The following is a 70,804-nucleotide window of genomic DNA, read 5'->3' as shown; positions in this document are numbered from 1 at the left end:
CTACCAAAGAACACGGGATGCGCAAGTGTGGCTCCAGTGGTAGGGCGCTAGCCTTGAGCTCAGGGACGGGCTCAGGCCCTGAGTTCAAGGCCCCAGAACCAGCGCTAGAACAAAACCAAACCCCTCAGGGGGCGAGCCTCAAAGCGTGGGCCTCGTCTGAGTGTCGCAGCCGCCGCGGAGGCCGCAGCTACCTGTCAGCCTTCTCCCGGGCAGACGTCTGGCTGCAAATGTGCTTCCATACGGACGGCGACGGGAGGTGCCCTCCCCCCCCCCCCAAACAACCGACCACCAAGCTCTAAAATCAGTGAAAAGAATCCGAGACCGGGAAGTCCCTCCTGAGGAAAGCGGGCAGAGAGGGGCCTAAAACGGGGCGAAACGGGACTGTTCACACAGCGCTCGGCAGTCCCGGGTCGCGGAGCGCAGGGACCCCGGGAATGGCGCCCCACAGCCGGCGCGGGGAGGCCACGATGGCCGGGCGCTGGGCCTGCGCGGCTCTTCTCACCTCAGCCTTCGCCTGTATCCCTGCTACCGATTAAACGCGACCCTCAGGCCGCCGCCTCCTCCACTCACCCCAAGCCCATCGCCGGCCACAGTCCGTCCGCTTCAACTTTCCGCCCGGGCGCCACAACCGGAACTATAAGGGCCGCGGGACCACAAGGAGCCCAGCACCATGGGCGTCGGGAGAGGAGCAGACCCGGCTTCCGGGGCGGGAGGGGCGGGACTTCAGGCTGGGCGGGGAGGGGCGGGGCTGTGGCTCGGCTGGGCCACTAGGGAGCGCGTCCTCCCCAGCTCCTCTCCGCGGGGCGGGTAGGGGCGGGGTTAGGGGCGGGGTGGAGAGGCCCCACCCTCTTCCTCCCACAGCCCTGGGAACACAAAGCCCTCTGGAAGGCCTTAGACACTACTTTATTTTATCTAGTGACACAAGACCCAGGGCACCAGAAAATTGGAAGGGGAGCTGTGACTCAAAGTAGGAGGGTATTAGCCTTGGGAAAAAAGAGCTCAGAGACAGTGCCCACATGAGTTAAAGCTCCACGACCAAACAGACAGACAGACAGACAGACAGACAGAGAAATCCCTCATAACTCCATTCAGAAAATGTATCTGGATATCGAAGATGTTTTTCCTATTCTTTCACAATTCACTACAGAGTACCACATCATCCTGATCCGCATTTGGCTAGCTGGAATCTATTTGGTGTTTTATAAATCATTCCACATGCTCCCATAGAACATGAACAGCCACACCCCCACTCACCAATGGGTTATTCTACAGTTAAGCCAATCATATCTCCATACCATCTCCATGGTCAGCTGCATCATCTTTTCAAATATAGCTGTATATGGTTTCAATAATGCACACATGGACCACCCACATAAAATGCTTTGATTCATGAAGAAAAAAATCTGCTTTGCTTTAACACATATATTAGAAATGGTCCTTATCTCCAGAGCATTTTTGAAGAAAAAAAAGGCAGAATGGAACCATGAAACTTGGAATATATGACTAGGAATTATCTCATTTAACTAAAAAGAAATAAACCCTACCTTGAAACATATGGAAAACTCATTAAGCCATTGAGAAATGTGTGTAATGCATAGGTTCTTTGGCATGTCGGCACTGGGTCTTTAATGCAGTGCCTTAGCATTATTGCTGAGCTTTTCTGCTCAAGGCTAGCATCTACCCATTGAGCCAAACATCACTGGTCCTTGAGATACATGGGATTAACATTATAGGGTATTTCACAAAAGAGAGTTACACACAGTCTCAAAAGAGGCTCATTTTAGTGACTCATTTTAGTGTTCAGGTTGAAGTAGGTGGAGATAGAAAAATAATACTACATGTCCTGATCCCCAGAGAGACAAGACTCAGCCTTAGCATAGCAGCTGTTGTCTGCAGGCTTCTTTGCTGTTTTCTTATGCAGGTAGTGGGTCATGAATTTCCTGCTCTCACTTCAGTTGTTTCTGCTCTTGGCTGGTGCTCTGCCACTTGAGCAGTTCTTTCTTTTTGAGGGTTAGAGATGTTTTGAGTTTCTAGTATTAAGAGCAATTAATCATTCAAACCCAGCATTGTGCCTATTTGATGAAATTGATGGCCAGGAGTTGATGTGTGCGGGGAAACTACATTTCTTTTTTCTATTTCATATTTGGACCTAATGTATAAGTCTGGCCTTTTTGCTTAAACTAATATGTAATTTTCCCATTTCTATACATCTCTTTTCCCTTGGATTAAAGCTACCATTGCATACATTCCAGGATTAGATGTCTTTATCTTTTGTGCCAGTAGTGGAGTTTGAACTCAGGGCCTTGAGCTCTTGCTTATTTCTTGTTCAGTGCTTAAACATACAACTTGAACAATGCTACAAGTTCCTGACTTTTGCTGGCTCAGTGAATAAGTCTTTCACATTTGTCTATGGGGGCTGATTTGAACCTCCTTCCTGAGGAAGGACAGGGCAGTCTGGAAGATAGAATAATTGCGATGAGCCAGGACACCTGCCATGTCCTCTGAGTAAGTCCCTCTGAGTAAGTGTTCTTTCTTCTATTGTTGATGGCTTTTACTTTTCAGTATACCTAATGCCGATGTATTTTGTCAACTACTTTTCCCCCAATATAGCTTTTCATGTCATTTTGCGGTGAAATTATCTTACATATTTGCACAGAGTAAAATGGGTGTGCAAACAGACTTGAATTCACTAATGGAAGAAGGTCATCCATTCAGTACATTTAGCCTGGTAATTGTCTCAATAGACATAACAACTTGCAAGGACATCTGGTTTGCTATGTCCTAGAATTTTAGTAGTGGCCCCATCACCCCATGCAGACATGGACTGGGTTCCTTGCCATCCACAGTGTTTTGAGTAGTTCCCTGGATAGCCAGAAAGGGCTCTTGGACAGCTCCAGGTCACTGTGTTTTGCCCCCACTTAGGACCCAGGTGTCTGGGACATCAGATTGTACATTTATTTTATTTTATTTTATTTTTGTTTTTTTTTGTGGGTCGTGGGGCTTGAACTCTGGGCCTGGGCGCTGTCCCTCAGCTCTTCAGCTCAAGGCGAGCGCTCTACCACTTGAGCTACAGCGCCACTTCTGGTTTTCTGGTGGTTTACTGGAGATAGGAGTCTCACCGTCTCTCCTGCCTGGGCTGGCTGTGAACCGCGATCCTCAGATCTCAGCCTCCTGTATAGCAAGGATTACAGGCGAGAGCCACCAGCGCCTGGCCAGATTGTACATTTAAAAACCCACAATATTGGGACTGGGAAGGTAGCTCAGTGGTAGAGCACTTGCCTTGCATGCATGAGGCCCTGGGTTCTATTCCTCAGCACCACATAAGCAAAAAAGAAAAAAGCCAGAAGTGGTACTGTGTGGCTCAAGTGGTAGAGCGCTAGCCTTGAGCTGAAGAGCTGAGGGACAGTGCCCAGGCCCAGAGTTCAGGCCCACGACTTGATCAAAAAAAAAAAAAACCCACAGTATTTAGGATCCATAAATTGTACAACATACACAAACATATTTTAATAAATTTAGAAGAATAAAAAGAATGAACATTTTACAACAATCAGGACAAAAAGAAAAAGAGAGATATCCCCAGGGAGAGGGGAGGGAAGCTCTAAGTCTAGGTCGGCTTCTAAGTTGCCTTCAAACATAAATTCTGCCTCAGAATCCTCCAAGGGATCTGCCTCCTCATGAATGATTGGAGTTGCTCCTGCAATTGCCGGAGAGGCAGATTCTAACTTCTCTGTTGGAGATTGGCTATGCTGCAGCAGGACAGATTTGTCCAGATGTTCAGTGAGGACAGATTCACTTTCCTGAGCTGCATCTAAGGTTTGGACCTCAGTTATTGGTTCACCTGAGCACAGACTGGGGACATTTTCCATCAGCCCCACTTGTGCTACTCCCTCCAGCACACCAGGGGGAGTGCTGATTTGACCCTTTTTGAGCTGATCTGGGCTGCCTGTGAAAGTCAGAAGAAGACAATCACTATTACCTTCTTCTTTCTTTGGGGTCCCTACAGGTTCAGCTCTGTCACATGTGGGGTTCAGAACCAATGTCTTATCCACAGGACTCACAACCCGTTGGGGCCTCACTGCAAATGCATGCAACCCCTCTACATGCACATGCTTTGTGGAGTCCAGTGATGGCTCCAGATCTCCATCCATCACCATCCCTGACATCACCGACGGCTTCTTTCTTAGGAGGTCAGGAGAAGCTGCTCTATGGCGGCCAAAGCCTGAGAAAGAGAAATAGGTAAAGGAGTTTGACAGTGGATTCAGGATGTGCACGTGGAGTTCAATTTCCATGAGGCTCTAATGGAGGAAGCTGTACAAGTTTACTTTGGACTGAACACTGATGAGAAGGTAAGGTCTTTCCCAAGAAAGAAAGTGCTTTCACCAAGAGAACCAACACTGCCTGGCAGATAGTATCATAAAAAGACATTCTTACAACCTGGGGGGTAATAAGGGCTCTCAGGCAATTAGGCTCAACCCTAGAGGCCCAAGCGCCATCCCTACTCACAAGCTCTGAGGTGACCACACAGGGACTTCTTCCTCTGTTTCTTGGTCTCATTCATCCCGGTCTCCTCCAGCTCATCCAGATGAACGTGGAGATTGAGGACCAGATCTGAGGAGGGCATGTGGAGCATGGCATAGTGGGTAAGTTCTTTCACCGGGTGTCAGTTCTGGGGCTCTCGGAAATCTGCAGGGTAGCAGTCCATCCACATGGTGAAGATGCAACAAAGGGTGCTGTGGGCAGATTGGTGACAAGAAGAGTGAGTGCCTGCCCTCCCTATCCTGGGCCTCCAATAGCCCCTTTCTGCAAGGACTGCTATATGCACACTTGCAAGTTGGGAAGCAGGAGGAGACTCCTGCAGGCAGAGTGATCTTCACCAGCCATGACTAGAAGCTTCTGAAAGATAATTCTCCAATATTCTCACTGGGATAGGTAACAAGAAGGAACTGATTTTGTACACACAGCCCTCCCTGTCATCCCTGAGAGTCCACAACCACAACACAGCTGTGTCCTCTGCCACCACTCCAATCCCAACCCTCTGCCCCTAGTGGAAAGCCCAAGTGGTGTGCAAATGAGAAATCTGCACTTTGAATCAGAAGCCTCAAAGATACCATTTTGAACGAAGGGGCCTTTTCTTTGTGCCACAGTCCACTTACTTCTTTATTTGTTCATCTTCCTCGGAGTTACGGCCCGGGAACCTGTACCTATGGGAGGACAGGAGGAAGTCACCTCTCAGCTTCTCCTTTTCTGCCCACACAGGACACATATGGGATGGGCTCATGCCCAGATGGGAATGGAATCTGACACATAAACAAGTGAGATATGTCTATACAGTTCAGTAAAAAAATTTTTTTATGAGAGGTATACGCATTTGGTCCAAGGAAAATGTGCCAGTGGCTAATACCTCAAATTCTAGCTAATCAGGAACATGATATCTCACGTGCACAGTCTGAATAGACATTAGTCAGTAAAAGTCTAAGGACACTAATTTTTAAAAGGCCAGAATTGCACCTATGGTTCAAATGCTATAGTGGTAGCTCTGAGCACCAAAGAAACAGCACTCAGGCCCTGAGTTCAGTTGTAGGACTGGCACAAACTGAAAAACATAAAAGCTTCAGGGGTTATAAATATATAAAGCTAACATAATCCCTCCCTGAGGTCTCTGAAGTGATTCAGCCTCCAGTTCACCCGCCTTCCCCACACCCCAGCCTTTCCTGGGTCTACATTATTCACAGACATCCAATTGCTAATGAAACCTTATTTACTCATGGGAAATGTGATTTCCTAGAACCTCACCTAGGTGAGGGCAGAAGTTGGGTGCCACTGGCACATGCCTGTAATCCTAGCCCCTCAGTAAGCCAGCTTCTGAGGTTCCAGTAGCTTTTCTAGGAAATGTCCTGGGCAGACCACTACTAAGAAAGTAGGCAGGGGGTGCACTTCTTTGTCTCATGCCAAGCTCCTGTGAGAAGACCCCCATGAAATCAACAGGTTCAGAGGGGTGCCCAGTACTCCACAACTCAGCAAGGAGGGGCTGAAGAGACCCAGATGCAAAGCAAGGGGGAACACTCACTTTTTAAACACAATATCCAGCACTTGCTGCATTGTCCCCCACTGTCTATAATTGTGGAGGAAGTTTCCAACATAGAAGAGATCGCCTTTCTGGTAGGCAGGGACCAGGTTCATCACCAGCATGTCCAGCAGGCCTGCCTCCGGGCTCCATATACTGCATGGCACATTCAGGATCAGGGCTGACTCATTGGCACACTAAGGTGGGAAAAAGAATCAGAAAAAAATCATGGAAATGAGAACACTTACAAAGGACTAATTGTGATCGAGTGGATTGAAAACTATGCAGAAAGCATTATCCCAGTATTGACAAATCACCTAAGAAGGTTCTACTGTGGGCTGGGTTGGGGTTAAGTGGGTTTTCTATCATGAGTATACCTTGCCTGAGTTGCCTTGTGATTTCCTAGGTTTCTTTTTGGACAAATCTCTGAGATGGTTGGTTCGTGGCTTGCCACTGATCCAGTGTCTACAGCTTTGACTGAGGCACCCATACTGCTCTTGGCTGAGACCAGAGTCTCGAGACCTGCGAATACAGCACGAGAACATGTTTCTGGTTCCTGAGGCACAGGTCAAGTGAGCTGGCTTGAGCCAACTGTGAGTTACCGTGGCCTGCTATCAGGGTTCCATGTTCTATTCCATTGTGAAGGAGGCAGGGTCACCTGTCAGGGCCAATGACCTCTGCCGCTTCCTCACACAAGAAATATTCCCATCCAGCCAATATTGCAATGTGTACATGTAGACACAATGAACAGCACACCTTGTTTGTCCAATCCTAATGTGCTTGCCCTAGGTTCTGGCTTGTTCTCAGCTTCCAGGAGTCACTGCTAGGTCACATTCATGGCCTATCTGTCACTATTCCTCTCATCTGGCTCAAATCATTTTGTTTCTGAGGGCCTTCTGTCACTACCACATCCTTCTGGCACATAGTTTTGACATCTACATCCTAGGCCATTGTTTACTTTCTGTAGCCTAATCTGTTTGTCCTTGGAACCCCTCTCTTGGGTCATGTGGAACTAATGCAAATACTTAGAAATGAGAAAAACTAACAAGTATTGCAAAACATACATTACACTTATAATCATCCATTGTATATGTGTCCATTTTTGTAAGCGAGAAAATTATTTTTTATACTTGCAATATTTCATGGAGGCAAGCAGAGAAAGGAAGAGGTGCTGCATTGTCTTATTTTGATGACTAGGACTTGTTTTACTATAGCTTTAAGGAATATAGTATTTAAGGTAGAAATCTGCTCCTTTGCTTTTTACAAGGTAATCGTTTATATAGTTATTTGCCTCTGTAGTCTTTGCTTCTGTGTCCCATGATCTGTCCTCCTCCCTCAGCACAAAAGGGAAGAAGGAATTTCACACATTGCTGAGCTGTTGTCCAATCTCTGCATAGGAATTTAAGATACAATAGTTACTCTGGTTAGTGTGTGTGTGTGTGTGTGTGTGTGTGTGTGTGTGTGTGTGTGTGTGTGTGTGTGTGTGTGTGTGTGTTTGTGTGCGCACGCATGCGCGCGCATTTGTGATCTTGGACCCTTTGCCTTCTCCCTTAGCATTTTTCCTCAAAGCTATTGCTCTACCCTCTGAGACATAGCTCCACTTGGAGCTTTTTGTAGTCAGTTGGAGATGAGAGATTCGTGGAACTTTCCTACCCAGCATGGATATTGCTCCTCTTCAGCCTCATTTTTCCTCGACTGTGGCAATGGTGGTTCAGTTTCTGGATTTCCCATCTGAGCACAGGCACAAGCCATCCTCCACTGCGCATGTCTCTTTGTGCCCCTGGAGGGCCCAGCTCTTCTCTCAAAACTTAGTGCCCTGAGGGTAGAACCTCTGAAACTCAGAACCAAGTTTTCTGATTAATTAGGATCACAGACCTGAGCTACATATGAACAGCTCATTACGTGCCCTCCCATATTTTGGGGGGTTTAAGGGATTGTTCCTGAGGCTTGAAATCTGGGCCTGGGCCTGTCCTCAGCTTTTCAGCTCAAAGCTAGGGCTCTACCACCTTGAGGCACAGTACCACTTCCAGTTTTCTGGTCGCTTATTGGGAGATCAGAGTTTTACGGATGTTTCCGCCCGGGCTGACTTTCAGCTGCAATCCTCAGAACTCAGCCTCTTGAGTAGCTAGTATTACAGGGGTGAGCTACCAGTGTCCAGCACAGGATCCCTTTCTGCAAAAGCATTTGGTGAATTGAACTATGTTGACTTAAGACAGATATATCACTAATTTCCCCAATAATGTGTTTCATATTCATTTTTTTTTGTTTTTTGTTTCTTTGGTTCTGGATGTGGGGCCTAAACTCTGGGCCTGGGTGCTTTCCCTCAGCTCTTCAGCACAAGGCTACCATTCTACCACTTCAGCAACAGCACCCCTACTGGCTTTTTTCTTTTTGCTTATATGGTGCTGAGTAATCGTACCCAGGGCCTCATGCATGAAACGCAAGCGCTCTACCACTGAACCACCTCCAGCCCCTTATATTGGTGCTTTGTGAAACAATATATTTGTGACCCATAATATCACATGCTAGTCCTCCTTTAAAATACATTCAAATAGTGGGGCTGGGAAGGTGGCTCAGTGGTAGAGCGCTTGCCTTGCATGCTCGAGGCCCTGGGTTCGATTCCTCAGCACAACACAAGCAAAAAGAAAAAAGCTGGAAGTGGCGCTGTGGCTCAAGTGGTAGAGCGCTAGCCTTGAGCTGAAGAGCTGAGGGACAGCGCCCAGGCCCAGAGTTCAGACCCCATGACCGGACCCCCAAAAAATTCAAACATATGTATTATCATATAGTATATTATACAATGTATACATACATATATACTTATATTTTATTATACATTATATATAAATGATGTATATAGTGAATACGGAAAACAATCCCAATTCTGGAATTTAGCTTTTCCTGTCACAATGTTACCCAAGTCTTCTGTCAGACATGTAGATTTTCAGCAACAATCTCCCTTGTTAGTTGTTTTTTATTTCTTGAGTAAATGAGTCTTCTTTACCACCAATAGTCTACACACAAAAATGGTATGTATCAGTGTCTCTGGCTCAGGCCTGTATTCTTTGCTAGTCAGCAGGCTGAGATCTGAGGATCAGGGTTCAAAGCCAGCCAGGTCAGGAAATGCTATCAAATTATTATCTCCAGCTGTAGCTCAAAGTGCTAGAGTGCTAGCCTTAAGTGAAAGAACTCAGGGACAGTGGCCAGCTTTTAATTTCAAGCACCACCATTCTGTACACACACCCCCTACATGCACACTCTTCACTCGGTCCCTTCCTAAACCCTCAGTCCTCTTCACTGAACTGGTGATTGCCAGAGTTTCTGGATTTCCCACTGCAGCATGCCAACCAGCCATGTTCCCTCTGCACATGCACCTCTGCCACACTACAGGGCCCCGGCCTCCTCTCAGAATCCACTGCCCTGGGATAGAGAGCAGATGAAATTCAAGGATTCACAGAACCTGTGCTTCAAGACAGGGAGACTCAGAACTGTTCCTAACCTGGTATAGAGAGACGCATTGATCTATTTGGGTAGAACAATGCCAACATGGTCAGAAGAAAATGTTTTGCTACCCCAAACGACACCCTTTTCCAAAGACAGTTAGATATTCCCTCAGATTTTTACATATTAGAGGCTGAAGCTTTTGATATAATGAACACGAAAAGGCAGCCACAATGACTTTTTTGGGGGGGGGTCCGGTCCTGGGGCCAGAACTCTGGGCTTGGTTGCTGTCCCTCAGCTCTTCAGCTCAAGGCTAGCGCACTACTACTTGAGTACAGCGCCACTTCTGTCTTTTTTTCTTTTATTTATGTGGTGCTTGGGAATCAAACCCAGGGCCTCATGCATGCAAGGCAAGCATTCTACCAGTGAGCCACCCTCTCAGCCCCCCCCCCCCCCGGCACAATAACTTCTTACGGAGAAAAATGCCTAGCCAAGTAAACTAATATGTGCAGCAAGCTCATTTCCAGACCATTCTCCAAACCCAGGTATGGAACTCTTATTGTGTCATCTTGATAACTTACAGTCCATGACAACCCTCATGGAGACTTAGAAAATCTTCATGAAAACCCCAACACAAGGAACATCTTAAGAGCATAAAACAGCACCAAATATTTAACTCTAGCTTTTAAAATTTATATGTTCTATATTTGCACAGTGCAGACTGGCTCACTGTTGGCAGAGAGCTTCAAACATCAACACATTTACCTGACTAGCTGGAAAGGGGAAGTTATCCCTAGTAAGAGGTGGGGGCTTGAGATTCAAGTGGGACCAGTTTCCAAAGACACCTGTTGTGATATAACACAGAGCTTTTGTGTCTCAGCATCAAGGGTCCTATCTCGGCACAGGCTGCATCCTCCACTGCCTGCATTCCTTGTGGCTCCCTCTAGTCACCAGTTCCTTGTAAATCCAGCAGAATCTTTCCCCAGATCCAGCACACTCTGCTTCCTCCCACTCAGGCCCCATGTGCTCAGGATATCAGATTGGAGGTAGAAAAGACCACATTCTTTTGTATTCAAGAATTGTACAACATCATGTAAACACGGACATTTTCATACCATTAAAACAATACATAGTAAATCATGACAAAAAGTAAAATAGGTATTTGCCCAGGGAGGAGGGAAGCAAGATCTAACACTAGATCTTCTTCCAAGTTGCCTAAGGCAGGAAGGCTAATTCAGGGTCCACAATGGAATCTACCCCCACACATAAGACAAGATGTTCTTCCTGAGTTCTCAAGTGGACACCGGTTGCATAGGGTGTCTGTAGACATCAAAACCTATTGTGGCCTTTCTACAAATGAAAATAACCAGGTTCCATCCACACACTTGGTGCAGTCCAATGATGACTCCCGATTTCCACCTGTTATCACCACGGACATCACTGGGGGCTTCTTTAGCATAGGTTCAGGGGTAACTGCATTATGTTGACAAAAATCTGGGAATGGAAATAGGTACATGAGGATTAGAGTGAACTCTAGAAGTTCTGGTGTGACTCAACTGCCATGAGGATGTAATGGAGGAAGTTGTAGCATTTGAGTTGAGACTGAACTTTGATGAGAAGGCAGGGTTTTTCTCACCCATGGCTATGGCTGAGTGCTTTCAAACTGAGAGCAGACAATTCCTGGAAGAGAACATCTTATCAAAAGACACTTTGCCAAGCTGGGGAGTACTAAGAACTCCCCACCAATCATCAGCCTGGGAAGCCCATCGCTAGGGGCCCTGTTTCCATCCCTACTCACAAGCTCTCAGGTGGCTACACAAGGACTCCTCCCTCCCTTCCTTGTTCTGATTAGTCACGGGCTCCTCCAGCTGCTCTACAAGAACTTGTAAGTGGGGGAGCTGGTCTGAGGAGGCCATGTTGAGCATTTGATAGTGCGTTAAGTTCATTCAGATTGTTTCTGTTCATGTGTTCATAAAAATCTTTAGGGGCAAAGTCCTTCCACATGAAGTCAGAATAAAGGATGCTGGAGGCAGATTGGGGACAGCGAGAGTCAGAGCCCAGCTTCCCCATCCCGAGCCTCCCATAACTCCTTTCTGCCAGGACTCCCTGCTGTGGCTGTCCATCCTATACCCAGACTTGCATGTTGGGAAGGGGGAGTGGACTCCTGCAAGCAGGATGCCCCTCACAACCCACTTCTAGAGTTAACAGCACACCTTGTTTGTCCAAACCTAATCTGCTAGGCCTAGGTACTGGCATGGACTCAGCTTTCAGGAGTCAGTCCTAGGTCACATCCATGCCCTATTTGTCACTATTTCTCTCATCCAGCTCAAATCCTTTTGCCTTTCATGGCCTTCTCTGACTGCCATGTCCTTCTGTAACATATTTTGGCTTCTACATCCTTGGTCATTGTTAACTTTTTGTAGCCTAATCTGTTTGTCCTTGGAACCCTTCTGTGCTGTCATCTGGAGCTAATGCCAATACTTAGAGGTGGGAAAATCAAAGAAGTATTCGAAAACCAACATTACACATATAACCAGACCTTTTTTTTTATAGGTGCTCATTTTTATTAAAGAGAAGACTATTTTTTATTCTATAATGAAATATTTCATGGTGGTGAGGGGATTACTAGTATTTTTTTTACTATTGCTTTTAAGGAATATAGTATATAAAGATAGAAATCTGCTCCTGTGGTTTACAAACTGTTTATAGGGTCGTTTGCCTCTGAATTCTTGGCTTCTGTGTCCCATGACGAGACTGTTAGTTACAGTTTTCTGCCTATCAGAATTCCACATTCAATTCCATTGTCAAAGAAGTGGGGGTCATCCTCTCAGGGCCCAATGACCTATGCTGCTTCCTCACATAAGACCTTCCTCAAAACAAACTGGAGCCTGAAATCTCCCTTCCCATAGCGCAATGTGCTCATGTGTACACAGCAGCACACTTTGTCTGTGGAATCCCCACGTCCACTGCTGAGCCTTGGTGCCAGCATGGTCTCAGCTTCCAGGAGTCCTTTCTAGGTCAGATCCATACCTTCCTTGTCACCGTTGCTCTCATCCTGCACAAATCATTTTGCCTCTCTTCCCATTATCCTAGGGTATTGTTAGGTGTTTATGACCTAAAGATCAGTTTGCCCTTGAAGCTGCTCTGTGGTGTCATCTGGAGGTAATGAACATACTTAGAGATGGGAGAATCAAGAAGTATTTGCAAGTGTCCTGTGCACGTTCTGATAGGTATACAGGAACACATAAGATTAGAAACATTATGCTTCAAGGCCTGAACAGATAAAATAGATTGTGAGACCACATTTTCAACAGAAAATTCTGCACATCGGGGCTGGGAAGGCGGCACAGTGGTAGAGTGCATGCCTTGCATGCATGAGGCCTTGGGTTCTATTACTCAGCACCACATAAGCAGAAAAAGCCAGAAGTGGTACTGTGGTTCAAGTGGTAGAGGGCTAGCCTTGAGCTGAACTGCTGAGGGACATCTCCCAGGCCCAGAGTTCAGGTCCCAAGACTGGCAAAAAGAAAAAGAAAAGAAAAGAAAGTGCTGGGTATAGTGGTGTGTGCCTGTCAGCTATGCCAGAAGTATAAATAGGAGGATCACAGTCCGAAGTTTAGGCTGCCCTGAAAAAAGAATGGTAGAGGACTTGCCTAGCAAATTGGAAGTTCTAATTTAAACACCAATATGTCACAGAGAGAGAGACAGAGACAGACAGAGACACAGAGAGAGAGAGGGAGGAGAGAGCAAGAAGACTGAGAGAGATGAGAGAGAGAGAGAGAGAGAGTGAGAGAGAGAGAGAGAGAGAAAGAGAGAGAGAGAGAGAGAGAGAGAGAGAGAGAGAGAGAGAGAGAGAGAGAGGAGGGAGAGAGAGAGAGCACGAGCTGGATACTAGTGTCTCATGCCTGTAATCCTAGTTACTCAGGAGGCTAAGATTTGAGGATCAGGGTTCTGTGCCAGCTGGGCAGAAATGTCCATGAGATTGAACTCCAATTACCCACCAAAAGGTGAGAAAGTAGAACTGTTACTCAAGTGGAAGAGCAAAAACCTTGAGGAAAAACAAACAAACAGAAAAAGTATGCAACACAACACGTACAACTAAACACGGATATAAAAGTAAAATATGGGGGCTGGAAAGGTGGCTCAGTGGTAGAGCACTTACCTTGCATGCATGAGGCCCTGGGTTCAATTCCTCAGCACCACATAAACAAAAAGAAAAAAAGCCAGAAGTGGCACTGTGGCTCAAGTGGTAGAGCGCTAGCCTTGAGCTGAAGAGCTGAGGGACAGTGCCCAGGCCCAGAGTTTAGGCCCCACAACTGGACCCCTCCAAAGATAGTAACATATCATCTATATAAGGCATAACAATTAGAGCGCACAGGTCTGGAAGCTGCTGTAGGTGGGTAAGCATTCACTGTGCTCTACTACGCCGATATGGACTTTAGAAACACTGTTCACTTGGGATGCTCAGCGTATGACAAATATTTTCACGTGTGGCATATAATTCTAGAAGCAGAAGCAGGAGGATCATGAATTTGAGGGAGGCAGCCACTCTATAGCAAGCCCTATCTCAAAAGAAAAAAACTAAAAGTAATCATCTTAATAACAAAAACTCATCTTGAGACTGTAAGCTTCACTTTAGAAACTTTCAATTTTTGGTTTGAGCTCTGTTCTGATAGTCCTTAGGGTAAGATACAAAGGTATCATATAACTGTAAATGCATTTCCTTTACATTAGTACTGAAGAATTTTTCTATTCTTTTCTCTTTTTATACCTGTTTTTCTGTTGAAGACTCGGACACAGGCACACACACTAGCCTACATTAAGGACTGTTAGTTCTCTGCCTTCCACTCCACATCTTAGCCCTTGGAAGGTTTGGAGAAGTGACATGCATGGAGCTGTCACTTCCTGTAATAATACCTTCTTCTGAAGTACTCTCTGAAGGGCCCTTGGAGGCTCTTTAGCATTTAATGTTAAGATGATAATAACGAATGGAAGGAATATAATCTAAGATAATGGTTGGGAAATGTTGAGTATGTAACTGGCCATGCTGTCATTTACTTGACTGGCATCACCGTGGTTTGTTTACAAAGCATTTAGTACACATGGAAATAATACATTGTGCTACAATTTTAAGAAGACTATAGTGTCTCTAGGCCATAGGGTTTTTCCAGGTCCATGGCAGCCTTAGGGGACCATCATGGTATCTAGGACCAGAATATGGCCCAACAGCACGTGCAGATTTCCCTTTGTTTCTCATGACTCCTGGGCCAGCACACGTCTGGGTAGAAGGTTGGCAGGAGGTGCTTCAGCAGCCCTCATCAGAACCACGGTGTTAGTTCTGGTCACAATGTATAAATAGGTACCATATAAAAAAAACTCCATGCTGGGCGCTGGTGGTTCCTGTTTGTCATCCTAGCTACTGAGGAGGTTGGGATCTGAGGATCCCATTTTTAAGCCAATCTGGACAAACAAATCTCTCTGTGTCTCTTTCTCTCTCCTCTCTTTCCCTTTCTCTTTCTCCTCTTTTTCTTTCCTCCCTCCCTCTCTCCCACTCTCTCTGTCTCTCTCTCTCACTTTCTTACCTCTCTGTGTGACAGTTTAGGAACTTAAATTCAGGGCATAGGTGCTGTCCCTGACTTTTTTTGCACAGAGCTAGCAATTCTAGCTTTTATTGTTGGTTTATTGGAGATAAGAGTTTCACAAACTTTCCAGCCCTGGCTGGCTTTGAACCTCAACCCTTAGAGATCTCTGTCTTCTAAGTAGTTCAGTTCACAGGTGTAAGCCAAATGGGCTCCTGGCTTCCAAGAGACTCTCATCTCCAATTAACCTCAAGAAGACAGAAGTAGGTCAAGTGATAGAATAGCAGCCTTGAATGAAAAAGCTAAGGGACAGTACTCAGCCCTGAGTTCAAGCTCCAGTACCAGCACAAAATAAATAAATAAACAACATAGGAGACAAACAAAACCATCAATAGGATCTGCTCCCACTGTTCTTGGTACACTGTACTTACGAGGATATGGTAAATAGTAATCATTGTTACTTGATCCCTTTGTTCAGCAAACTACTAAATTCATCTCTGCCATACATCCCAACTCCACTTCAGGTAGACAGCTTTAACAGAGAGGGAATATAAAAATGTCTGAAATGACTTTGCAAAGCCCACTTTACCAAAGATCCTGTGATCATCACTCATGCCACTTCTGGTGACTGTGGGGAGAGGCTGTTTTCTGAATGCACAGTGTCCATAGATGCACAAAGAGGGCCCTAAACAGCCAGCAGAGGGGATGCGCCCATGCCCACCCTCACTCACAATACACATGGTGGGACTGTTTTGCTGAGAAGCTTCCACACTACTGCTGTGTGTACAACACTCTCACCAAACAGGGAGTGAATTAGTAATGATGCTAGAACCAACTTTCAGCATCTATCACTGCATCCCAGGGGGAGGTAACCTGCAGAAACATCTGTATAAGTGTGTGTGTGTGTGTGTGTGTGTGTGCGTGTGTGTCCATTTCTAGGATTTAAACTTCCAAAGCCTTAAACTCTCACTTGACTTGTTCACTCAAAGCTGGTGTTCAACCACTTGGGCCGCAGTTTCATTTCCAGGGTTTTTATTTTTTGCTGGTTAATTGGAGGTAAGAGTCTCACAAACTTTCCAGTTTTTCTGCAAGCCTCAGATCAAAGCCTTCTGATTGGCTAGCCCAATGCCCTGCTCCAACCATGTGTAGTCTTAGCTGCCAGTATCCAAGAAGACACATGGCTTAATTGATACAGCCAGATGGCCTCAGTTTGGTGGAGATTGGGACTGGATTTCCAGCTTTTCCTAGGGCTCTGGGTTGCTAATTCTAGGCATCTTCTCACCTCTCGTGAGACAGAGTTGCTGAAGAGTAGCTTTTAGCCACAGTATTGAGAGGTAGCTGTCTATTCTCCTGGAATTCAGGGCCAATGCAATGGAATATCTTTTGGCTCTGAGTAACCAGTGCTGCCCTTTCCCTGGCCTTTCAAGCCTCCAGAGGTGCCTCTCGAAGCCACTGTGCTTCCTAAAGCACCTTTCAACTACAAGGCCTAATACAGGCCCAGGGCTCTGCTTTGACAATATGTTTGTTTATAGGGGGGAGAATGCACATAAAGATCAGTATACTCTTTCCACTCAGGGCAGGGAAAGCTGTATACAGGCTTTCAGGATCTCAGGCTGACCTTCTGGGAGTACCTCCCACTGTCTCTACTTTGGAGCATCCTCTTTGGAACCTTCACCAAGAGGGGCCATAAGGGGCTTGCACTGCAACTCAACCCTGCCCGCCCGCACACATGCTAAGCTGCTCCTGCTGCGTGTGAAATGAAAGGCACCAGAAAATCTACACCAGTACACATCCCACTATAGCAACGGGGGTCAAAGTTCATAGGGCATAGCAACATTTTCGTGGGTTCTCACACTTAGAATATTAAGTGCTTACTTCTCTTTTTTTGTTTTGTTGTGTTTTTCATTTTCTGGGTGCTCTATATGTCAACATGTGCTCTTTCAATGCACTCTTTGAATAATGTCTTAATTCAATAAGCATACATCACACAATGGGTCGATCCAACACCTTTGAGAATGTGTCACTGAGCATGGCCGATCTTCCTGCCTTCTGATGCTGTGCTTTCCTTATCCATGCTTGGTCTGACTTCTTACAAAGAAAAACCTCCTGAAGTTAAGACCAGAATCTAGGTGTCTGCTAGTCAGCTTCACATTACTGCAATGAAATGTCTAAGGCAACTAACTTCTAAAGAGAAAAGGTTTCTTTAACTCATAGTTTTAGAGAGTTAAAACCTTGCCAACTTCATCATTGTTTCAACTCTGATGAGGGTGACAGATGACAATGGCAGGATCTTGTGTCCAGAACAAATGGCCACACCTTGAGCCAGGAAGTAGAGAGAGAACAGAAGAAAACAGGTTCCCACAGACCCTTCAAGAATACATTCCAGACTGAAGTTCAAGGGTTGTTGTTCAAAGCTACCCGGGAAGAAAATTCTGTGGGACTTTCATCTTCACTTAACCACCAAAAAACTGAAGCAGAGCTGTGGCTCTAGTGGTAGAATGCTAGTCTTGAGCTAAAAAGCTTAAGGACAGTACCTAGGCCCTGATTGCAAGATTCAAGACAGGCACCAACTGGACATAGAAGAAAGAACTAAGCAACTCAAAGACAGCGATGGGAAAGGAGGAATGAGAGGGAAAGAGGGAACAGCTTACACTAAGCAAAAGGAAAGAGATAGAAACGTCATCTGATGTGGAAGAAATAATTGGATTGTCAAAGCTCATAGAATTCACAAACTTTATAGACCATGATAATGACAATTTGCCTTGTGAAGGTTAAAATGTGTTTGTGACTTTAACTAAGTATCACTATTCCACAATACTATGAAATATGTGAAATTTATGTAATCACCTAATCTCAATTTAAAAAAAAAGTGAGAGAAGGGATAGGTTAGGAGCGGTGGGTAACAATGTTGTCAGGCACCTTGTATTCATATACTGATTTGTAGAATGGGAACTTCTTTGTACAACTACTTAAAGATAATTTAAAAAAGAAAAGAGGAAGAGGAAGAATACAGTCCTAATATTTAATGTATATGCTATGCAATTATGAAAATTGAGGGGAGGGATGGGTCTGGGAAGGATGGGAGAGATTGATAAATGGGGTGACACTGATGAAGATTCATCGTACTTATAAACTGATTTGTTGAATGGTAACTTCTTTGTACTGTACTTAAGACAATAAAAATATGATAATACAAAAAGAGAGGCACCAAAAACAAACCAACAAACCCCATTCCAATGACCTACAAACCTCCCATCTCTTAAAGGTACCATCCGCAAATAATGCCACGCTCACACTCCACTGGTAGAGTGCCAGCCTTGAGTGGAAAAGTCAGACTATAACAAGAGGCTCAGAGCTCAAGCCCCAGTAGCAGCATAAAAGAAAAATAATAACAATAGAGTCTACTTTTACTTCCTGTGCGTTAGAATATTTACAGATACAAAGTGACTGGAAAGAAACTCAGGGCAGAAAGCAAGCCAGGATGTGTGCCTGCCTTCTGTACATTGGCTGGAGCATGCCCCTAGCACTGTCCCTGGCTGAAGATGCATTTACTAAGCTCTTCCTGGGACCCTCCTCCTGTCTGCTTGACTACGGAGGCCTCTTTCCATCTCTCCAAATACTCACACTCTATGTCCCATAAATGTGTTTTCGCTCTTGGCAGCAACTTCAAAAATGAAAACTGCCACCGTTTCCCCCCACACCCAGCATGCACCACAGTCAGCCATATCCTACCCGATGTCCATAGATATTTGTTACAGGAAGTAGAGTCAGTAATGGAATACTGGAATGAGTGATATTATCTATTTTCTATTTATACACTTTCTCAGTACAGCCCAAACCTGTTTGCAATACACAAAAATCACATGGATACTGGTGAACTCCAGTTAGGTTTTTGGATTTTGTTGTTGTTGTTGTTGCTGTTGGTTTTTGCCAGTCCTGGGACTCAAACTCAGGGCCTGTCTCTGAGCCTCTTTGTGCTCAAAGCTAGTGTTCTACCACTTGAGCCACCATACCACTTCCAGCCATTTCTAAGTATTTTACTGGAGATAAGAGTCTGTGACTGGGAGCTGGTGGCTCAGGCCTGTCATCCTAGATTCTCAGGTGGCTGAGATCTGAAGATCATGGTTCAAAGCCAGCCCAGGCAGGAATGTCCATGAGACTCTTATCTTCAATTAACCACCAGAAAACCAGAAGTGGCACTGTGGCTCAAATGGTGGAGTGCTTGCCTTGAGCTGAGGAGCTGAGGGACAGTGCCCAGGCTGAGAGTTCAAGCCCCATGACTAACAACAACAACAACAAAAAGAGTTTCTGGACTTTTCTGGCTGGGTTGGCTTTGAACCATGATCCTCAGATTCAGATTACAGGCATGAACCACCAGTGCCCAGCTTCTTTTTGTTTTTTTTTTGGTTGATCATGGGGCTTGAACTCTGGGCCTGGGCGCTGTCCCTCAGCTCTTCAGCTCAAGGCTAGCGCTCTACCACTTGAGCCACAGTGCCACTTCCCAGTGCCCAGCTTCTAACTAGGTTTTTACAGCAGAATTCTGAACACAAATCTTTAAATTATTTACTTTTTCCCCTATCCTGCTATGCCTAGATCTTTTCCAAAGGGGAGGAAATCAGGCTGGCTTTATTTTAGTTTATTTTTAAATTTTTAGTGACAATGCTAAAGCCTGAATTCAGGGCCTCATGTTCTTGCTCAGCTATTTCAATAAAACTTTGCACTCTACTACTTGATCCACACCTCTACCTCCAGCTTTTTGCAGTATGTTCATTGGAGATAAGACTCTGATTTATCTGCCTAAGCTGGCTTTGATTTGTGATTTTTCAGATCTCAGCCTCCTGAGTAGCTAAGATTACAGCCAAGAGCCCCCCGTACCTGGCCCATTCAAGCTCAAATTCATCTGTGCTTTCTAAGCAAGAATGGATAACAATGTTTTGTAGGGTGGCAAATATTTTGTGGTTAATATTTTGTAGATCAGGTTTTATAGTTATAGAAGTAATAACATGGATATTTTACATTTGCCAAGGTGGCAAAGGTGAAGATACCAGCCACTGTATGATATTACATGACATATAATGAAAGAACACTGTGGAGATAGGAATCTTACCACTTTTGGGTCCCTGTCAGTGTTTACGCTACAATTAGATTCAAGTGGAATAATTCACAACAGAGGTTTCTCTACCAGAGTACATGGAGGGCAAGCCCACCCTTCTAGGTAATCTCCCATTAGTGGCATTCAGTCTTAGCTGAGAGGGAGGATCTGAAAGTAGAGTGTCTGCATTACATCACCCTCAAGCTGACAAGTGCCCTCAATAAATGTCAGGAGAACGCCATGGGGATTTCAAAGCAAAGACAAGTGAAGGCCAAATCTAAAATTCCAATGTGAGATTACCTAGCTGTCCCAACTGGCAGAGATTGCTTCCTCACCTCCACCTGCTAACCTCTCTCCCCAAAAATAGCTGGCAGTAGGCCACAGGGCTCCTGATGTCTTCTACTGTCCTGCAGCAAACTCTAGGATCAGCAGAGTGAGACATCCATCCCCGGCATCTTCCAGGGATCCTTTATAGATTTCCAAGGTGATTTCAGATGCAAGTCTCAGACAACTTCCAACTGTGAAAATTGAAGGTGTTATTTAGAAGCAGAGCTGGAATGTCCTGGAATGGATTTCCAGAAACAAAGTCTCCCATTCTCCCTGGAGGAGCACCAAGACAGGGGAGGGTGTTGGGATTGTGGGTCTTTCCTACACACACGATCTCACAATGACAGCTTTGCTTTGGGTAAATGGATGACAAGATTGGATCCAATATATCAAAATGCTTTGTGGATAGTGAGTAACTTGGAAGGACTGAAAATGTTGGGGTGGGCATGGGGAGAGCAGCACAGAATACAGCAGTAGGGTGAAGAGTAGCCTTGAATCCCTTTGGTCTACTAAAGACAACATCACAACACATACAGTATTGTAGAGCTTAGTTAATTGTAGTTGTGACTCTAGTGCTGAGCAATCTGGACTAAAATGGTTCTCAATGTCCCTCATCCCATCCCTGCCCATCCATCCCACACTATCTGTGCAGGTTATATTTATAGCCAGGAAATAAAGGAAGTGATATAAGGAAACAACCTGGTTGCAGCCAGTCAGCATTTCCTTCCAGACTGTGATGAGATACTGACCTTATATGGGCATGGTCTGGTCTGTGGGAAGTCTGTGATTGGCTGAAGCACCGCTGCTAGGATTGCCTGGGAACTCTATTCTCTGTTACAAGAATATACTTCAGGGGCTGGGAAGGCGGCTCAGTGGTAGAGTGCTTGCCTTGCATGCTTGAGGCCCTGGGTTCCATTCCTCAGCACCACATAAGCAAGAAGAAATAAGCCAGAAGTGGCGCTGTGGCTCAAGTGGTAGAGCGCTAGCCTTGAGCTGAAGAGCAGAGGGACAGGGCCCAGGCCTAGAGGCCTGAACTCTAGGCCTGGGCCCTGTCCCTCAGCTCTTCAGCTCAAGGCCTGGGCGCTGTCCCTCAGCTCTTCAGCTCAAGAGTAGCACTCTACCACTTGAGCCACAGTTCCACTCTGGGGGGGGTTTCTTTTGGTGGCTAAATGGAGTTAAGAGTCTCACCGATTTTCTTGACTGGGCTGGCTTTGAACTACGATCCTTAGATTTCAGCTTTCTGAGTAGCTATGATTACAGGTGTGAACCACCAGCATGTAGCCACACATGGTTTTATCCTAGGGTATGCATCACACAGGATGATAGCATGTTGCATTCTTCCCATCCAACCAAAGAATGAGTAGGAATTTTTTTAATCTTAGACTATGAGTCCCTAGATAATAAGCTGTGTCCACTCAGGACTCAGTATCTGTTGCTACTCTGCTGTCTGATTTTCCTGTTGACCTAAGAGTGAACCAGTCAATTAATTTAGTACCACCTCGATTTGAGAGTGGTAAATAAAGACAGTTGGCTTCTAGTCTTCTAATGGAGAACCTTTGACTTGCATTCACCCCACCAGGAACTGCTACACACATTTAAAACTTTTTACACATGGGGGAACTTACCCATTCCTCAAATGTTTCTATTGTCTGCCAGGCTAGGGCTAAAGACACATAATGTCAGGCAAAAATCAACGAGCTCAGCTCATGGCATTGACAGCCTGGAGTAGGAGACAGATGTTTAAGCAGCAGATGATAGACCAAAACATGGAAAGACTGTAAGTATACCGAATGCTGTGGTGCTTCTGGAAGGCACCTTGTTTAGCCAATAAAGGCCCTTTAATCAAAGAAAAGAAGAACCATGTAAAAGGGTTGAAGAGAACCAGCCTGAGAGGTCATATACCCTGAGGAGTAGGTGCATTTACATCCCTGCACTTTGCTCTTTGGTTTTTACTGGCCATTATCATCTGCCATGACTTTCCTTGCCAGCCCAGGAACCCAGTCTCTTTTTCTAGAGACTCCAAGTCGACCTGTGTCTCCCATCTGTTTGATAACACACTAGGGCAGGTCTCTAGCACCACAGCCTCTCCAAAGTGAGGTGGATCCCCAGAAACTGAGACCATTCACACAAAGATAAAACAAAATGAAAGAATCTATTCTCAGGAGCACAGGGTCAACCATTTGTAATTCATAAACACACACACACACACACACACACACACACACACACACACACACACACACACACACACACACACACACACACACACGCAGGTGTTAAGGGTTCCTGTTCAAGTTTCAGTTGCATTATTAGGACCCAGAAAAATATATAATTCACAGACTTGAATCACACTATAATTCTCTCTGTACCTTAGTCCATTGCAGACCCTGTAACAAAAATATAAACTGGGTAGATCATGAAGAGCCACATTTTATTCCCCAGAGTTTTGGAAGCTGGAGACTCCAAGCTCAAGGCCGATGTGCTGTCTGCTTAGGGCTTTCTTTCTGCTACTCAGAGCTTTCTTGGTGTGTCCTCACGGCTCTGCGGGGCCTCATCTTATAAGGGCACTAATTCCACTCATGAGTGCCCCCTCCTCATGTCCTAATACCTCAGGATGAGGGGCAGTGACTCTTTCACCATAAAACCTGGGCAGACTGCCTGCCCAACGCGCTTGCTCGCTTGCCTACACTGTTTCACAGAAGTAAAATCTTCGCCTTTACCAAATTCTTTTCAAGTTGCTGTCCTCATTTCTACACAGTACCTGAGTATCTCAAGACATTTCCAATATGGAAGCCTAGAGATGTTAGTGATTTGCCTGAAGTCTCTTAGATAATGTAAGCAGTAAAACCAATTGTTGACATTGGTCTTCCTCATCCCAGCCTTTTAGTGAAATGCTCTAAGTTCACTTAGAGTTGGGTCAGGACAGCTCATTGTCTGGCCCCAGCCTGACTCCTGTGTGATCCAGGTGTAGTCGAAATTACAATTCTCACCAATTTGTAGTCTTCATTTTTTACAAAGTAAAAGTCAAGGCTAGCTGGGTATTGGTGGCCCATTCCTGTACTTCTGGCTACTCAGGAGGCTGAGATCTGAGGATCAAAACCAGCCTGGGGAAGAAGAGTCCATGAGACTCTTATCTCTAATTAACCACCCCAAAAGTAGAAGTGGAGTTGTGGCTCAAAGTAGTAGAGCATTAGCCATGAGCAAAAAAGGAAAAGTGTCCAGGCCTTGAGTTCAAGCCCCATAACCGACTTAAAAAAAAAAAAGCCAAACCAGCATTTTCTTTCTTTTCTTAAACTTAGCCATAGAAAGATGATGTTTCTGTAGCAGATAAAATGTTAGCAGAAGCCACATGCTTCCTTCCTGTAGAATTCTCCATGCTGAATTTCCCTAGCGTACTAAAGACATTATCTTATAGTGATGGCTAACTCCAGCTATGGTTTGAGTGAGGAAAAAAAATTTGTTTCATTAAGCCATCAGTTTTGAGATCATTTTTTAAGTCAGAGGTTTCCATCCTAATGCCAACCAATAAACAACATGCATTAGTTCACCAGCCACTGGTGCCTGCTCAGTTCTTGCCCAGATTTTCTTTGGTTTGGCTACAAGTAACAACTTGGTCCTCAGTGAGCACCTCCAGTATCAAATCCACCATTTTCACGTGCATTCCATGACTCTTACGGCCAATCATGTGTGGCATGCACTTCCTTCCTTTGATTTAACTTTGCTTTCACCATTACAAAAAGCTAAATGCACTTAAATCTTTGATACATGTAGCCATCTCTGGTACTTTGCAGAAGCTCTGGGGAAATGGCAATAATTTACTGTAATCTACATTGGTCATATCTCCACTCTTATTCACCTTCTCCTTTCTTTCTTTCTTTTTTTCCTGGTCATGGGGCTTCGACCCTGGGCCTGAGCGCTGTTCCTCAGCTCTTCAGCTCAAGGCTAGCACTCTACCACTTGAGCCACAGTGCCTCTTACAGTTTTCTGAGTGGTTTCTTGGAGATAAGAGTCTCACAGACTTTCCTGCCTGGGCTGGCTTTGAACCATGATCCTCAGATCTCAGCTTCTTGAGTAGCTAAGGTTATAGGCATGAGCCACCGGTGCCTGGCTTTCCTTCTCCTTTCTTTCCTTCCCACTTTCAGCCTCCCATTTGTGATTTACTTTGAGTAAAACACTTTTGCTAATTTCTTTTTCCTTATACTTCTTTTTTGCCTCATTTGTATTTCACTTATATCCCAAGAATAACCAAAACTTTTCTTATACCTGTGTCAGCGATTGAACTCAAGTCCTGGGCATTATCCTTTAGCTTTTTGCCTCAGGGATGAGGCTCTACCACTTGAACCACAGCTCCCTTCTGGCTTTTTGGTGGTTAGATGGAGATAAAAACCTCATGGACTTTTCTGCCCAGGCTGGCTTAGAACAGCAATCCTCAGATTTAGCCTCCTGTGTACCAATGATTACAGTATAAGCCATGTCCAGCTAACCATGATACTATCGAAGGAAAATTTTGTCTTTCCCTACATGGAATTGGACTCCCTATAAGGAAAATCCTTCCCTATAAGGAAAATCCTTCACAACCATTGGAAACACAATTTATCAATATTAAGCTGACTTACATATGACTGTAGAGCAATACATCAAAACCAAAAGTCTGGAACCTGGCGCAGTGACTCAAGCCTGTGATCTGGACTACTTTGAAAGCAGAGATCAAAGAACTGCAGTTTGAGGTCAGTCTGGACCTAAAAAGTTCAGGAGACTGCATCTCAACCAGTATCTGGGCATGGTACTACACATCTATCATCTCAGCCACAAGGAAAGCTCAATGACTAAGTACTATGGAAAGCATCTGTTAATCCCCAGTGACATAGAGCAGAACAAATAGGTCAGCCTGGGCACAAAGAAAGACCTTCTATTATAAATAGTCACCATAAAACGGGGCTGGAGGCATGACTTAAGTGGTAGAATGCCTGCCTAGCAGGTGAAAGGCCCTGAATTTATTCCCTAACGCCACAAGACAAACAAACAAAAGCATGGAGATTCACCATGGCTGCACCTTGCATTTTCTCATCTCTAGAATGTTTTTTTTTAACCCTAGAGTAGAAGGTAGAGCTAGAGAGCTGGTTGTATATACACACACACACACACACACACACACACACACACACACACACACACACGAAATTCAAATTTCAGTGTCAGAGTTTTACAGGAACACAGCCATACCTATCCACAAATGTGTTCACTATCACAGATCCAAGTGCAGAGTCCAAAGCCTGCATTGTATACTCTCTTTCCCTATGTAGGAAGAAACCAAAATATTAGCATTGGTCCCTTAGGAATTCTTCTCAGTCACAGCCAATTTAGGAAGCATGACTCCAGTCACCTTTTTCTTATTAGGTGATTCTGATAAGAAAAGATGGTAGATATAATTATTCTCATCCTAAGTCCAATGCAGGAACATCAGAGACTAAAAATAAGTCTGCCTGGGACTCCTGCTCATGCGCACTGGGCATCTTGTAAGCATGAGATTAATTCTGGGTTGCAAAGGATGTGGATATAGAAGGTAAAAGTCCTAGAGCTGCAGAAATAAGGAGAGTAAGTGACAGGGAGCCCTAGCACAGTGACTGTATGGGAGATGTGTCATTTATGGAGACTGGAACCAGATTATGCTTCCATTTCAGCTTTTAGATAACTATAACCCCCCCTTTTTTTTGCTACCTCAGTGAATCTCAAACTTTCACAGCCATTTAAACATCACATTCTACTTTTCTTCACCTTTCCTTGCATTGAAGCTGCCTACATGTGTGACTGCTTTCCAGGGGGCTATTTGAAAAGCATATTCTGTCACTAACGATGAGAGGAAGTAATGCAATCGATTGTCACTGGAAATGGTATGAAGATTTTTTATAGGAGAGAAATGAAACATTTCAAAACGAGTCTGAGCAAATGGAATTGTGTCTCCCCAATGACTGCCTTTCGAAGTGTAGTTTGCCTGTTTTTGTTCCTTTTAAATATTGAAAGGAATGTAGTAAGTCATTGTTGCCATTTAGAAATGTCAGCGTTTATCTAGTTTGGTCTCTCTCTTCCTGGCAACCAGAAGAGACGCTTCTGCTGAGCCCAGAGAATTAACCAAAAGTCCTTCAATTTGGTATCTGTGCCCTTCCATGTGAGTCATTCTTTATTACAGTCCCCTGCCATGACCTTGAACTTCAGGAGCAAAGGGGAAATTCACTGATTCAACCTCTTGTGTAGAAGGCAAACTTTGCTTCAAACAACAAACACATTCTTCTTCTTAATCACCTTAAAGAAAATGAACCAAAACTCAGGAGACCCCCTGGTTCTTGTTCTGTTCCAGTAATACAGCAATAATTTTTCCAGAACTCCTTCAAGGACAAAGACTGCACTAATGATCCATAAGGCCACACCTGCGACCAGAGACTTTCTAAGCTGTGCATTCCCTTCTCCCACCCTGTCCCCACTTCTCCTAATTTAACATGAGCCCACTGTCTGCACCCCTGAAGATGGCTGGAGATGTACTGCAATGTTACCTTCCCCTGGCTGCCATGTAATGAATCTCCTTTGTCTGCCCTTCACCTTGGCTGTTTATTCGATGGTTGGGGATGAGTGGCCGGACCTAATTTGTGACACCTGGACTTTATCCTGGAGTCTAAAATCAGTCAGTGCCATACACACCTCACATGCACATGTGTGTGTGTGTATGCACACACACAAACAGACCCAAATGTACATACATATGCACACTCACACACACACTCAAGCCATAATTATACATACACTACATGTTCATACATGCTTATAGGCATGTTTATACTCCCAAATGACAAATACATCCACACGCTACACACTACATACGCATGACACACAGTTCTCCTCTCATACATACACCCTCAGACCACGCCAACCATGGCATACCACACATGTGCACTCCTTGAGTCCTATAAAATAAAATAATTCAAAGAAGCCAGGTGCTGGCAGTTCATGCCCATAATCTTAGCTCCTCAGGAGGCTTAGGTCTGAGGATCTCAGTTCAGAGCCAGCCAGTGCAGCCAAGATGAGACTCTTATCTCCAATTAACCAGCAAAATCCTGGAAGTGGAGAGGTGGCATAAGTGATAAAGTGGTAGAGTAAAATAGCTCAGGGACAGTGTCCAGGCCTTAAGCTCAAGCCCCAGGAATAGCGCGCATGCGTGTGCGCGTGCACGCACGCACACACACACACACACACACACACACACACACACACAATTCTGAAAGCATTTCCTCTGCTTACGTAGAATGAGTCACAGTGACAGCTCAAGACAGCATAGAAAGAGATTTACAAGGAATTAACCTTTTGGCTTGTCATTACACTCTTGTAAATACATGTCTAAATCCTTTTCTAAAGAACCAGGCTTATTTTTTTCCCACAGCATTAAATTCTCTCCTTGTAGGCTTTTGAGAAGTAGCTTGTTGTCAATAGACACGTCATCAGAAGAGGGTGATATCACTCTTAAGGCAGGTGAAAGAGAGGCCAATGTTACCTGTTGCCCAAAGATGTCAAGTCCCAAGACAAAGACATTCTCCAAGACTGCTCAGCCCCTAGCCCCAGATTTGGATCCTCCTGCTGAAGACTCATTGTGATTTAAAAAACAAAAAGTGGGGAAAGATACTAGTTTAGCTATTGAGTTTCCGGGTAGCTTGTCATGACCAACAAGAGACACATACCTTACAAAGCTTGGTGGTTTCTGCAGTTATCTGTCCCCACCTCCATTCTCCAGGTGGCTGTACCACCTCCAAGATACAGTTGGTCCCTGTGTCTCCCCAGTGCTCTAGGGGCTTCTCACTTACACTCATTCCCAGTGAGTGGAGGCTTTGCCTGACCCAACATGGAAATTCTAGACCCTCATGGAACCAGACTTGGGTCAAGATTTGAACCCATGGAGGCAGAGAGTTCCAAAGGTGAGCAGGTAAGAGGCAACATTAAAGCTGTTGGTTTTTCTGGGCCTTGTGTATAAGCTAAACATCGCTCACTTGTGTAACCATACCATTGGATCCGAGTTCCTCTCTGCTGCAGTGCCTTTGCAAACATCTTTGGGTTGCAGGAGGAAAAAGCAAATTCCTATCATCAGCATCCTGTGTGGAAGGCAAACTTCCCCTCAAACGGTGCTATGTATTCTTCTTCTCATCTTAGAGGAGACAGCTCAAAACTCAGGGGAACATCTTGTGCCTGCTTGGGCCCAGGAATACAGTGGTAACAATTCCTGGACAAGCCTCCAAGGACAAAGCCGGGGCTATACTAGTGATTTGGGATTGTTTGATGTATTTAGACTTCACCTCACCCTTTGCCCCCAATTCTCTCTATTTAACCTGAGGCCAATGTCTGTATCCCTGAGCACATACTAAAGTATTGTCTTCCCATGGCTGCCATGTCATGAATCTCCTTTCTCTGCCCTTCACCTTGTCTGTTTATTTGGTATATGGGAACAAGTGACCAAACCTAATTTGGGACTCCTACACTTCAGGCCTAAAGGCTTGTGGGGTCTAAAAACCATTCTGTGAAGCACCAGGAGACATGGAAAGCCAGGGAGAATTCTGTAGATTACAAATCACCCAGGAATATAGTCACTTTGATCATGTTTGCCCTTTCCCTACATCAATATTCTGCATAATCTCCACTGATTTATGATGCATTAGGTTTTGCAGCAGAACATAAGGCCCACGAGGGCAGTACCTCATCCTGTTCACTCAGGACAACACTTGATATTCAGTAGGTACATAATAAATATTTATTGTGAAAAAGAAAAGAGGGCATTATAATAAGGGACAATACCTCAATAAAAGGCCTAGGCTCTGAGGAGACGGACTTCCCACCCCCACCAGCTCAAAAGCCCTCCAACAAGCCCAGAGGTGCTGGTTGCTAAGGTGATGTCCAGGGCCAATAGGCACTTTGGGCAGGTGATCTCTCTCCTGAGGACAGAGCAGCCAAAGCATTTGCAAGATGACTGCTGGAAACTCATTTTGGAACTCTTGGTGCAAAAGAAACACTGAGAATTACTTCGATATGGTGATGTTTTCATCATTTTCCTGGTATTGAAAAGATCTAGTGGTGAAGAGGCCAGCAACAACAGCTAGTTCTGCTCCAAGCCTCATAGTCATCCATTTGTATGACACCTCTATCTCCATTACAATAAGGTATACATCCCTTCCATAGACTGTGAGGTTTTCATCACAATTCTGTGAATGACCAGGCTTCTTTTTTTTTTTTTTTTAAGTTGTGTGTGGTAAGTAGCCACTTCTTACTGTCTCTCTCCAATGGCCCTGGGAACATCAGCCTTTGATGTCACCTTGGCAATACAAGAATTGTCTACACGACCAAGGGAGACACCTCAGCCACAGAGAGACATGGTTGGAGGGCACTCAAGTCCAGGAATGCAAGCTAACGAACGGATAAGCCTCATGGAGAGAAGAGCAGATGCAGAGCCATCTCCCATTTGTGACTCCACGCTCTTCTTCTCTAAGCTGTTTAAGGACATCTTCCATTGCTTTGTTCTCTTCTCCATGGGTGCCCAGACAAATACCTGGCAGATGGGATTGGGCAGGATGTTGGGTTACTGCCCAAAACAGTATTGTGTCTCATCTCCCTGGAGACAGAGTGCCTCTTCCAAGCAAGTAGCCTGCTCAGCCTCCTGGAGAGGAAGACACATGAGCTGATTCCTGAGAACAGGAGGAAGGAAACTTCAGAGGGGGGTTCAGGAGTGGACAGGTCAGGGTGCAGACAAGTCTTCACCTTCCAAGGGAGAGTCACCTCCATAGGATGACACAGGTGTCTAAACACTACAAGTGCCCTGTGGATAGTGGCACAAAGGCAGACTCAAACAATCTTCAGCAGATTTCATTCAGGCAGAACATCCCAGTACTTGTCATATTCAGTTGTTGAAGCTCTCAGGGGTTTGAATGCAACACCGGATTTACATTCCAGTGTCCCAGTTCATTGTAGAAAAAGCAAATGGAACATGTTCTTTCCTAAGGTCTTAACCAAGTAATGTCAGTCAAACAGTAAACAATAAAACAGATTACAGTGGCTCAGGAACCAAGTGCAGATGGTTCTTTCTCTTTTTCTCTTCCTTCTTTCCCTCCTTCCTTCCTTCCTTCCTTCCCTCCCTCCCTCCCTTCCTTCCTTCCTTCCTTTCTTCCTTCCTTCCTTCCTTCCTTCTTTCCTTCCTTCCTTCTTTCCTTCCTTCCTTCCTTCTTTCCTTCCTTCCTTTCTTTCTTTCTTTTTTCTTTTTCTTTTCTTTCTTTCCTTTTCTTTCTTTCTTTCTTTCTTTCTTTCTTTCTTTCTTTCTTTCTTTCTTTCTTTTCTTCTTTCTTTCTTTCTTTCTTTCTTTCATTCTTTCTTTCTTTCTCTTTCTCTCTTTCTTTTCTTCTTTCCTTCCTTCTTCCTTGCTTTTTTCTTTTCATTCGTGTGTGTGTGTGTGTGTGTGTGTGTGTGTGTGCACGCAATGGACCTGGGCCTGGACATGGTCCCTGAGCTTTATTACTTATTGCTAGCATGTTCTGTCACTTGAGCCACAGCTCAACTACTGGTAGTTGATTGGAGATAAGGGTCTTATGGACTTCCCTTGGTTCCCTCTGAACCACCAGCCTCAGATCTCAGCTTCCTAAGTAGCTAGGATTACCGGCTTGAGGAAAAGGAGAAAGGATATAAAAAGACCAGAGCTAGAACATGGCAGGGAGATGCCTCATGTGGTGAATGCTTTGGTAGGGTCTAGTGGGATGAAATCACAGGCTTTGAGATGGTCACTTATGGCTGCCTCCATCTTGAAATCATGGACAGAATAGGTAGGCTAGAAACCCTTTGGTTGATGACACAAGCCATAGGCGGTTTATGAAGATAAGATGTCACCCAGGCTCTGATGACTCACACCTGTAATCCCAACTACTTGGAAGGATGAGATCTGAGGATTGTGTTTCAAAACTAGCCTGGGCTGGGAAGTCCATGAGGCTCTTATCTCCAATTAACCTGCAAGAAAATTGGAAAGGGAGGTGTGGCTCCAATGGAGACTGAAAGCTTAGAGCAAAAACAGCTAAGCAAGAGCATGAGGCTTTGAGTTCAAAGTCCAGTACTGGCACACAAGATAGATAGATAGATAGATAGATAGATAGACAGATAGATAGATAGATAGATAGATAGATAGATAGATAGATAGACAGACAGACAGACAGACAGACAGACAGACAGACAGACAGACAGGCAGGCAGGCAGGCAGGCAGGCAGGCAGGCAGGCAGGCAAGCAGACAGGCAGACAATCAATAGACTTTAGGCACTCTAAAAATTGTCCTTTCTCAAAATGGTAGATGTGGGGTGATCAGCCTTCAGTGTGGGACCATAATGCTACCTTGTCTATATGATAGGAACTTGGTAAGAAGACAAAGCCATGCCAGTATGTCAGGTAGACACAAGAAGACCATCAGGACTGGTGTTCTGCCTATGAAGAAGAAAATGCATTGCTCTAGGAAGTGATGAAATTGGCACCTAAATTACCCACCTTGAATAGCAATGGAGGTGGGGTTGTTTTTATGATAGCTTAATATTCTCTCTAGAATGAATTCTATACATGTTGCCACCTAAATAAAATCAGGTTTATTACCCAAATGTCAGTTCTGTATGATTATACATTTCAATAAAACAACTGGAGTAGTACTTAATACTTTAGGGCATATCCTTTTAGTATTTGTTCAGGAAATATTGTTATTTCCTATTTTTAACCTGATATATAGTGTACATATTTATAGGATATTACATGATGTTCAGAACCATGTATAACATAGTGTAATATTTAACTCAGAGTAATTCTAGTATGAGTTAGTGTAAAGTAACCAATCAGAGCACAGAACTTGCAGATGGCATGATCAGCAGGTAAACCAAAACCTACCAGACAAGGATATGGGGGCAGAGGTCTACAGAAGAATAAGGATGTATAGACAGAAGAATGAGTACATAAGAATGGGACAGTAAATCTTTGGTGTCATAACATTACAGGAAACAGAAAGTATAGCCACCAATCAGAAAGCCATCTTCAAGGACTCAATTCCCTCTATTTAACCCAAGGCCAAGCTCTGTAGATGGCCAAGATGGCTGAGCTGGGCTGAACTGCCATCTTCCCTGTGGTGTGTCTATGCCATGTGCTCTGTCAGTTTCCTCTTCTACTAAACCCTTCCATCATCTTTACTTATGTTTGTGCCTTACCTGAATTCTCCTTATGCTGGACACAAGACCCAGGTTGCATAGCTGCCTTATACTTTATGGTAACTGGTAATGTATTGGATTAATATGTTTTATGCTGGTTTGGACTCAATGAATGGTTACTATTCTATTTACCTGTCTGTCTGTCTGTCTGTCTGTCTGTCTGATCTCTTCAAACACATCATTTCTTTTATAGTGAAAACAATCCAAATTCCATCTTCTGGCTTTACACTTTGTCATGATCTACAGTCACCCTTGTATGTGACAGTACACCTGACCTCTTCTTCCTAACTTCCTAAAGTACACTTTAATCAAACTTTTGGGACTCTCTAACATTTCTTGAGTTTGGTTCTGGTTGGATGAAGAGGACAACTATTTGTGTGTAGACAGGATCTCATTATGTTGCCTAGGTGAGTCTTGAACTAGAGTTCAAGTGGGTTTCCTGCCTCAGTTTCCAGAATAGCTACAACTATAGACATATGCTACCCTACCTCGGTTACTCCATTATTTTTAACCCTTGGGTTTTTGTTTTGTTTTGCTTTGCTTACTGTGTCAAGAATGTCTTTTCCTTTCGATAGGCACTTCACATTTTAAGAGTTGCTTACTAGTTACATGAATACTTGCAGGAATAATTCTATCACGTAGGTTATTTTTCCAGACCTGGCCTCTGATGGACATATGGTGCTGACACACGCTTGTCCAGAATGCCTTTCTCTCTCTGTGACTTTCTGCGGAGGAATTCTCAGAAATATTTAGCTGCGTCAAAGATGAGGCATATTTCATGACTTCATGTATTTTGCCAAGCTGTCCTCCACAAAACGTTTAATTATTTGCTCTCCCAACAACAGATCCTAATTTATTACTATCTCTGGAAAATTCACAGTCTGAACACTGATGGCTCATGCCTGTAATTCTGGCTACTGAAGAGGCTGAGATCTGAGGATCACAGCTCAAAACCAGCCCAGGCAGGAAAGTCGGTGAGATTCTTGTCTCCAATTGACCACCAGAAAACTGGATGTGGCACTGTAGCTCAAAGTGGTAGAGCACTATCCTGGAGTGAAAAAGCTCAGGGACAGCTCCCAGGCCCTGAGTTCAAGCCCTATCACCACCACCACCACCAAAAAAAAAAAGTCTCCAAGACACACAGAGCTCTTATGCTATTTGCTAAAAGTAATATAATTTCTTGGTCTCCTTGCCTATCTGTCCTGCCTCAAAGGGAGCCCACTGAGAATTAAGGATGTGAAATTAAAAGAGAGCTCTACCTTCTAGGATTTCTATCTTGCCCCATTAGCAATGCCGCTCCACCATAGTCTTGGGTTACAAGAGGGATAGTATTTCTTTAAGAATGGAGACATTGCACATACAGTGAAATCTGTGTGAAATAAGGAAGATAGAAGGAGGCTGCCCTCTGCTGCCCCCCCAGCATCCCACACTCTTGGGAAGCAGAGATCCATCAGTGCGAAAGACAGATGCCTTTGGGTCCTTCTTCTCTCTAGATCAGAACTGGAGTATAAGGAAGTGAGCACTGAGCATGGAGCTGGTTAGCTGGCAGGCAGGAAAAGAGAGTTTTCTTCTTTCAAGAGGACAAATCAAGTGTAGGAATCTCAGATTTGAAGGCTGGCATTGCTGCTTACCAAGGAAGCCAGGCCCATGTCTCTGAGCCTCAGTTTATTTACAGAGTGGTGAGTATAGTGTACTGTATCCTCCTCGGTGTTTGGGCGAACTGTACAGGGAAGTGTGCAGGTGGGCAGAATCCAGGCACACAAGCAACACAAGTCACTGATTTTAGTTTACAAATCAAGTGCAGCCTAAAGTGAGGGCTTCCACATACGTACACTTCCACTTTCAGGAGCCCCAACAAGGAGCTAGGGCATCTCTGTATCTCTGTGGCCCTTTTGCTCGCTTATGGGTTCCCTTTCAGTGTCTTTACCAGGACAGGCTGCTGTAGCCAGCAGCCTTTAATGCAGGCGAAGGAAACACTGAGATGAGCCTCTGGAACCCCACAAGCCAGCCATGCCCAGTGCTTAGACAAGAATCTCCCACTGGCACTTCTGAGTTGATCTTGTCTAATGTAAAATCTCACCCGTCCCCTAGGGTCATGAAGGCCAGCGACGGACACAGCTAAACCCATCACATTGTTGCCTGTATTTTCCATGCCACATATTTGTGAGAGACCCTGGCTATTGTTCAGCTGGCTTGGGGAGGGCAGAGACACCTATGCCAGCAACAAAGAAAGGTACTAGAAAGTGCCATTATTAAGCTGGCACAGAAAGGGGTTCTTCTGAGGAGCAGGTGGCCAAGGATGCTGCTTGCTCCCATAGCAACCCAACCTGCAGCCAGGACTCAGGGCTAGCTCTGTCCACAACATTTAAAGGAACCGAGAAACCTGGCAGCATTTCTATTATTTCTGAAAGACCAGGTTAAGCGCTAATCACTGGCTGTAACAGCTAATCCGTGAGGGTGACCCACCCCACTGGCCAGGGGCCCTGAATATCTTGTTCAAGTTCAAAGGTTACCCACGATGATTTCTATGGTGTCAACTGAGTAGAAAATCAGCAGAGTTGGCTGGGAAGGTGGCTCAGTGGTAGAGCGCTTGCCTTGCATGCCTGAGGCCCTGGGTTCGATTCCTCAGCACCACATAAGCAAAAAGAAAAAAGCCGGAGGTGGCGCTGTGGCTCAAGTGGTAGAGCGCTAGCCTTGAGCTGAAGAGCTGAGGGACAGCGCCCAGGCCCAGAGTTCAGGCCCCATGACCGGAACCAAAAAAAAGAAAAAACAAAACAAAAAAAGAAAATCAGCAGAGTGGGAAACAAAGAAAAGTAGATGCAGTTGGGGCTGTGCAGGGTTTGCCATCCAGGAAATACAAATTCAAATAATCTTGAAACTACGTGCTTACAAAATGGCAGTAGCAGAGAGCCTGCCTCATGGCTCACACCTGTAATCCTAGCTCTTCAGGAGGTTGAGATCTGAGGATCATGGTTTGAAGCCAACCCAAGGCAGGAAGGGCTGAAAGACTCTTATTTCCAATGAACCACCAAAAAAAAACCACCTGGTGGTGGAGCTGTGGCTCAAGTGGTAGAACACCAAGCATGAGTGAAAAACCCAAGGGACAGTGCCCAGGCCCAGAGTTCAAGTCCTGTTATGGCACAACACAGACCAAAAAAAAAGTAGCAAAGAAAGATGCTGGAAACATCTTTGCCAGCATGAAGATCCCAGACTGAGACTGCCACGAGTGCTTCAAACTTCTTTCCTCAATCTAGCTGGTCTCACCTACTTCAAGTCTATGTTTTGCCTTTTTCTTTTCTTTTTTCCTTTTTTGCTAGTCCTGGGGCTTGAACTCAGGGCCTGGGCACTGTCCCTGGATGTCTTTTGCTCAAGGCTAGTACTCTACTACTTGAACCACTGCACCACTTTTGTCTTTTTCTGTTTAATGTGGTACTGAGGAATCGAACCCAGGGCTTCCTGCATGTTAGGCAAGCACTCTACCACTGAGCCACATTCCCAGCCTGCTATGTTATGCTTGAGCAGACACTGAGCTTTAGGTAAGTAATGCTGCAGCCTGATCACTTGGCCATGATTTCTCATCTTGTGTTATTGAGAAGGATCAGTGAGAATGTCTCCTGGAGAGTTGTCTAGTCCCCCCTCCCATGGTGGTAACTCAGTCAGGGAATCATTGTCTGATCTGTTACCTTAAAACTTAAGTTCTAAAATTTAAAAGTGTACTAGTGGTCATAATGAATGATCAGATCTTGGTGGACTAATTCTTTTTTTATATTTATTTGTTTGTTTGTTTGTTTTGCCAGTCCTGGGGCTTAAACTCAGGGCCTGGACATTGTCCCTGAGCTTCTTTTTGTTTTTGCTGAAGGCTAGCACTCTACCATTTGAGCCACAGTGCCACTTCCGGCTTTTTCTGTTTATGTGATACTGAGGAATCGAACCCAGGACTTCATGTATGCTAGGCAAGCATTCTACCTTGAAGCTACATTCCCAGTTCTTGGTGGACTAATTCTGAGTAATTGACTTCCTAGAGACTTGGAAAGCAAAATATCAGTTTATTAAAATTGTTCAAAAAAGGCGGATCAAGGGGACCAAGTTGCTTATGACAACCATTACGTGTCTGTATTATTTTTCTTTCCCTCTTAGGGAAGCCCTATTAAAAAATCAGAAGGATATGGTGGGCGCTGGTGGCTCATGCCTGTAATCCTAGCTACTCAGGAGGCTGAGATCTGAAGATCGCGGTTCAAAGCCAGCCTGGGCAGGAGAGACCGTGAGACTCCTATCTCCAATAAACCACCAGAAAACCGGAAGTGGCGCTGTAGCTCAAGTGGTAGAGCACTGCCCTTGAGCTGAAGAGCTGAGGGACAGCGCCCAGGCCCAGAGTTCAAGCCCCACGACTGACCCCCCAAAAAAATCAGAAGGTTTCTGGGTGACACTGGCTCAGGCCTGTAACCTTAGCTCAGGAGGCTGAGATCTGAGGATCCCACTTCAAAGCCAGGCTAGGCACACAAATCCTTGAGACCCATAGCTCTAATTGACCAGCAAAAAGAAAAAAAGCTGAAAATGGAGATGCGGCTCAAGTGGTACAGCACACCAGCCTTGAATGACAAAGCTAAGTAAGAGCTCAAAGCCCTGGGTTCAAGCCCCATTATTCTACACACACACACACACACACCCCTGACACACACACACACACACACACACCCCTGACACACACACACACACACACACACACACACACACACACACACACACACACACACACACACACACACACACACACACACACACACACACACACACACACACCCCTGAAAGTTGTTGGGTGAATATAAAATCAGAGAACATCAACACTAATTGTTAGTGTCTTAAAGGAGATACTTGCTAGTCCTTAGGCTTGAACTCAGGGCCTGGGCACAGTTCCTAAACATCTTTTGCTTAAGGCTAGCACTTGATTAGTTGAGCTACAACTCCATTTCAGGCTTTTGGGTGGTTAATTGGAGATAAGAGTCTCACAGACTTTCCTGCATAGGCTGGCTTTGAACTGTGAGCCTCAGATCTCAGCCTCCTGAGAAACTAGGGTTACACGTGAGCCAATGGATTCCTTGCCCACAGTGAGCTGATTAATTTCTTAAGAGACAGGCCCCAGGATGTCATCATAGATACAGGAAAGGAAATCAGGAGACAGTTTCCATTGCATAATCTCCCATCCTTTTTATTATGGTTTCTTTTTTTTCTGCCTTGAAACAGTGTGGACTGCCATCACAGAGGCTTTGCAAAACAGAGTGGTTTGGTCAAAGTCTGGCATGGGAAAGGTTAGCGACAGCAATACAAGTTGTTGACAGAGGGTAGGTGCCCGCAGCCCTTGCTCTCAGCAGCACACCTGCGCAAACCCCACTGCTTCCTGCACCCCGTGTGCTGGGGTCTGGCCGTCCTGCAGGCTCCACGCCGGGCATGGCACGGGAGGATGCGCTGCCCGGCCTGACAGCAACCATGGCGGAGCCAGGCGCCCAAAGACCGCGGAGGCCGCACGGGGCGGCACAGCCAGGCCCGAGCCCCAGAAAGGACGTCCACAAGTTCCCGCTGCACACAAGGCCTTGCGGGGCTTCCTGACAGGCCTCCCTTCCCCACGGCTGCCCTTCCTCATCACTTCTCCCTGGACAGGACCTCAGCGCCAACTTCTCTGCTCCAGACCCCTGTCTCTCATAGAAGCTGCAATGGCGGAACCGCAGGAGCTGCATTGCCAGTCTGAGCATGCGCACCAGCTGTCCTCCCAATGCGCATGTCCATGTGCTGCTCCAGAGGGGCTCAGGTCTTGTCTCAAAATCTAAGGCCCTGGGGCTAAGAGTCCCTGAAACTCAGAACCCAGATTCCTAAATCACAAAGATCACAGGCCTGTGCCTCAGGTGGCCAGCTCACAGCGCCTTTTTCATACACAGTTTGCTGAATTTCCTTATGTTCACTTTATAGATACACACACACACACTCACACACACTCAAATATATTAATCTATTTTTAATGTATATGTACACACAACTATATATTTATATATTGATAATCAATGTTCTATAAGCATTTTGCCCAAAAATGTTTTAGTAAGCAATGTATTCTGGGACTTGGGCCTTGCCCTGGGTTCTTTGTTTACAATTATTTTTCAGACCAACTGTTGAGTTTTGGCCTCCGGCTGGCATTCAATTTCAAGTTCCTCATGTCTGTCTTCCCAGTAGCTCTGATTGATTAGAAGTGTGCAGCTCTACCACCAGATTTACAAAACAACAATTATATAAATAGTTCTTGAAACACCAGTAGAAATGCAGAAGTCATGTACCATATCTCAGAGGTATGCATGATGGAGAGCTCACATTTTATATAAACTTGAATCCCTAGACTCAGATTGTAAAGCTAATTGTGTAGTACTTCAGTAGCTTGTATATGTCTGGGTTCTAGACTCAAACAACAACAAACAATACTCCAGGATCTTCAATTGTCTCAGGCTGACAAAATTCTTTTCTTGTCACATTGAAGGCAGGCTTCAAACCTTTGCTATGAAACATTTATGTGATTTCTTAGAAAATCAGGTTTAAAAAAGATTCCTTCACTGGATGCGGTGGATCTCGCCTGTACTGCTAGCTAGTCAGGAGTCTAAATCCGAGGATCATGGTTCAAGCCAGATCAAGCGGGAAAGTCCATGAGACTCTTCTCTCCAATTAAGCACCAAAAAATGGAAGGGGAGCCGTGACTGTAAGTGGAAGCGCATTAGCCTTGTGCAGAAAAGAGCTCAGAGACAGTGCCCACAGCATGAGTTCAAACTCCACAACCAAACGGAGAGAGGAAAAGGGAGAGACAGAGACAGAGACAGACAGAAAAAAAAACCAGAGAGACAGAGAGAGAGACAGAAACAGACAGAGACAGACAGAAATAGAGACAGAGACAGACAAACACAGAAAGAAAGACAGGAAGACTGAGAAATCCCTGACAACTCCATTTAGAAAAATGTATATGGATATCTTAGATGTATATCCTATTCTTCCATGATTCCCTACATAGTACCACCTCATCCTGATCCACATTTGGCTACCTGGAATCTATTGGGTGTTTCATAAATTATTCCACATGCTCCCATAGAACATAAACAGGCCCATACCTACTCACCAATTGTTTAAAAGTCTGGCCTTATTGCTTATATATGTAATATTCCCATTTGTATGTTTTTGTTTCCATGGTTTAAAGCTACCATTGCCCACATTTCATGTCTACATGTTTCATCTTTTGTGCCAGTAGTGGAATTTGAACTCACGGCCTTGAGCTCTTGCTTATTTTTTGTTCAATGCTTAAACATGTAACTTGAGCCATGCTATGAGTTCCTGACTTTTGCTGGCTCATTGGATAAGTCTTTCAGAGTTGTCAACAAGGGCTGATTTGAACCTTGAGGAAGTATAGGGCATTCTTGAAGCTACAATTATTGAGATGGGCCAGGACACCTGGCATGTCTTTGTCCCTCTGGCTAAGTCTTCTGTCTTCTATTGATGATGGCTTTTACCTATTTCCTTTGTATATTGTCAAACAGTTTTCCCCCAAAGTAACGTTTTGGTGGTATTTTGAGGTGAAATGTCCTTACATATTTGCACAGAGCAAAATGGGGGTGCGTACAGACATGAATTCACTAATGGAAGAAAGTCCCACATACAGAACATTTAGCCTGGCATTTGTCTCAATAGACAGAACAACTTTCAAGAACATCTGGTTTGCCATGTCCTAGAACTTTAGTAATGGCCTGATCACCCCATGCAGGCATGGGTTAGGCTCCTTGCCACTCACAGTGCACTAACAGTTCCCTTCATAGCCAGTAAGTGTTGTTGGACAGCTCCAGGTCACTCTTCTGCCTTTACTCAGGACTCATGTGTCTGGGACATCAGAATGTATAAGAAAACAAACCAGGCAATTAGGCTCATCCCTAGAGGCCCAGGTGCCATCCCTACTCACAAGCTCTGAGGTGACCACACAGGGACTTCTTCCTCTCTTTCTTGGTCTCTTTCTTCCCGGTCTCCTCCAGCTCATCGAGAAGAATGTGGAGGTGGAGGACCAGGTCCGAGGAGGGCATGTGGAGCATGGCATAGTGGGTAAGTTCTTTCACTGGGTGTCGGTTCTGGGGCTCTCGGAAATCTGCAGGATAGCAGTCCATCCACATGGTGAAGATGGAACAAAGGGTGCTGTGGGCAGATTGGTGACAGGAAGAGTGAGTGCCTGCCCTCTCTATCCTGGGCCTCCAATAGCCCCTTTCTGCAAGGACTGCTATATGAACACTTGCATGTTGGGAAGCAGGAGGAGATTCCTGCACGCAGAGTGATCTTTACGAGCCACGACTAGAAGCTTCTGAAAGATAATTCTCCAATATTCTCACTGGGATAGGTAACAAGAAGGAACTGATTTTGTACACAGCCCTCCCTGTCATCCCTGAGAGTCCACAACCACACCACAACTGTGTTCTCTGCCACCACTCCAATCCCAAGCCTCTGCCCCTAGTGGAAAGCACAAGTGGTGTGCAAAGGAGAAATCTTTAGTTGGATTCAGAAGCCTCAAAGATACCATTTTACAAGAAGGGGCCTTTTCGATGTGCCACAGTCCACTTACTTCTTTACTTGTTCATCTTCCTCGGAGTTACGGCCCGGGAATCTGTACCTATGGGAGCACAGGAGGAAGTCACCACTCAGCTTCTCCTTTTCTGCCCACACAGGACACATATGGGATGGGCTCATGCCCAGATGGGAATGGAATCTGACACATAAACAAGTGAGATATGTCTATACAGTTAAGTGAAAATTCTTCTATGAGAGGTATACGCATTTGGTCCAAGGAAAATGTGCCAGTGGCTAATACCTCAAATTCTAGCTCATCAGGAACATGAGATCTCAGGTGCACAGTCTGATCAGACATTAGTCAGTAAAAGTCTAAAGAAACTAATTTTTGAAGACCAGAATAGCACCTATGGTTCAAATGCTGTAGTGGTATCTCTGAGCACCAAAGAAACAGCAATCAGGCCCTGAGTTCAGGTTGCAGGACTGGCACACACACAAAATCATAAAAGCTTCAGGAGTTATAAATATGTAAAGCCAACATAATCCCTCCCTGAGGTCTCTGAGGTGATTCAGCCTCCAGTTCACCCGTCTTCCCACACCTAGCCTTTCCTGGGTCTACATTATTCACAGACATCCAATTCCCAATGAAACCTTATTTACTCATGGGAAATGTGATTTCCTAGAACCTCACCTAGGTGAGGGCAGAAGTTGGGTGCCTCTGGCACATGCCTGTAATCCTAGCCCCTCAGTAAGCAAGCTTCTGAGGTTCCAGTAGCTTTTCTGGGAAATGTACTGGGCAGACCATACTAAGAAAGTAGGCAGGGGGTGCACTTCTTTGTCTCATGCCAAGCTCCTGTGAGAAGACCCCCATGAAATCAACAGGTTCAGAGGGGTGCCAAGTATTCCACAACTCAGCAAGGAGGGGCTGAACAGACCAAGATGCGAAGGAAGGGGGAACACTCACTTTTTAAACACAATATCCAGCACTTGCTGCATTGTCCCCCACAGTCTATAATTGTGGAGGTAGTTTCCAACATAGAAGAGATTGCCTTTCTGGTAGGCAGGGACCAGGTTCATCACCAGCATGTCCAGCAGGCCTGCCTCCGGGCTCCATATATTGCATGGCACATTCAGGGTCAGGCCTGACTCATTGGCACACTAAGATGGGTAAAAGAATCAGAAAAAATGATGGAAATGAGAACACTTCCAAATGAGTAATTGTGATAGAGTGGATTGAAAACTATGCAGAAAACATTATCTCAGTATAGACAAATCACCTAAGAAGGTTCTCCTGTGGACTGCATGAAGCCCTGGGTTTGATTCCTCAGTATCACATAAACAGAAAAAGTCTGAAGTGGTGCTGTGGCTCAAGTGGTAGAGGGCTAGCCTTGAGCAAAAGACGCTCAGGGACAATGCCCAGGCCCTGAGTTCAAGCCCCCAGGACCAGCAAAAAAGAAAAAAAAATCAAGGGCTGATGACACTAGCACCTCCCTGTGAGAATACAAGATTCTTTCCAACCCTCCTAGATGGGGAGAAAGTAAGTCACAAGTGAAAAGAGGGCAGAGAAAAGAGGAAGGCCAGGAGGGAATTTTTCATGCATTACCTGTCTTAATGACTTTTGGGATAGGATCGATTTCTTCATCTACAATGAATGGCTCTGGCCTGGGGAAGACCTGGACGTCAGCGGTCAGGTGGCCACACTTGAGCACAGCATGGAAAGGCGAATATGCCAGGTCTATCAGCTTTCTAGAAGATGATCATGACTTGTTAAGGGAGGAAGAGTTCACATGTGGTACACATAAAAGGACTGTACACATGAAAGTAACATTTCAAGATGTAAAGGTGGTTAAAACTTCGCACTGATTCCAAAACTAAATCTACTTGTGAAACGGAAAACATTTTGATGTTTTTACAGAGGAAATTTCAATTGAGAGAGAAACCCCAGAGCAAGTTAAACTTGGGAACAGCTGAGTCTTTTTAAAGCATGACCACCTTATTTTACCTGAGAAACGGGCAACTGTGGGAAAATGGACTCACACTGTTAGAAATAATACAGTAACTGAGAGGTCGCCGAAATAGCTCAGTTGGGAGAACGTTAGACTGAAGAAATAATACAGTAACTGTTCTTCTTGGTTGTCAAATGATAATATCAGATTGTAAAGAAGCCCCCACCCCCGACCCCTCAAAAAACAACTTTAAGGCATATACTCACCCAAACATAGACTGCACGTTTTTCAAGCACAGGGGGCCATCAATAGTAAAAATTTGCCCTTCACCATTGTTGAGGTCTATGAGACGTTCAAGGCATTCCAGGAAATCGGTGCTCTGAAGCTACAAAGCAAGAGAGGACACCTTTAAAGTAGAACAAATCACCACATCACTACCAGCACACCAAGGCCACAGCCACTGTAACAAAATGGGCAATAAACGGTTTGTTTGTTTGTTCTTTTGGTTCTGGTACTGGGGCTTAAACTCAAGGCCTTATACTTTTTTTTTTGTCAGTTGCAGGGCTTTAACTCAGGGCTTGAATGCTGTCCCTGAGCCTCTATGTATTCAAAGCTAGTGCTCTACCACTTCAGCCTAGAGCTACTTGCAGTTTTTTTGAGTCGTTAATTGGAGATAAGAGTCTCAAGTCTCAAGTGGAGCCACAGCTCCACTTGCAGCTTTTTTGGGAGTTTTGGTAGATAAGAGTCTCATGGACTTTCCTGCCCAGGCTGGCTTTGAACCATGATCTTCAGATCTCAGCCTCCTGAGTAGCTAGGATTACGGGTGTTGAGTCCGTGAGATGATTTTCTTAACAGTCAATATCAGAAGGAAGTAACTACAGGGGCTGGGAAGGTGGCTCAGTGGTAGAGCGATTGCCTTGCATGCATGAGGCCCTGGGTTCGATTCCTCAGCACCACATAAGCAAAAAGAAAAAAGCCGGAAGTGGTGCTGTGGCTCAAGTGGTAGAGTGCTAGCCTTGAGCTGAAGAGCTGAGGGATAGCGCCCAGGCCCAGAGTTTAGGCCCCACGACCGCACCCCCACCCCCCCAAAAAAAATACAAATAAAGAAGGAAGGAACACAACAATTGTTCTGTGTGTGTGCCAGTTCCTGGGCTCAATTCCAGAGCCTAGGTGTTGTCCTTGAGCTTTTTGCTCAAGGCTAGCACTCTACCACTTGAGCCACAACTCCACTTCCAGATTTTTTTGTAGTTTAGTGGAGATACTGAGTCTCATGGACCTTCTTACCTCAACTACTGCAATCTGCCTCAAGGTTACAAGAGGTACTTTATTCATACGTAGTTCTGCAGATTCTCAGGAGACCACAGTTAGTAGCCATACAGCATCTTCCCTACAACCTGTTCCTGACATGGTTTGGCAAGAGCCATCAATTATCAGCATTTTATAGAGAGAAAAACTGAGGTAAAGTGACATAATTCCTGACTCAATGGAAAAGCAGGAAGTATTTAATAAAACACATCAGAAGCCAGGTGCTGGTGGCTCATGCCTGTAATCCTAGCTACTCAGGAGGTTGAGAGCTGAGGATGGCAGTTTGAGCTGAGGATGGCAGTTTGAAGCCAAGCCTGAGTAGTAAAATCTGTGAGATCTTCAGCTCCACTAAACTACCAAAAAAGCTAGAAGTGGAGCTGTGGCTCAAAATGGTAGAGTGCTAGTCTTGAGCAAAAAGCTCAGGGACAGCATCCAGGCTTTGATTTTAAGCCCCAATACCAGCACCTCAACAAACAAACAAAAAGACCTATGTTCCCCCGTTCCAAACCCTCCTCCCCAAAACAGAAAAAACCTAAAGTATACCTCTGTCAACATTTCTGGAGGAATGGACAGAAAAAAAAGACCATCTCAACCCTTCATGGTCATCAGCAGAATGGGCATCTCCAGCTATACTCTCGGAGAGGTGAGTGTTGTTATGTCAAAGAGCATGTGAAATCAAGTCTTTTCAAAGCTAAATGTTATACCGTACGCAAGAGTGTTCATTGAATATACTGAAAAATAAACCGAGCCCTGGGATTTACCTAACCCATCTAAAAAGCAGTTAGCAGAAGGCATTACCTCTTCCAGGTTTGCCATGCACATGATGTATATCTTAGACGGGAAAGGGAAAGGCAGCGGGAACCTGTTGCTGTCGCTCCTTTGATTGTGTGTCGCTAGGGAATGTCTCAGGGACCCTCTACCAATGCCGAGACAGCCGTCCGTCACCAGAACGACCTGTGTGCAGAGGACAAGTATCCATTAAGCCACATGCCCAACAGCTCCACCCAGGTTTGCTTTCACTGCCACAGGAATGTGCAGGGAGCTTTGTGGGGTGATGGGTATGGTCTAGGTCTTACTTGTAGTAAGGATATATATTCATACATGCTTCCATTTGTGAAAATCTAGCAAACTGTGTGATTTATTTGTTTGTTTATGTGCCGGTCTTGGGGCTTGAACTCAGGGCCTGGGCTCTATTTGTGAACTATTTTGCTCAAGACGTGTTCTTCCACTAGAGCCACACCTCTACTTTTGCCTTTTTATTGGTTAGATGGAGATAAAAGTCTCACAGACTTTCCTGCCCAGGCTAGCATCAAACCATGAGCTTCAGATCTCTGCCTCTTGAGTAGGTAGGATTAAAAGCATGAGCCCCTGATGCCTGGCTTATTTTTTTTAATTGTCTTTATTTTCTCTTGTCAGTCATGGTACTTGAACTCAGGGCCTGGGTGCTATCCCTGAGCTCTTTTTGCTCAAGGCTAGCACTCTACCACTTTGAGTCACAATTGCACTTCTGGTTTTCTGATGGTTAATTAGAGATAAGAGCCTCATAGACTTTCTTGCTGGGCTGACTTTGAACCTGGATCCTCAGATCTCAGCCTTCTAAGTAACTTGGATTATACATGTGAGCCACTGGCCCACAGCTAAAATTATCTTTAACTAGTTATACCACAGAGTTTTAATTCAACGTCAACTGATATGTAGAATACACTTTGATCAGTGTCAACCTTTCTATCATTTTTCTATGTACTCCAAACTTATCCATCTGAAGTTTTCTAGTCCCAGTTTCAATATGTACATTGAATATTATGACTGTTTGTGTCCACCATTCTTTCTCTCTCTCTCTGCTCTCCTTAACATCCATCCTCATAGACAAGACCAAATCATGTATTTTGAATTTATGCATTTAAGACAAAAATGCAGGTACTAGAGCTTGAACACAGGGCCTGGGTACTGTCCCTTAGCTTTTTCTGCTCAAGGCTAGCACTCTCCCATTTGGCCCACAATTCTACTACCAACTTTTTAGTGTTTAACTGGAGATGAGAGTTTCATCTTTCCTGCCTGGGTTGGCTTTCAATGGAGATCCGCAAATCCAGTCTTCTGAGTAGCTAGGATTACAGGCGTGAGCCACTGGTGTCCCACAAGAGCAAGTCTTTATGATACTCTTCACTTTTTAGACAACTCAGTTGAGATGGTTAGAAATTTGCTGAATAACTGCTACACTGAGATAATGAAGAATAGACACTATTGTTCCGTGTTTACAATTCTACCACACAAAATTATAATCCGTCCTTCAGTGAATAGTTATAAATTCTACTGTGAGCCTTTTGTCTTTCTATAAACAATATAAATTTTCAGTACATCAATTTACCAGGAAAATACTTTCCTTGACGCATAAGTCTGCTTTCTGAACACATTAGTATGACTTAAATTCGTGTGATACGATTACAGTGATTTAATGCCTTCTTTAAAAACTGTACAAATAGTGTAAAATGTAGTTTGTGGAGTTATAACGTAGGCGGTTAGAGCCTGAGGAAAATCAACACTACAGTGGTTAATGATTTGTATGTTTTGCACATGTGCTCATGCATGTGTACATGCACTCCTAGTAGCTTAACCTCAGGGTCTGGGTGTTGTCCCTGAGTCTCTCTGTGCTCAAGGCTAGCACTCTACCACTTGAGCCACAGCACCACTTCTGGCTTTTTCTGTTGATGTGGTATTGAGGAATCGTCCCCAGGGCTTCATGCAGCCTAGGCAAACACTCTTCCACTAAACCACATTCCCTAGCCCGTTTTTAGCTTTTGCATTCAAGGCTAGTGCTCCATCACTTGAGCCACAGCTCCACATCTGGCTTTTTGCTACTTAACTGGAGACAAGTGTCTCACGGACTTTCTAGCCTCAGCTAGCTTCAAACTGAGATCCTCAGATCTCAGCCTCTTGAATACCTAAGATTTACAGGCCAGTTTGGGGGGTCTATATTTTCTCTTCCTTTTTTCTTTCTTGCTGGTGCCAGTCCTGGAGCTTGAACTCAGACCCTGTGCATTGTCCCTGAGCTTTTTTGGCTCAAGGCTAGCACTCTACCACTTGAGTCATAACTCTACTTTTTTTTTTCTTTTTGGGTTAATTGGAGATAAGAGGCTCATATACTTTCCTGCCTGGGCTGGCTTTGACCAGCAATCCTTGGATTTCAGCCTCCTTAGTAGCTAGGGTTACAGGTGTGAGCCACTAGTGCCTGGCTCGTTAATGATATTAACTAAGGACATTGAAAAAAAACTAAGCATTACCTGGCAAGGGATCGCACCGCCCCATTCTTGCTGAACAATGTTACAGACACCAACCAGTGCAGACTCTAGGCATGTCTTGTCGTAATCGTCCATGTTACTCAGTGCTTCCTTATTGGGCGAGAAAAAAATTGCTCATTATTCTCTGCTGTTTTGTTATTAGAAACAATATAAACTGTACGAAGTCTGAGTATCATACAGCAAACACTGAGTTTCTGTAAGCCCCAAAGCATAGGTTCCAGAAAACACACACACACACACACACACACACACACACAAACACAGCAAAACAGACTTCCTCAACTGTAATGGACAATGAAATAAGCTTTAAGTAATGACCAAAATGTATGGACCATTAACCATAATCTGCTAAACACATTCTCTGCACTTTACATGGATTTAATCATCCTACCATTGTTCACCCTACTTTTAAATGAGGAATTTTTTTGGGGGGGGGCCCGATCATAGGGCCTGAACTCTGGGCCTGGGCGCTGTCCCTCAGCTCTTCAGCTCAAGGCTAACGCTCTACCACTTGAGCCACAGTGCCACTTTCAGCTTTTTTTTCTTTTGCTTATGTGGTGCTGAGGAAGCGAACCCAGGGCCTCTGGCATGCAAGGCCTGCGCTCTACCACTGAGACACCTTCCCAGCCCTAAATGAGGAAATTTTTAAGAAGTGGCCTGACTCCAGAGCTTCTGCTTTTACCTCTTACACCTCATTCATTACATTGCAATTCTCTAAATTTTAGAACTGCTAAACACCAAAAAAATCTTTAGCTAAATAACTTATAAGAAAACCAGTACAAGCAGAGTGGGGTGGCTTACGCCCGTAATCCTAACTTTTTGAGAGGCAGAGATTGGGAAATTGCTGTTAAGAGGCTGGCCCGGGGAGAAAATTCACAAGACTCTACTTCAACCAAAGACTACGTGTGGTAGCACACACCTGTTATCCCCACTGACATGGGGAAGCACAAGTGGAAGGATCAAAGCCCAAACCATCCAGGGCATAAACTGAGACTATAATCTGAAAATACCCAGTACAAAAAAGGGTTGGAAGTATGACTCATGTGGTAGAGCATCTACCTTCCAAGCATGAGGTCCTGAATTCAAGACTCAGTAACACCAAAAGAGTCCACCAGTACAGTACAATTAAAAAAATTTTTAAGTCTCATAAAGATGCAAGATAATAAAAGGAAAGCTTTAATAAAAATTAGAAAGAATTCAGCCAGGCGCCATTGGCTCAAGCCTGCAATCCTAGCTACTCAGGAGGCTGAGATCTGAGGATTGCGGTTCAAAGCCAGCAGGGGCAGGAAAGTCCATGAAACTCTTATCTCCAATAAACCACCAGAAAACCAGAAGTGGCACTGTAGCTCAAGTGGTAGAGCACTAGCCTTGAGCTGAAGAACTGAGGAACAGTGCTCAGGCCCAGAGTTCAAGGCCCACGACAGACAACAACAAAAAAATTACTAAGAATTCAAACTGCATTAATCCTGCATTTCCAAATTGCCCAACAATTATTTAATTGCTCAGTTTAATTTCAGAAACACTTATTGTCTACTCACTGGCCAAGACACTGTGCTAAGAACTATAGGAGATATTAATGGTTTAAAGACATCTGGCTAGCTCATAGAACTCATAAATATTATAGATCACGACAGACAACTTGCCCCATGAAATTAGAATGTGTTTGTGATTTTAACTAAGCATCACTATCTCGAAATACAGTGAAATTTGGAAAATTATGTAATCACTTAATCACAATAAAGAATTTGAAAAAAAAAGACATCTGGCTTATCTCAGAAAAATATCTTTGAAAGACAATACCTATTAAGATTTTAAAATGACAACATTGAGCTGGGTACTAGTAGCTCATTCCTGTAATCCTAGCTACTCAGGAGGCTGAGATCTAACGACATTTGACACCACCTTGGGCAGGAAAGTCCATGAGACTCTTATCTCAATCAACCAGCAAAAAAGTTGGAAGTGGAGCTATGGCTCAAGTGGTAGAGTGCCAACCTTGAGCAAAAATTTCAAGGATAACGCCCAGGTCCTGAATTCAAGCCCCAGGATGGAAAAAAGGAAGAAAAAGATAAAAAATAATATCTTGGCATCAATAATATCTAAGCATCATTCTGAACTTTCTAGAAGAAATTGTGTGTGTGTGTGTGTCTTTTAATAAGGGCTATTTTTCATTACCTTAAAATTGTAGGAGAAAGTAGAAAACAGCAGAATGGCAAAAAATGTTGAATTTAGGGACTGAAGCATGGTATGCTGAAATCTTCACCTTTCCTAAGAATTCCAGAAAATGGACATGACCTTTCTCTGCTTATGTGGTGCTGAGGAATCGAACCCAGGGCCTCATGAATGCGAGGCAAGCACTTTACCAGTGAGCCACCTTCGCAGCCCCCATGACCTCTTTCTCTACCTCATAGCTTTACAAAAGAAAGGCCTAGGACCTATTGGTTATGCATTATGCTTTATAGCTGTGCATGTTAAGTGCCTGTATATTTAGTATTAAATAATTCTAAGGTCTAAAATCAGTACACTATTATCATACTGCTTTCTTTCCAATCAACTTGGGTCTTTATTCCTTTTTGTACCTGCAGGGTGTTATAATCTCTTGTGAAGGGGACCATCAGCTCCCAAAGCGATGAGAAAACCACTAATGCTGTGAATTCAAGCTTGTAGTTTGTGGCCATGTGCTCAAACAGCATTGTCAACCCATGGGCTGCAAGGTGCTTCCGCTGGTATTCCTCAGACCCCTCGATTGACACAGGCCGAGTCATGGAGAGGGACACGTCCATCACCACCACTGTTGGCATGGTGAACAGAATCCAAGCGAGCCCAGTCAGAATGCAGACAACAAGCTACAAATAGTGAAATGCTGTGGGGAAAAAAAAAGAAGTGTCACAGAAGGAAAGCAGTATCTTTTCACCATAACTGTAACCAATTTTCCAGAAATAAGGCAAGGTGACCCCTATATAGGTCAATCTGCAGAGAATTCTGGGAGAAAGAAGACAGAAGACAGCAGCCTAATTCACTGGGAAGACCACTCCCAGACACACTCAAAACACACTATCTACACCTGTGAATCAAGGGCTACCTTATTACCAGTGGGAAAAAGCATTAAAGGTAGGCCTTACTTCCAACTTTCAATTTTTATATAAAATATGTATTTATTTATATAAATATACATATATACTTACATATATACATTTATGTATATATACATATATAGAGGGGGGAAGAGAGAGAGATACACACACACACACACACACACACACACACACTATAGCTTAATGCTGGTGGCCTGTAATACTAGATACTCAGGAAGCTAAGGTCAGAGGCTTTCATTTTGGAGCCAGTCTGCTCCTCAGTCATGAACCAGCAAGTTGAGGGAAAGCATGAAGCCCTGAATACAAGCCCCAATAGCAGCCTCAAAGTAAAATTAAATAAATATATAAATAAAATGTAATTTGGCTCTTGTGAACCACTATGTTCTAAGTTTCCAACAGCTCCCTTATAATTTGAATTTTACAATTTCACACATCCGTGCTTGGGCATTGTACCAGCAAGCAGTCTGGCTATTGTTAAACATTTTGAAATGAATTCCAAAAAACAAACAGTGAACATTATCCTTGTATAATGTTTTTACATCTACCTAAAGTCTTCCACAATTGTATAGGACACAAGCAATGTGAATATGGAGTTGTACGAAGTATACACATATAGTCCTATAACCCACTTTTCTTAGTTATGTATTTTTTTTTTAGCTGGGTCATTTATTTGTAACTACATGCTATTTCATTGTGTCAACAGACTACAGTTTCTCTCTCCTTTCCTTCCCTTTCCCCTTCTTTCCTTTCCTTTTCGTTGTAGAGCTTGAATTCAGGGCCTGGCGCTGTCCCTGAGCTTTTTCACTTAAGCCTAGAGTTCTACCACTTTGAGCCATAGCCACTCTTCTGGTTTTCTGGTACTTCATTGGAGAGGAGTCTCACAGACTTTCCTGCCTGGGCTAGCTTTGAACCTTGATCATGAGATCTCAGCCTCCTGAGTAGTTAGGATTACAAGTGTGAGCCACCGGCGCCAGGCTCCTGGGCTGGCTTTGAACTCTTCAGATCTCAGCCTCCTAAGTAGCTAGGATTATAGGCTTGAGCTACTGGTGCCCAGCACACTATAGTTTCTTAACAAAGGATCAACAAATTGTATCCACATTAGTGGGTCTCTGTATTTGTTATTTCTTTATTTTTGTGCATAGGATTATTTTAAATTTTGTGAGTGTGCCAGTACTAAGATGGGAATCTCTAGGATTCCATCTAGGTTGGATTTGAGATGTGATCCTCTAGGTCTCAGCCTGCTAAGTAACTAGAATTAAACCTGACTGAAAACAATGTTTTAAACAGGGGGTTAGGAACACAGGTTAAACAGCAAAAGCGGTTCTTTTTTTAAAACCACATAATAGACATAGATATGTTTCAAATAGGAGTTCAGATTTCCACATCAATAGGTTAACCAGAAAAAAAAATTCACTCCTGAGAAGTCCCAAATGTTTAACTAGTTTGATAGAAAAATTTAAATTTGTCTCCCTCATCTCTGCCTCATTAAAGTTGTTTGTTCAACATAACCCTGTTAAAAATGTCGTAGCAGCACCGCTTTAAACAGCCCTGCTGCCCTGCTGCTTCGCTCTTCAGTCATGTTCTCTGTGTGTGACAGAACACGGTGTTGGATGGATGCTTGAAGAAAAGTGATTGAAGCGTCTCAGCAGCTCTACAGAACAACCTCCAGCTAAGGCCTGCATCAGCGGCTCATGCTGGTAATCTTTTTTTTTTTTTTTCACGCTGGTAATCTTATCAGGAGGCTGAGAGGTGAAGATGGTGGTTCGAAGCCAGGCCTGCCAGGAATCCTAGTCCTTGAGATTTTCTTTTTTTTTAATCTCCATTAACCTACCAAAGAACACGGGATGTGCAAGTGTGGCTCCAGTGGTAGGGCGCTAGCCTTGAGCTCAGGGACGGGCTCAGGCCCTGAGTTCAAGGCCCCAGAACCAGCGCTAGAACAAAACCAAACCCCTCAGGGGGCGAGCCTCAAAGCGTGGGCCTCGTCTGAGTGTCGCAGCCGCCGCGGAGGCCGCAGCTACCTGTCAGCCTTCTCCCGGGCAGACGTCTGGCTGCAAATGTGCTTCCATACGGACGGCGACGGGAGGTGCCCTCCCCCCCCCCAAACAACCGACCACCAACCTCTAAAATCAGTGAAAAGAATCCGAGACCGGGAAGTCCCTCCTGAGGAAAGCGGGGCAGAGAGGGGCCTAAAACGGGGCGAAACGGGGCTGTTCACACAGCGCTCGGCAGTCCCGGGTCGCGGAGCGCAGGGACCCCGGGAATGGCGCCCCAGAGCCGGCGCGGGGAGGCCGCGATGGCCGGGCGCTGGGCCTGCGCGGCTCTTCTCACCTCAGCCTTCGCCTGTATCCCTGCTACCGATTAAACGCGACCCTCAGGCCGCCGCCGCCTCCACTCACCCCAAGCCCATCGCCGGCCACAGTCCGTCCGCTTCAACTTTCCGCCCGGGCGCCACAACCGAACTATAAGGGCCGCGGGACCACAAGGAGCCCAGCACCATCGGCGTCGGGAGAGGAGCAGACCCGGCTTCCGGGGCGGGAGGGGCGGGACTTCAGGCTGGGCGGGGAGGGGCGGGGCTGTGGCTCGGCTGGGCCACTAGGGAAGGCGTCCTCCCCAGCTCCTCTCCGCGGGGCGGGTAGGGGCGGGGTTAGGGGCGGGGTGGAGAGGCCCCACCCTCTTCCTCCCACAGCCCTGGGAACACAAAGCCCTCTGGAAGGCCTTAGACACTACTTTATTTTATTAGTGACACAGGACCCAGGGCACCAGAAAATTGGAAGGGAAGCTGTGACTCAAAGTAGGAGGGTATTAGCCTTGGGAAAAAAGAGCTCAGAGACAGTGCCCACATGAGTTAAAGCTCCACGACCAAACAGACAGACAGACAGACAGAGAAATCCCTCATAACTCCATTCAGAAAATGTATCTGGATATCGAAGATGTTTTTCCTATTCTTTCACAATTCACTACAGAGTACCACATCATCCTGATCCGCATTTGGCTAGCTGGAATCTATTTGGTGTTCTATAAATCATTCCACATGCTCCCATAGAACATGAACAGCCACACCCCCACTCACCAATGGGTTATTCTACAGTTAAGCCAATCATATCTCCATACCATCTCCATGGTCAGCTGCATCATCTTTTCAAATATAGCTGTATATGGTTTCAATAATGCACACATGGACCACCCACATAAAATGCTTTGATTCATGAAGAAAAAAATCTGCTTTGCTTTAACACATATTTTAGAAATGGTCCTTATCTCCAGAGCATTTTTGAAGAAAAAAAAGGCAGAATGGAACCATGAAACTTGGAATATATGACTAGGAATTATCTCATTTAACTAAAAAGAAATAAACCCTACCTTGAAACATATGGAAAACTCATTAAGCCATTGAGAAATGTGTGTAATGCATAGGTTCTTTGGCATGTCGGCACTGGGTCTTTAATGCAGTGCCTTAGCATTATTGCTGAGCTTTTCTGCTCAAGGCTAGCATCTACCCATTGAGCCAAACATCACTGGTCCTTGAGATACATGGGATTAACATTATAGGGTATTTCACAAAAGAGAGTTACACACAGTCTCAAAAGAGGCTCATTTTAGTGACTCATTTTAGTGTTCAGGTTGAAGTAGGTGGAGATAGAAAAATAATACTACATGTCCTGATCCCCAGAGAGACAAGACTCAGCCTTAGCATAGCAGCTGTTGTCTGCAGGCTTCTTTGCTGTTTTCTTATGCAGGTCGTGGGTCATGAATTTCCTGCTCTCACTTCAGTTGTTTCTGCTCTTGGCTGGTGCTCTGCCACTTGAGCAGTTCTTTCTTTTTGAGGGTTAATTAGAGATATTTTGAGTTTCTAGTATTAAGAGCAATTAATCATTCAAACCCAGCATTGTGCCTATTTGATGAAATTGATGGCCAGGAGTTGATGTGTGCGGGGAAACTACATTTCTTTTTTCTATTTCATATTTGCACCTAATGTGTAAGTCTGGCCTTTTTGCTTAAACTAATATGTAATTTTCCCATTTCTATACATCTCTTTTCCCTTGGATTAAAGCTACCATTGCATACATTCCAGGATTAGATGTCTTTATCTTTTGTGCCAGTAGTGGAGTTTGAACTCAGGGCCTTGAGCTCTTGCTTATTTCTTGTTCAGTGCTTAAACATACAACTTGAACAATGCTACAAGTTCCTGACTTTTGCTGGCTCAGTGAATAAGTCTTTCACATTTGTCTATGGGGGCTGATTTGAACCTCCTTCCTGAGGAAGGACAGGGCAGTCTGGAAGATAGAATAATTGCCATGAGCCAGGACACCTGCCATGTCCTCTGAGTAAGTCCCTCTGAGTAAGTGTTCTTTCTTCCACTGATAATGGCTTTTACTTTTCAGTATACCTAATGCCGATGTATTTTGTCAACTACTTTTCCCCCAATATAGCTTTTCATGTCATTTTGCGGTGAAATTTTCTTACATATTTGCACAGAGTAAAATGGGTGTGCAAACAGACTTGAATTCACTAATGGAAGAAGGTCATCCATTCAGTACATTTAGCCTGGTATTTGTCTCAATAGACATAACAACTTGCAAGGACATCTGGTTTGCTATGTCCTAGAATTTTAGTAGTGGCCCCATCACCCCATGCAGACATGGACTGGGTTCCTTGCCATCCACAGTGTTTTGAGTAGTTCCCTGGATAGCCAGAAAGGGCTCTTGGACAGCTCCAGGTCACTGTGTTTTGCCCCCACTTAGGACCCAGGTGTCTGGGACATCAGATTGTACATTTATTTTATTTTTTTTTATTTTTTTTTTTTGTGGGTCGTGGGGCTTGAACTCTGGGCCTGGGCGCTGTCCCTCAGCTCTTCAGCTCAAGGCGAGCGCTCTACCACTTGAGCTACAGCGCCACTTCTGGTTTTCTGGTGGTTTACTGGAGATAGGAGTCTCACCGTCTCTCCTGCCTGGGCTGGCTGTGAACCGCGATCCTCAGATCTCAGCCTCCTGTATAGCAAGGATTACAGGCGAGAGCCACCAGCGCCTGGCCAGATTGTACATTTAAAAACCCACAATATTGGGACTGGGAAGGTAGCTCAGTGGTAGAGCACTTGCCTTGCATGCATGAGGCCCTGGGTTCTATTCCTCAGCACCACATAAGCAAAAAAGAAAAAAGCCAGAAGTGGTACTGTGTGGCTCAAGTGGTAGAGCGCTAGCCTTGAGCTGAAGAGCTGAGGGACAGTGCCCAGGCCCAGAGTTCAGGCCCACGACTTGATCAAAAAAAAAAAAAAAACCCACAGTATTTAGGATCCATAAATTGTACAACATACACAAACATATTTTAATAAATTTAGAAGAATAAAAAGAATGCACATTTTACAACAATCAGGACAAAAGAAAAAGAGAGATATCCCCAGGGAGAGGGGAGGGAAGCTCTAAGTCTAGGTCGGCTTCTAAGTTGCCTTCAAACATAAATTCTGCCTCAGAATCCTCCAAGGGATCTACCTCCTCATGAATGATTGGAGTTGCTCCTGCAATTGCCGGAGAGGCAGATTCTAACTTCTCTGTTGGAGACTGGCTATGCTGCAGCAGGACAGATTTGTCCAGATGTTCAGTGAGGACAGATTCACTTTCCTGAGCTGCATCTAAGGTTTGGACCTCAGTTATTGGTTCCCCTGAGCACAGACTGGGGACATTTTCCATCAGCCCCACGTGTGCTACTCCCTCCAGCACACCAGGGGGAGTGCTGATTTGACCCTTTTTGAGCTGATCTGGGCTGCCTGTGAAAGTCAGAAGAAGACAATCACTATTACTTTCTTCTTTCTTTGGGGTCCCTACAGGTTCAGCTCTGTCACATGTGGGGTTCAGAACCAATGTCTTATCCACAGGACTCACAACCCGTTGGGGCCTCACTGCAAATGCATGCAACCCCTCTACATGCACATGCTTTGTGGAGTCCAGTGATGGCTCCAGATCTCCATCCATCACCATCCCTGACATCACCGACGGCTTCTTTCTTAGGAGGTCAGGAGAAGCTGCTCTATGGCGGCCAAAGCCTGAGAAAGAGAAATAGGTAAAGGAGTTTGACAGTGGATTCAGGATGTGCACGTGGAGTTCAATTTCCATGAGGCTCTAATGGAGGAAGCTGTACAAGTTTACTTTGGACTGAACACTGATGAGAAGGTAAGGTCTTTCCCAACAGTGGATAAGCCCAAGTGCTTTCACCAATAGAACAAACACTGCCTGGCAGAGAATATGATACAAAGGCATTCTTACAACCTGGGGTTAATAAGGGTTCTCGGGCAATTAGGACCATCCCTAGAAGCCCAGGAGCCATCCCTACTCACAAGCTCTGAGGTGACCACACAGGGACTTCTTCCTCTGTTTCTTGGTCTCATTCTTCCCGGTCATTCTTCCACATGCTGCTTCAGAGGAGATGAGGCCTTGTCTCAAAATCTAAGGCCTTGGGGTTGAGAGTTCCTGAAACTCAGAACCCAGATTCGTAAGTCACAAAGATCACAGGCCTCTACCTCAGGTGGCCAGCTCACAGCGCCTTTTTCATACTGAGTTTGCTGAATTTCCTTACGTTCACTTTGTAAATACACATACACACACACTCACACACACTCAAATATATATTAATCTATTTTAATCAATGGTATATGTACACACAGTATATATTTATATATTGATAATCAATGTTCTATAAGCATTTTGCCCAAAAATGTTTTAGTATACAGGTATTACTCTGTGACTTGGGTTTTGCCTGGGGTGTTTGTTTACAATTATTTTTCAGACCAATTGGTGAGTTTTGGCCTCCGGCTGGCATTCAATTTCAAGTTCCTCACTTCTGTCTTCCCAGTTGCTCTGCTTGATTAGAAGTGTGCAGCTCTACCACCAGATTTACAAAACAACAATTATATAAATAGAATCTTTTTCGAAACACCAATAGAAATGCAGAAGTCATGTACCATATCTCGGAGGTATGCATGATGGAGAGCTAACATTTTATATAAACTTGAATCCCTAGACTCAGATTGTAAAGCTAATGGTGTAGTACTTCAGTCACTTGTATATGTCTGGGTTCCAGACTCAAACAACAAACAATACTCCAGGATCTTCAATTGTCTCAGGCTGACAAAATTCTTTTCTTGTCACATTGAAGTCAGACTTCAAACCTTTGCTATGAAATATTTATGTGATTTCTTAGAAAATCAGGTTTAAAAAAGATTCCTGACTGGATGCTGTGGATCTCTCCTTTGCTGCTAGCTAGTCAAGAGGCTAAATCCGAGGTTCATGGTTCAAAGCCAGATCAGGCAGGAAAGTCCATGAGACTCTTCTCTCCAATTAAGCACCAAAAAATGGAAGGGGAGCTGTGACTGTAAGTGGAAGAGCATTAGCCTTGTGCAAAAAAAGCTCAGAAACAGTGTCCACAACATGAGTTCCAGCTCCACAACCAAACGGAGAGAAGAAAAGCGCGCGCGCGTGAGACAGAGAGAGAGAGAGACAGAGACAGATACAGAAAAAGAGACAGACACAAGAGAGAGACAGAAACAGAGATTGAGAGAAATAGAGACAGAGACAGACAAACACAGACAGACAGGAAGACTGAGAAATCCCTGACAACTCCATTTAGAAAAATGTATATGGATATCTAAGATGTATATCCTATTCTTCCACAACTCACTACATAGTACCACCTCATCCTGATCCACATTTGGCGACTTGGAATCTATTTGGTGTTTCATAAATTATTCCACATGCTCCCATAGAACATAAACAGGCCCACACCTACTCACCAATGGTTGATTATAAGTCTGGCCTTTTTGCTTAAATATGTAATATTCCCATTTGTATGTTTTTCTGTTTCCATGGTTTAAAGCTACCATGGCCCACATTTCATGTCTACATGTCTTCATCTTTTGTGCCAGTAGTGGAATTTGAACTCACGGCCTTAAGCTCCTGCTCACTTTTTGTTCCATGCTTAAACATGTAACTTCAACCATGTTATGAGTTCCTGACTTTTGCTGGCTCATTGGATAAGTCTTTCAGATTTGTCTACAGGACACCTGGCATGTCTTTGTCCCTCTGGCTAAGTCTTCTGTCTTCTACTGATGATGGCTGTTACCTATTTCCTATGTATTCTGTCAAATACTTTTCCCTCAAAGAAACATTTTGGTGGTATTTTGAGGTGAAATGTCCTTACATATTTGCACAGAGTAAAATGGGTGTGCGTACAGACTTGAATTCACTAATGGAAGAAAGTCCCACATACAGAACATTTTCAAGGATATCTGGTTTGCTATGTCCTAGAACTTTAGTATTAGCCTGATCACCCCATGCAAGCATGGGTTGGGTTCCTTGCCCCTCCCCTTATAGTGCACTGAACTGTTCCCTTCATAGCCAGTAAGTGCTCTTGGACAGCTCCAGGTCACTCTTTTGCCTTTACTCAGGACTCATGTGTCTGGGACATCAGAATGTATAAGAAAACAAACCACAGCATTTAGCCTCCATAAATTGTACAACATAAACATATATATTTAATAAATTTAGAAGAATAAAAAGAATGCACATTTTACAACAATCAGGACAAAAAGAAAAAGAGAGATAACCCCAGGGAGAGGGGAAGGAAGCTCTAAGTCTAGGTCGGCTACTAAGTTGCCTTCAAACATAAATTCTGCCTCAGAATCCTCCAAGGGATCTGCCTCCTCATGAATGATTGGAGTTGCTCCTGCAATTGCTGGAGAGGAAGATTCTAATTTCTCAGTTGGAGATTGGTTCTGCTGCAGCAGGACAGATTTGTCCAGATGTTCAGTGAGGACAGATTCACTTTCCTGAGCTGCATCTAAGGTTTGGACCTCAGTTATTGGTTCACCTGAGCACAGACTGGGGACATTTTCCATCAGCCCCACGTGTGCTACTCCCTCCAGCACACCAGGGGGAGTGCTGATTTGACCCTTTTTGAGCTGATCTGGACTGACTGTGAAAGTCAGAGGAAGACAATCACTATTACTTTCTTCTTGCTTTGGGGTCCCTACAAGTTCAGCTCTGTCACATGTGGGGTTCGGAACGAGAGTCTTATCTACAGGACTCACAACCCGTTGGGGCCTCACTGCAAATGCATGCAACCCCTCTACATGCACATGCTTTGTGGAGTCCAGTGATGGCTCCAGATCTCCATCCATCACCATCCCTGACATCACCGACGGCTTCTCTCTTGGGTGGTCAGCAGAAGCTGCTCTACGGCGGCCAAAGCCTGAGAAAGAGAAATAGGTAAAGGAGTTTGACAGTGGATTCAGGATGTTCACGTGGAGTTCAATTTCCATGAGGCTCTAATGGAGGAAGCTGTACAAGTTTACTTTGGACTGAACACTGATGAGAAGGTAAGGTCTTTCCCAAGAAAGAAAGTGCTTTCACCAATAGAACCAACACTGCCTGGCAGATAGTATCATAAAAAGACATTCTTACAACCTGGGGGGTAATAAGGGCTCTCAGGCAATTAGGCTCAACCCTAGAGGCCCAAGCGCCATCCCTACTCACAAGCTCTGAGGTGACCACACAGGGACTTCTTCCTCTGTTTCTTGGTCTCATTCATCCCGGTCTCCTCCAGCTCATCCAGATGAACATGGAGATTGAGGACCAGATCTGAGGAGGGCATGTGGAGCATGGCATAGTGGGTAAGTTCTTTCACCGGGTGTCGGTTCTGGGGCTCTCGGAAATCTGCAGGGTAGCAGTCCATCCACATGGTGAAGATGGAACAAAGGGTGCTGTGGGCAGATTGGTGACAAGAAGAGTGAGTGCCTGCCCTCCCTATCCTGGGCCTCCAATAGCCCCTTTCTGCAAGGACTGCTATATGCACACTTGCAAGTTGGGAAGCAGGAGGAGACTCCTGCAGGCAGAGTGATCTTCACCAGCCATGACTACAAGCTTCTGAAAGATAATTCTCCAATATTCTCACTGGGATAGGTAACAAGAAGGAACTGATTTTGTACACACAGCCCTCCCTGTCATCCCTGAGAGTCCACAACCAAAACACAGCTGTGTCCTCTGCCACCACTCCAATCCCAAGCCTCTGCCCCTAGTGGAAAGCCCAAGTGGTGTGCAAATGAGAAATCTGCACTTTGAATCAGAAGCCTCAAAGATACCATTTTGAAGGAAGGGGCCTTTTCTTTGTGCCACAGTCCACTTACTTCTTTATTTGTTCATCTTCCTCGGAGTTACGGCCCGGGAACCTGTACCTATGGGAGGACAGGAGGAAGTCACCTCTCAGCTTCTCCTTTTCTGCCCACACAGGACACATATGGGATGGGCTCATGCCCAGATGGGAATGGAATCTGACACATAAACAAGTGAGATATGTCTATACAGTTCAGTAAAAAAATTTTTTTATGAGAGGTATACGCATTTGATCCAAGGAAAATGTGCCAGTGGCTAATACCTCAAATTCTAGCTAATCAGGAACATGATATCTCACGTGCACAGTCTGAATAGAGATTAGTCAGTAAAAGTCTAAGGACACTAATTTTTAAAAGGCCAGAATTGCACCTATGGTTCAAATGCTATAGTGGTAGCTCTGAGCACCAAAGAAACAACACTCAGGCCCTGAGTTCAGTTGTAGGACTGGCACAAACTGAAAAACATCAAAGCTTCAGGGGTTATAAATATATAAAGCTAACATAATCCCTTCCTGAGGTCTCTGAAGTGATTCAGCCTCCAGTTCACCCGCCTTCCCCACACCCCAGCCTTTCCTGGGTCTACATTATTCACAGACATCCAATTGCTAATGAAACCTTATTTACTCATGGGAAATGTGATTTCCTAGAACCTCACCTAGGTGAGGGCAGAAGTTGGGTGCCACTCTCACATGCCTGTAATCCTAGCCCCTCAGTAAGCAAGCTTCTGAGGTTCCAGTAGCTTTTCTAGGAAATGTCCTGGGCAGACCACTACTAAGAAAGTAGGCAGGGGGTGCACTTCTTTGTCTCATGCCAAGCTCCTGTGAGAAGACCCCCATGAAATCAACAGGTTCAGAGGGGTGCCCAGTACTCCACAACTCAGCAATGAGGGGCTGAAGAGACCCAGATGCAAAGCAAGGGGGAACACTCACTTTTTAAACACAATATCCAGCACTTGCTGCATTGTCCCCCACTGTCTATAATTGTGGAGGAAGTTTCCAACATAGAAGAGATCGCCTTTCTGGTAGGCAGGGACCAGGTTCATCACCAGCATGTCCAGCAGGCCTGCCTCCGGGCTCCATATACTGCATGGCACATTCAGGATCAGGGCTGACTCATTGGCACACTAAGGTGGGAAAAAGAATCAGAAAAAAATCATGGAAATGAGAACACTTACAAAGGACTAATTGTGATCGAGTGGATTGAAAACTATGCAGAAAGCATTATCCCAGTATTGACAAATCACCTAAGAAGGTTCTACTGTGGGCTGGGTTGGGGTTAAGTGGGTTTTCTATCATGAGTATACCTTGCCTGAGTTGCCTTGTGATTTCCTAGGTTTCTTTTTGGACAAATCTCTGAGATGGTTGGTTCGTGGCTTGCCACTGATCCAGTGTCTACAGCTTTGACTGAGGCACCCATACTGCTCTTGGCTGAGACCAGAGTCTCGAGACCTGTGAATACAGCACGAGAACATGTTTCTGGTTCCTGAGGCACAGGCCAAGTGAGCTGGCTTGAGCCAACTGTGAGTTACCGTGGCCTGCTATCAGGGTTCCATGTTCTATTCCATTGTGAAGGAGGCAGGGTCACCTGTCAGGGCCAATGACCTCTGCCGCTTCCTCACACAAGAAATATTCCCATCCAGCCAATATTGCAATGTGTACATGTAGACACAATGAACAGCACACCTTGTTTGTCCAATCCTAATGTGCTTGCCCTAGGTTCTGGCTTGTTCTCAGCTTCCAGGAGTCACTGCTAGGTCACATTCATGGCCTATCTGTCACTATTCCTCTCATCTGGCTCAAATCATTTTGTTTCTGAGGGCCTTCTGTCACTACCACATCCTTCTGACACATAGTTTTGACATCTACATCCTAGGCCATTGTTTACTTTCTGTAGCCTAATCTGTTTGTCCTTGGAACCCCTCTCTTGGGTCATGTGGAACTAATGCAAATACTTAGAAATGAGAAAAACTAACAAGTATTGCAAAACATACATTACACTTATAATCATCCATTGTATATGTGTCCATTTTTGTAAGCGAGAAAATTATTTTTTATACTTGCAATATTTCATGGAGGCAAGCAGAGAAAGGAAGAGGTGCTGCATTGTCTTATTTTGATGACTAGGACTTGTTTTACTATAGCTTTAAGGAATATAGTATTTAAGGTAGAAATCTGCTCCTTTGCTTTTTACAAGGTAATCGTTTATATAGTTATTTGCCTCTGTAGTCTTTGCTTCTGTGTCCCATGATCTGTCCTCCTCCCTCAGCACAAAAGGGAAGAAGGAATTTCACACATTGCTGAGCTGTTGTCCAATCTCTGCATAGGAATTTAAGATACAATAGTTACTCTGGTTAGTGTGTGTGTGTGTGTGTGTGTGTGTGTGTGTGTGTGTGTGTGTGTGTGTGTGTGTGTGTGTGTGTGTGTGTGTGTTTGTGTGCGCACGCATGCGCGCGCATTTGTGATCTTGGACCCTTTGCCTTCTCCCTTAGCATTTTTCCTCAAAGCTATTGCTCTACCCTCTGAGACATAGCTCCACTTGGAGCTTTTTGTAGTCAGTTGGAGATGAGAGATTCGTGGAACTTTCCTACCCAGCATGGATATTGCTCCTCTTCAGCCTCATTTTTCCTCGACTGTGGCAATGGTGGTTCAGTTTCTGGATTTCCCATCCAAGCACAGGCACAAGCCATCCTCCACTGCACATGTCTCTTTGTGCCCCTGGAGGGCCCAGCTCTTCTCTCAAAACTTAGTGCCCTGAGGGTAGAACCTCTGAAACTCAGAACCAAGTTTTCTGATTAATTAGGATCACAGACCTGAGCTACATATGAACAGCTCATTACGTGCCCTCCCATATTTTGGGGGGTTTAAGGGATTGTTCCTGAGGCTTGAAATCTGGGCCTGGGCCTGTCCTCAGCTTTTCAGCTCAAAGCTAGGGCTCTACCACCTTGAGGCACAGTACCACTTCCAGTTTTCTGGTCGCTTATTGGGAGATCAGAGTTTTACGGATGTTTCCGCCCGGGCTGACTTTCAGCTGCAATCCTCAGAACTCAGCCTCTTGAGTAGCTAGTATTACAGGGGTGAGCTACCAGTGTCCAGCACAGGATCCCTTTCTGCAAAAGCATTTGGTGAATTGAACTATGTTGACTTAAGACAGATATATCACTAATTTCCCCAATAATGTGTTTCATATTCATTTTTTTTTGTTTTTTGTTTCTTTGGTTCTGGATGTGGGGCCTAAACTCTGGGCCTGGGTGCTTTCCCTCAGCTCTTCAGCACAAGGCTACCATTCTACCACTTCAGCAACAGCACCCCTACTGGCTTTTTTCTTTTTGCTTATATGGTGCTGAGTAATCGTACCCAGGGCCTCATGCATGAAACGCAAGCGCTCTACCACTGAACCACCTCCAGCCCCTTATATTGGTGCTTTGTGAAACAATATATTTGTGACCCATAATATCACATGCTAGTCCTCCTTTAAAATACATTCAAATAGTGGGGCTGGGAAGGTGGCTCAGTGGTAGAGCGCTTGCCTTGCATGCTCGAGGCCCTGGGTTCGATTCCTCAGCACAACACAAGCAAAAAGAAAAAAGCTGGAAGTGGCGCTGTGGCTCAAGTGGTAGAGCGCTAGCCTTGAGCTCAAGAGCTGAGGGACAATGCCCAGGCCCAGAGTTCAGACCCCATGACCGGACCCCCAAAAAATTCAAACATATGTATTATCATATAGTATATTATACAATATATACATACATATATACTTATATTTTATTATACATTATATATAAATGATGTATATAGTGAATACGGAAAACAATCCCAATTCTGGAATTTAGCTTTTCCTGTCACAATGTTACCCAAGTCTTCTGTCAGACATGTAGATTTTCAGCAACAATCTCCCTTGTTAGTTGTTTTTTATTTCTTGAGTAAATGAGTCTTCTTTACCACCAATAGTCTACACACAAAAATGGTATGTATCAGTGTCTCTGGCTCAGGCCTGTATTCTTTGCTAGTCAGCAGGCTGAGATCTGAGGATCAGGGTTCAAAGCCAGCCAGGTCAGGAAATGCTATCAAATTATTATCTCCAGCTGTAGCTCAAAGTGCTAGAGTGCTAGCCTTAAGTGAAAGAACTCAGGGACAGTGGCCAGCTTTTAATTTCAAGCACCACCATTCTGTACACACACCACCTACATGCACACTCTTCACTCAGTCCCTTCCTAAACCCTCAGTCCTCTTCACTGAACTGGTGATTGCCAGAGTTTCTGGATTTCCCACTGCAGCATGCCAACCAGCCATGTTCCCTCTGCACATGCACCTCTGCCACACTACAGGGCCCCGGCCTCCTCTCAGAATCCACTGCCCTGGGATAGAGAGCAGATGAAATTCAAGGATTCACAGAACCTGTGCTTCAAGACAGGGAGACTCAGAACTGTTCCTAACCTGGTATAGAGAGACGCATTGATCTATTTGGGTAGAACAATGCCAACATGGTCAGAAGAAAATGTTTTGCTACCCCAAACGACACCCTTTTCCAAAGACAGTTAGATATTCCCTCAGATTTTTACATATTAGAGGTTGAAGCTTTTGATATAATGAACACGAAAAGGCAGCCACAATGACTTTTTGGGGGGGGGTCCGGTCCTGGGGCCAGAACTCTGGGCTTGGTTGCTGTCCCTCAGCTCTTCAGCTCAAGGCTAGCGCACTACTACTTGAGTACAGCGCCACTTCTGGCTTTTTTCCTTTTATTTATGTGGTGCTTGGGAATCAAACCCAGGGCCTCATGCATGCAAGGCAAGCATTCTACCAGTGAGCCACCCTCTCAGCCCCCCCCCCCCGGCACAATAACTTCTTACGGAGAAAAATGCCTAGCCAAGTAAACTAATATGTGCAGCAAGCTCATTTCCAGACCATTCTCCAAACCCAGGTATGGAACTCTTATTGTGTCATCTTGATAACTTACAGTCCATGACAACCCTCATGGAGACTTAGAAAATCTTCATGAAAACCCCAACACAAGGAACATCTTAAGAGCATAAAACAGCACCAAATATTTAACTCTAGCTTTTAAAATTTATATGTTCTATATTTGCACAGTGCAGACTGGCTCATTGTTGGCAGAGAGCTTCAAACATCAACACATTTACCTGACTAGCTGGAAAGGGGAAGTTATCCCTAGTAAGAGGTGGGGGCTTGAGATTCAAGTGGGACCAGTTTCCAAAGACACCTGTTGTGATATAACACAGAGCTTTTGTGTCTCAGCATCAAGGGTCCTATCTCGGCACAGGCTGCATCCTCCACTGCCTGCATTCCTTGTGGCTCCCTCTAGTCACCAGTTCCTTGTAAATCCAGCAGAATCTTTCCCCAGTTCCAGCACACTCTGCTTCCTCCCACTCAGGCCCCATGTGCTCAGGATATCAGATTGGAGGTAGAAAAGACCACATTCTTTTGTATTCAAGAATTGTACAACATCATGTAAACACGGACATTTTCATACCATTAAAACAATACATAGTAAATCATGACAAAAAGTAAAATAGGTATTTGCCCAGGGAGGAGGGAAGCAAGATCTAACACTAGATCTTCTTCCAAGTTGCCTAAGGCAGGAAGGCTAATTCAGGGTCCACAATGGAATCTACCCCCACACATAAGACAAGATGTTCTTCCTGAGTTCTCAAGTGGACACTGGTTGCATAGGGTGTCTGTAGACATCAAAACCTATTGTGGCCTTTCTACAAATGAAAATAACCAGGTTCCATCCACACACTTGGTGCAGTCCAATGATGACTCCCGATTTCCACCTGTTATCACCACGGACATCACTGGGGGCTTCTTTAGCATAGGTTCAGGGGTAACTGCATTATGTTGACAAAAATCTGGGAATGGAAATAGGTACATGAGGATTAGAGTGAACTCTAGAAGTTCTGGTGTGACTCAACTGCCATGAGGATGTAATGGAGGAAGTTGTAGCATTTGAGTTGAGACTGAACTTTGATGAGAAGGCAGGGTTTTTCTCACCCATGGCTATGGCTGAGTGCTTTCAAACTGAGAGCAGACAATTCCTGGAAGAGAACATCTTATCAAAAGACACTTTGCCAAGCTGGGGAGTACTAAGAACTCCCCGCCAATCATCAGCCTGGGAAGCCCATCGCTAGGGGCCCTGTTTCCATCCCTACTCACAAGCTCTCAGGTGGCTACACAAGGACTCCTCCCTCCCTTCTTGTTCTGATTAGTCACGGGCTCCTCCAGCTGCTCTACAAGAACTTGTAAGTGGGGGAGCTGGTCTGAGGAGGCCATGTTGAGCATTTGATAGTGCGTTAAGTTCATTCAGATTGTTTCTGTTCATGTGTTCATAAAAATCTTTAGGGGCAAAGTCCTTCCACATGAAGTCAGAATAAAGGATGCTGGAGGCAGATTGGGGACAGCGAGAGTCAGAGCCCAGCTTCCCCATCCCGAGCCTCCCATAACTCCTTTCTGCCAGGACTCCCTGCTGTGGCTGTCCATCCTATACCCAGACTTGCATGTTGGGAAGGGGGAGTGAACTCCTGCAAGCAGGATGCCCCTCACAACCCACTTCTAGAGTTAACAGCACACCTTGTTTGTCCAAACCTAATCTGCTAGGCCTAGGTACTGGCATGGACTCAGCTTTCAGGAGTCAGTCCTAGGTCACATCCATGCCCTATTTGTCACTATTTCTCTCATCCAGCTCAAATCCTTTTGCCTTTCATGGCCTTCTCTGACTGCCATATCCTTCTGTAACATATTTTGGCTTCTACATCCTTGGTCATTGTTAACTTTTTGTAGCCTAATCTGTTTGTCCTTGGAACCCTTCTGTGCTGTCATCTGGAGCTAATGCCAATACTTAGAGGTGGGAAAATCAAAGAAGTATTCGAAAACCAACATTACACATATAACCAGACCTTTTTTTTATAGGTGCTCATTTTTATTAAAGAGAAGACTATTTTTTATTCTATAATGAAATATTTCATGGTGGTGAGGGGATTACTAGTATTTTTTTTACTATTGCTTTTAAGGAATATAGTATATAAAGATAGAAATCTGCTCCTGTGGTTTACAAACTGTTTATAGGGTCGTTTGCCTCTGAATTCTTGGCTTCTGTGTCCCATGACGAGACTGTTAGTTAGTTACACTTTTCTGCCTATCAGAATTCCACATTCAATTCCATTGTCAAAGAAGTGGGGGTCATCCTCTCAGGGCCCAATGACCTATGCTGCTTCCTCACATAAGACCTTCCTCAAAACAAACTGGAGCCTGAAATCTCCCTTCCCATAGCGCAATGTGCTCATGTGTACACAGCAGCACACTTTGTCTGTGGAATCCCCACGTCCACTGCTGAGCCTTGGTGCCAGCATGGTCTCAGCTTCCAGGAGTCCTTTCTAGGTCAGATCCATACCTTCCTTGTCACCGTTGCTCTCATCCTGCACAAATCATTTTGCCTCTCTTCCCATTATCCTAGGGTATTGTTAGGTGTTTATGACCTAAAGATCAGTTTGCCCTTGAAGCTGCTCTGTGGAGTCATCTGGAGGTAATGAACATACTTAGAGATGGGAGAATCAAGAAGCATTTGCAAGTGTCCTGTGCACATTCTGATAGGTATACAGGAACACATAAGATTAGAAACATTATGCTTCAAGGCCTGAACAGATAAAATAGATTGTGAGACCACATTTTCAACAGAAAATTCTGCACATCGGGGCTGGGAAGGCGGCACAGTGGTAGAGTGCATGCCTTGCATGCATGAGGCCTTGGGTTCTATTGCTCAGCATCACATAAGCAGAAAAAGCCAGAAGTGGTACTGTGGCTCAAGTGGTAGAGGGCTAGCCTTGAGCTGAACTGCTGAGGGACATCGCCCAGGCCCAGAGTTCAGGTCCCAAGACTGGCAAAAAGAAAAAGAAAAGAAAAGAAAGTGCTGGCTATAGTGGTGTGTGCCTGTCAGCTATGCCAGAAGTATAAATAGGAGGATCACAGTCCGAAGTTTAGGCTGCCCTGGAAAAAGAATGGTAGAGGACTTGCCTAGCAAATTGGAAGTTCTAATTTAAACACCAATATGTCACAGAGAGAGAGACAGAGACACACAGAGACACACAGAGACACACAGAGAGAGAGGGAGGAGAGAGAGAGAGAGAGAGCGAGCTAGATACTAGTGTCTCATGCCTGTAATCCTACTCAGGAGGCTAAGATTTGAGGATCAGGGTTCTGTGCCAGCCGGGCAGAAATGTCCATGAGATTGAACTCCAATTACCCACCAAAAGGTGAGAAAGTAGAACTGTTACTCAAGTGGAAGAGCAAAAACCTTGAGGAAAAACAAACAAACAGAAAAAGTATGCAACACAACACGTACAACTAAACACGGATATAAAAGTAAAATATGGGGGCTGGAAAGGTGGCTCAGTGGTAGAGCACTTACCTTGCATGCATGAGGCCCTGGGTTCAATTCCTCAGCACCACAAAAACAAAAAGAAAAAAAGCCAGAAGTGGCGCTGTGGCTCAAGTGGTAGAGCGCTAGCCTTGAGCTGAAGAGCTGAGGGACAGTGCCCAGGCCCAGAGTTTAGGCCCCACAACTGGACCCCTCCAAAGATAGTAACATATCATCTATATAAGGCATAACAATTAGAGCGCACAGGTCTGGAAGCTGCTGTAGGTGGGTAAGCATTCACTGTGCTCTACTATGCCGATATGGACTTTAGAAACACTGTTCACTTGGGATGCTCAGCGTATGACAAATATTTTCACGTGTGGCATATAATTCTAGAAGCAGAAGCAGGAGGATCATGAATTTGAGGGAGGCAGCCACTCTATAGCAAGCCCTATCTCAAAAGAAAAAAACTAAAAGTAATCATCTTAATAACAAAAACTCATCTTGAGACTGTAAGCTTCACTTTAGAAACTTTCAATTTTTGGTTTGAGCTCTGTTCTGATAGTCCTTAGGGTAAGATACAAAGGTATCATATAACTGTAAATGCATTTCCTTTACATTAGTACTGAAGAATTTTTCTATTCTTTTCTCTTTTTATACCTGTTTTTCTGTTGAAGACTCGGACACAGGCACACACACTAGCCTACATTAAGGACTGTTAGTTCTCTGCCTTCCACTCCACATCTTAGCCCTTGGAAGGTTTGGAGAAGTGACATGCATGGAGCTGTCACTTCCTGTAATAATACCTTCTTCTGAAGTACTCTCTGAAGGGCCCTTGGAGGCTTTTTAGCATTTAATGTTAAGATGATAATAACGAATGGAAGGAATATAATCTAAGATAATGGTTGGGAAATGTTGAGTATGTAACTGGCCATGCTGTCATTTACTTGACTGGCATCACCGTGGTTTGTTTACAAAGCATTTAGTACACATGGAAATAATACATTGTGCTACAATTTTAAGAAGACTATAGTGTCTCTAGGCCATAGGGTTTTTCCAGGTCCATGGCAGCCTTAGGGGACCATCATGGTATCTAGGACCAGAATATGGCCCAACAGCACGTGCAGATTTCCCTTTGTTTCTCATGACTCCTGGGCCAGCACACGTCTGGGTAGAAGGTTGGCAGGAGGTGCTTCAGCAGCCCTCATCAGAACCACGGTGTTAGTTCTGGTCACAATGTATAAATAGGTACCATATAAAATAAACTCCATGCAGGGCGCTGGTGGTTCATGTTTGTCATCCTAGCTACTGAGGAGGTTGGGATCTGAGGATCC

General features: G+C 44.7%; 4 protein-coding genes across 7 annotated transcripts in view; all 4 read right to left on the bottom strand.

The window, feature by feature from the left end:
• LOC138808889 (integrator complex subunit 14-like) overlaps nucleotides 1-666 on the bottom strand; it is a 15,340-nt gene extending 14,674 nt beyond the window's left edge. For 2 of the 3 annotated variants that reach the window (XM_069995134.1, XM_069995136.1), the window contains exon 1: nucleotides 571-666. The gene's annotated coding sequence lies outside the window, so the exon portion shown is untranslated. Of the gene's footprint in view, nucleotides 1-502 lie in introns of all 3 variants that reach the window. The other variant, XM_069995135.1, reaches the window with a different exon arrangement.
• A 36,480-nt stretch (nucleotides 667-37,146) lies between these two features.
• LOC138808887 (ral guanine nucleotide dissociation stimulator-like) lies at nucleotides 37,147-42,424 on the bottom strand. The gene is made up of 3 exons (XM_069995132.1): nucleotides 42,276-42,424; nucleotides 41,367-41,414; nucleotides 37,147-40,945 (listed from the first exon to the last, which is right to left on the bottom strand). The coding sequence occupies exons 1-3, from the start codon at nucleotides 42,395-42,397 to the stop codon at nucleotides 40,711-40,713; spliced, it is 405 nt and encodes a 134-aa protein (XP_069851233.1). The 5' UTR covers nucleotides 42,398-42,424; the 3' UTR covers nucleotides 37,147-40,710.
• Nucleotides 42,425-42,434: 10 nt separating this feature from the next.
• On the bottom strand, nucleotides 42,435-53,427 carry LOC138808886 (integrator complex subunit 14-like). 2 transcript variants are annotated; one of them, XM_069995130.1, is made up of 7 exons: nucleotides 53,347-53,427; nucleotides 50,435-50,718; nucleotides 47,841-47,948; nucleotides 45,361-45,516; nucleotides 43,524-43,642; nucleotides 42,915-43,057; nucleotides 42,435-42,469 (listed from the first exon to the last, which is right to left on the bottom strand). In XM_069995130.1, the coding sequence occupies exons 2-7, from the start codon at nucleotides 50,654-50,656 to the stop codon at nucleotides 42,459-42,461; spliced, it is 759 nt and encodes a 252-aa protein (XP_069851231.1). In that variant the 5' UTR covers nucleotides 50,657-50,718; nucleotides 53,347-53,427; the 3' UTR covers nucleotides 42,435-42,458. The 2 variants fall into 2 exon arrangements, with proteins under 2 accessions (XP_069851231.1, XP_069851232.1); XM_069995131.1 differs by lacking the exon at nucleotides 42,435-42,469 and having other exon boundaries at nucleotides 42,787-43,057; nucleotides 53,279-53,357.
• Nucleotides 53,428-56,948: 3,521 nt separating this feature from the next.
• Nucleotides 56,949-67,298, bottom strand: LOC138808841 (ral guanine nucleotide dissociation stimulator-like). The gene is made up of 7 exons (XM_069995038.1): nucleotides 66,861-67,298; nucleotides 62,410-62,554; nucleotides 62,036-62,229; nucleotides 61,122-61,169; nucleotides 60,472-60,698; nucleotides 60,120-60,187; nucleotides 56,949-56,987 (listed from the first exon to the last, which is right to left on the bottom strand). Exons 1-7 carry the CDS (start codon nucleotides 66,989-66,991, stop codon nucleotides 56,949-56,951), a joined length of 852 nt encoding a protein of 283 aa, XP_069851139.1. The 5' UTR covers nucleotides 66,992-67,298.
• Nucleotides 67,299-70,804: the final 3,506 nt, after the last annotated feature.

Source organism: Dipodomys merriami, unplaced genomic scaffold (genome assembly GCF_024711535.1).
Source record: "Dipodomys merriami isolate MVZ:Mamm:240054 unplaced genomic scaffold, mDipMer1.0.p SCAF_48, whole genome shotgun sequence".
Taxonomy (NCBI): Eukaryota; Metazoa; Chordata; class Mammalia; order Rodentia; family Heteromyidae; genus Dipodomys; species Dipodomys merriami.
This window is presented reverse-complemented; position numbering and strand designations above follow the sequence as displayed.

Excerpts from the sequence above, each read along its gene's own strand:
- LOC138808886 (XM_069995130.1), bottom strand. The coding sequence starts at position 50,656 with ATGCCAACAGTGGTGGTGATGGACGTGTCCCTCTCCATGACTCGGCCT. Across the intron at positions 47,949-50,434 it reads GAGATTATAACACCCTGCAG|GAAGCACTGAGTAACATGGA; the intron begins GTACAAAAAGGA and ends TCGCCCAATAAG. Across the intron at positions 43,643-45,360 it reads GCATGGCAAACCTGGAAGAG|CTTCAGAGCACCGATTTCCT; the intron begins GTAATGCCTTCT and ends CTTGCTTTGTAG.
- LOC138808841 (XM_069995038.1), bottom strand. The coding sequence starts at position 66,991 with ATGTACCTATTTCCATTCCCAGATTTTTGTCAACATAATGCAGTTACC. Across the intron at positions 62,555-66,860 it reads TCATCATTGGACTGCACCAA|GTCTCGAGACTCTGGTCTCA; the intron begins GTGTGTGGATGG and ends CTGTATTCACAG. Across the intron at positions 62,230-62,409 it reads CACAAGGCAACTCAGGCAAG|TGTGCCAATGAGTCAGCCCT; the intron begins GTATACTCATGA and ends TTCCCACCTTAG.
- LOC138808887 (XM_069995132.1), bottom strand. The coding sequence starts at position 42,397 with ATGCTGGTGATGAACCTGGTCCCTGCCTACCAGAAAGGCAATCTCTTC. Across the intron at positions 41,415-42,275 it reads CTGGATATTGTGTTTAAAAA|GTACAGATTCCCGGGCCGTA; the intron begins GTGAGTGTTCCC and ends GTGCTCCCATAG. Across the intron at positions 40,946-41,366 it reads GAAGATGAACAAGTAAAGAA|CACCCTTTGTTCCATCTTCA; the intron begins GTAAGTGGACTG and ends ATCTGCCCACAG.